Below are 72,089 nucleotides of genomic sequence, written 5' to 3' on the forward strand. Positions count from 1 at the left end.
GATTCTGCTAACAAAGTTGTCACTTTTCTGGGGTCTGGGAAGGTCCCCCTCACCTTTGGAATACATCTCACATCGCATATTGTAAGTAGCTTTGCACCCCTCGCTGCGAGTACCGCAAGTAAGCATTTTTAAATTGGACTGGAGAATTGTTGTATTCGTACAAATGTCTGCAAATTTCATGAGAGAACTCAAGGTGGGTGCACACAGAGAGATCCGTGCTTAATTTCTAGGCAATCTGATGTCAAAGTCGAAAAATATTGTTATACATATCCCTTGTACTAACCCCTCATGCACATGCACGCTGCTCGTGCACCCGGTCCCCCGTGCGTACACATATCCGCAAGTTGCGTAAGAGACGCTCCGGTGACTCGTGCGCATGATATGTGTATTTACGGCGGAGTTTGTGAGCGTGTAGCGTGCGACTCGAACATAGCATATTTAACCCAAATAGTGCATTTTGTAGATATAGTACCCTTAGATCATGTCAGCGAGTAATGTTAGTTTAAACAGTTCCTGGACAGAGGGATTCGTCTTTGCATGATAGGAAGGGTCAGACAAAAGTTGTAAGGTGATGTCTAGTATCCAGCTGTAGGGTATTTTTAGGGTAACATTCCGGTGTTAGTTAGGAAAGGATCGCTTGCTCCTGCGTATAGTTATGTATAAAAGTAGAATATGAACATTAACTGTATTTGCTGTAAATTACACATGCGGCGGGAATCCAGAGGATACCTCCCACCAGAGCAGTTGGGAAAGGACATCGCCTACCTGTTCAAATCCACCTATGACCTTTGCTGTAATGTAGAGACATATCCCTGTGTCCAATGAACAATGAGGTTACAGTGACCATTGTATTGTGAATGTATGTTGTGTATAAAAAGACCACTGTTGCCTGGCCGGACACAAGACTCTGAAGGCTTTCTACCTGATAGCTGAGGACTGGTCCAGGATGCGCTTGCGAACGATTCCCCACGTATGTATATTCTCTGTAGCCATTATTCTCTATTATTCTGTTTAGATTTCCTTGTTAGCCTGTAGTGTATAACTTGTATCTGTTTACCCCTTTTCTCTGAATAATCCACTGCGGTGTTAGAGCCCAGTGGTTTACCATGAAACCGGTGTTGTGTTTTCACTTTCCTGCCAAGGGCTTTCATAGCGTATTAATCGTTATAAGGTTTAAAGTATAAGCATTGTTAAGGTGTAAGCACTGCGGGTACTTCATACCGCCAGCGCTACTTAAGGTTTTAAGGTATTACATTGTTGCAGTACTAGGCTGCTAAGGTTTAAAGTATAAGCATATCCTTACACTGTTTCATTACTTAAGGTTTACTGTATATCACTCTGTGTGCGTCCGCGCCGCGTGTACGTTGCACCCATGGCACGGCGTCTGATACGCTAATAGCGTATCAATACGTTACTCAGGACGCCAATAGCGTACTTAGTACGTAGCGTGAATCCATGTGCGTACATGCCGCGTGTGCGTCGTGCCCACAGCACAGCGTCTGATACGCTAAGTGCGTATCCATACGGTACTCAGTACGCAAATAGCGTACTTAGTACGTAGTGTGTGTAATTAGTCTAGCGGCCATAGCGGCTCCACGGTAATAGAGTATAGCTTTGTGTTTTAAGATATTTGACATTATCAATTGGGGGCATCGTCCGGTCCTCCTCATATCCGCAGCCTAGCAGGACAAGGCAGACCTTATCTATCAGCAAAGGGCGGGAAGGTATAAAGGTATCCCGTTAGCCTTCTCATGGTCAGGTGGATACACTGGTGCTGATTAGAGTCTGCTCCGCATGGTTTGTAGGGATGCTGGTGGGATCCGAAAGGTAAGAACGTAAAGCTATTGTTTTTTTTTTTTAAATCTGTGAAATTTCTGTTTGGTGCCAACTGCGCACGCAACACACGTAACACACCTGTATTTTATTTGTGTATTTTGCATATCTATTCGCTTGTTGCCATTTTGACCCGTGCTGAAAAATTTGTTGCTTTTTAGTTAAAAATATAGAGTAATATTTAAGGGAGTACGTGTAAAACACACACGCAGCCTGGCCTAGTTATAAAGGTTTATACAGGATATACTGTGTGGTGTTTGGTAAGCGATTATAGTTAAATATCGTTTACATTTATAGAAGTGTGGTATTTGTATTACTGCGGACATATACGGCCATTGTACACGTGTTTCGGAAAAACGTTCGAGACTGAGTACGCAACGTAAAGGCCTACACACGTGGCGTATTTTACGCAACGTGCGTACAGGTACGCCCACTTAATACAAATCACACAATAGCATTGTTTTAGTTTAGGCGATACGGTAGCCACGCGACAATAGCACAAATTTGTTCAGTTTCCAATATTTAGTTTAAAAGAACCTTCTCTTATTGTGTCACCTCTGGGACTAGGCTGTTTCACCTGAATGAAAGTTAATTTTCTGTACAGAAAAATCAAAGTGTATATGAGTGAACGAGCGTGAGTGTGCAAATAAAGGTTTTGTGAACCCAGAATTCGGGATCCCGTAGGAGACCACATCAGGTGAGTGGTCACTTGGTAGCGTGGGAGTGGCTTTCTCACGTTAACATTGTATAAGGTATAAAGGAGCAATTAGCATAACAGCAGACCAAGAGGTCAGCAAAGTCAGAAATCCGCTGACTAAGTCAAGCGAAGTTCTGAAAACCATGGCCTGAGAAAGGTCAGCGGAGAGAGCGCAGCCCCGGGGGTTTGCGTAGTACCCATATAGGCCCGTTCAGATACGCTCCGGCTGAGGTTTCGCAGCCTGAAAAACGATTCCATTGGTCGTATAGCGGATAAGTAACAGTTACTTATACGCAGTGCGACTGTACCGCACGTTAGTGTGTGCAATAGTTAGTTCAACTTGATACCCATTACGCCATTTGCGTAAAATCGCGGGATCATAGACGCTAATTGTACACGCAGACGTGATTTGTGTAACAGGTTTTTTTTTTATTTTAAGGGAGTTTCGCTGTTCACTCAGGAAATCTCCAACAACTGATATTTACTGGGAGGGGTAAGTCACTCCCACACGCTCTCAGTAAATAGAGGTTACGCAGGGCCCTAGGTTGGGTACGACCAGCATTGGGCACAGTGCGTGGGTCTACTGGCTAACGTGGGCGTGAGTGGGTGAGAGCGCTCGGAGAACTTTCACCGTCGCCTTAACCTCTGAGTAATTTGGTTTTTGTAGGAATTAGCTGAGAAGGCAATACCTGCAAAGAATGGGGGCCAGTTGCTCAAGTAAGGGACGATCAACCAGGGTTCAGGTTGATAATCCGCGGCCCAAAGGGTCGGCGAGGTACATAATGTGTGAGAAATATGGATCACACGCAGAGGTTTTATGCTATGAATGGGAACGTATGACTGTGGAAGATAGGGAACCGTTCCCTAAGGTAGGCAGTTTTAGTCCTGAGGTGTTGCAAAATTTAAGGAGAAGGATATGTCTGAAAAAATCCAGAAAACAAAGGATTAGACATTATGATTGTTTACAGTTATGGCAACAGGAGGGTGATATACAACGGGGATTAGCTCAAGTAGCTGGTTCCAACCCTAGCAGGAAACTGATAGCAACTGCACCACCACCACCGTACATTACAGGGGAGAAAATGGCTACAGAGAATGGCATACTGATATACGATAAGAGTGCACTTAATAAATGTATTAATGATGATAAGAGTAAAGTAGATAAATGTATTAATGCTAATGCTAACCCGTGCAAGTTGTATCCCATCTTAAACTTCCCTCAGGACTGCGACCAAGAAGATGAGCCCAGCACGATATCGGCACTCTCTCTAGCAGCCACCTTACAAGATACTCAAGTGGGCACGGCCCAACCAGTAAGAGCAGTAGCGAAGGCCCCTAGTGGAGGGACAGGTGAGGTCGTGTCCACAGGTAAGTACGGTACAGTACATTACGCAGAAACAATTGCACCTCACATTGTAGAAGCAACCCAGAATGATGTAATTGAACTGAATCCTGTCAGGGTGATCGCAGTCCCCAATGGGAAGACTGACGCTCTGGGAATCACTCCCGTCAGGAACATTGCTATGCATTGCCCCTAATCCCGGACAGAATTGAGGACAATTATGTGGGGTATTCAATTATCCGCAAATCCGCGGCAATTTTTTGCCCGAAAATTTTTTGCGGTAATCGGACGAAAATTGCCGCGAAAACGCTCCGTTTTTCGACCTATTCAATTCCGACCGGGTTTCACGTGAAAATTCTTGCAGTGAAAAGTGCAGGTGAAAATGGGGAAATCAGCCTGTACCCCAAAAAATGCTAAACTAACATAGGAAAACAGAAGAGAAGTGTGTTAGAGATCACATTAGAGAGTTTTTGGGGACTTAAATTGTGTGAAATGGCTGTTATATGCATTTTTAAAAAAATGCAAAAAAATGATAGAAAGTAAGTTTTTTTTGAGCAAAATAAATGCTCTCATTAAATTTGGGGTACATGAAAATGGGTATAAGTATATATTTGGGTCATTTTAGGGTACTTTAAAAAAAAGTGGAAACAGACCGATTACTCCCATCTGCAAGCCTAAAAAACACCTGTCCCACTCATAAAGCACCTCAATATACCTGTCCCATACCTTGAACCCCAATTTCCATCACTTTTTACTTTTTCACCCCAAAAATGACATGTCATTATTGGCCAATTAAAAATAATTAAAAACTTCAACGTGCCTAATTAGTCATTAAGGGGGGTGTCCCAGGAGTTCTGTATCATATCCAAACATTTTTACCTTAAAATAGTGACTTTTCCCAACTTTTCACCTGCTTCAGAGAAGGTGAAGTGAAATTAGTGAAAAAATGATCACAATAAATTTTTCAGGATAATTGAATAGGCTGTAATTGCGTTTCACGTGAAAAGTCAGTTTTTTCACCCGAAAACCGGACTTTTCACGTGAAAAGTCCGTTATCACTGCTAATTGAATATACCCCTATCTAGGGTATTCAATTATCCGCAAATTCGCGGCAATTTTTCGGCCGAAAATTTTTCGCGGCAATCGGCCGAAAATTGCCGCGAAAACGCTCCGTTTTTCGACCTATTCAATTCCGACCGGGTTTCACGTGAAAATTCTTGCAGTGAAAAGTGCAGGTGAAAATGGGGAAATCAGCCTGTACCCCAAAAAATGCTAAACTAACATAGGAAAACAGAAGAGAAGTGTGTTAGAGATCACATTAGAGAGTTTTTGGGGACTTAGATTGTGTGAAATGGCTGTTATATGCATTTTTAAAAAAAATGCAAAAAAATTATAGAAAGCAAGTTTTTTTGAGCAAAATAAATGCTCTCATTAAATTTGGGGTACATGAAAATGGGTATAAGTATATATTTGGGTCATTTTAGGGTACTTTAAAAAAAAAGTGGAAACAGACCGATTACTCCCATCTGCAAGCCTAAAAAACACCTGTCCCACTCATAAAGCACCCCAATATACCTGTCCCATACCTTGAACCCCAATTTGCATCACTTTGTACTTTTTCACCCCAAAAATGACATGTCATTATTGGCCAATTAAAAATAATTAAAAACTTCAACGTGCCTAATTAGTCATTAAGGGGGGTGTCCCAGTAGTTCTGTACCATATCCAAACATTTTTACCTTAAAATAGTGACTTTTCCCAACTTTTCACCTGCTTCAGAGAAGGTGAAGTGAAATTAGTGAAAAAATGATCACCGATAAATTTCCCAGGATAATTGAATAGGCTGTAATTGCGTTTCACGTGAAAAGTCCGTTTTTTCACCCGAAAACCGGACTTTTCACGTGAAAAATCCGTTATCACTGCTAATTGAATATACCCCTATGTCTGAATTTCCCGATCCCAGGAAAGATCTAGCCGCATGTCAGAGGTTTATTAGAGAACTAGGTAACGCCACCGAACCCAATAACAAAGATTGGCGGACAGTGCTAAGGGCATGTTTGCCCTCCAATATTGACCCTGTGAAATTCATTGCTGACTGTAAATTAGATGCAGAAGTACCTCTCACTGATGAATACAATCAGGAGAACGTAAAACAGATCAATCTGCAGTTAGGAGTATATTTCCCAACTGTTGTCAAGTGGAATAAAATCTTCTCCATTAGACAAAAAGAAAGTGAAACTGCCTCTGACTATTTCCATCGAGCACTGCAGGAAATGGCTAGATTTACTGGGATCGAAGACATTAAGGATAATGTGCACCATAGGGAGGTAGCGGTGTCCGTATTAATGGACGGGTTAAAGGAAGTGTTGAGAACCAGGGTACAAACCACTCAACCAAGTTGGAGAGGTATCTCGGTGGCTGCGTTAAGAGAGTCCGCTATTGAGCATGATCGGAACATCATTAGGCACAGGGAGTCACAGGGGGATAAGCTGATGACAGTAAGTATAAAAGCCCTGACAACGAAGCCACATCAGCCTAAACCCCAGACCCGTTGGTAAGTCGTATGTGATAACATGTTATAAATGTCAGAGAGAAGGACATTACGTACGAAACTGTATTTTTAAAGACCCACATAAGGTATATCGACCCCCTAGACCAGAACATGACACACTGTATGACGCACGTAATTGGAATCAAGGATCACATAGGGAAAATTTTGGCCCGCACCTGTAGTCCACAGCCAGTGAAATTAATTGCGAGCCTTGGAAGTAAACCTGAGGCCCCAAGTTGATGTAATTGGTAGATCATTCCTTGTAGATACAGGGGCGGCCAGGTAAACTCTGTGATTTATCTTTAAAGTTTCCTTTTTCATCTCTGACATTCACCGACAGAACTACAGCTCAAACGTCACGTGTACTCGGTCGTTTCAGAGGTCTGCCCAACCCCAGTATATCTCACCAGCATCATTGTGCCTGGCCATGCACAGAGGGTGGAGAGTGGAAATACTGGTGGGGGAGACTGTGCAGAGATACCGATAGACATGTTGGTGTGACAGCCTGAAGGTGAACGGAAATCTGACAATTTTTTTCTTTATTCTCTCTCTTTTTGTTTTTCCATGTTCTACGGATGGTATTTCACACAACAGTTAAACACATGGTAATGCAAGATTTATGCTCCCTACAGAAAAGTCGCTGACTCGGAAAGAATATCGTATCACTGGAGTGTCCGTTTCGGGAAGACTGAGAGGCAGCACTGTTGAGACGGCATCTGAGCAAGGAGAACAAAAATACTAGAGGCGGTTATCGTACCAGTTTTCTTTCCCTTCTATTATTTTCTTTCTCCTCCTGCAAGATGGACTTACCCCAAGAGACTGCGTTCCGGGTTTTCTGTTGACCCTGTTGTTGACCACAGCAGTCTATTTCGGTGAGAGTACCAGAGAGGTCGAGAAAGGATCTGGAATGGGTTCTGATGACAAGGACGGATTGATAGAATTCCAAGAGCAACACAGTCACCGAGCAAAGGCGAGTATCAGAAAACGATCTGGTAGTCATAACACTAGGAGACATTGTGAAGGGTTATTGGCTGAAGAAAATTGTATCTGTAGAAATTGTGAAAACATAGTTGAGGACGGGTGCATCCAGAGATGTCAGTCCAGCCTTAATATCAACATGGACCGTCATCCATTGAGTGACTATCACTCATTAGTGGGTAAGGTTTTAAACCAAACGGAATGCTGGGTGTGCTCACAAGTACCTCAAGGTCAGAGCAAGTCAGGTTTAGTACCGTACCCTTTAACACTAGATGAGGTACTTGAATTAAGGGGTGGGAGACCGGTGGACAAGAAATTTAATATTTCTAGGCCTTCTAGTTTGAAGCTCCACCAATACCATGTGGATAGGTCCTTAATATGTTTCAACATTTCCAATCCCCGAAAGCCGGGAAATTGGGAAGTGACATGGAATAACCAAACCATGGCATTTTCACACAGAGCCGATAGAATGCCCGTAGACCCTGAACTTATACGCCAAATAGCCGACGGTGGGAGGTATTTTCGGTACAGGTATACTCTAGGAAGTAGGACCATGCGGGTTGGAGAAGTATCTCCAGGGTACTGTGCGCATATCATACAGCCTGATACGTGTACTGAACAAATGAGAGAGTTAGGGATATGATTTTTCACCTGGAAGGTTTGCAATATGGTGAGGTCATATTCTGTCCCATATATTCTCCCCGATGATGCATATTTCATATGTGGGAGGAAGGCGTATAAGTGGCTTGCCCCAAACTCAGAGGGATTGTTACATTGGAAGAGTGTTGCCAGAAGTAATGACCATTACCCATAATAAGATGGAAGACGTTCACCGCAATGCTCAAGCTCCTTACACTCACTACGAACACATCGTTAAGAGACACCTTATAGATAGGACAGAGCACGCAGCCTCTGATTTGATCCACAAATCCACCGGGATTCAATTCCTACTCGCGTTAGATATCACCCATACCGCCAGAGGAATTATAAATTTTAGGTATATTCATGCGCTAGCGAACCTGATAGACAATATCACCGAGATGTATGATGACACCTTCAGGTATACTGGGAGGGAATTGCAAGCTTACAAAACGGAACTGATCCAGCACAGGATGGTTCTCAATCACATCACAGCAGTGACAGGAGGGTATTGTGTCACCCTAGCAACTCAGTATGGTGTGAAGTGCTGCACGTACATTACAAACAGCACCGATGACCCAACCGAGGTCATAGATCAAAAGATGGACGATATCTTGCAATTGAAATGGGAGTTCCGAAGGAGACACAACCTTACCCTTACTGCTGTAATGAACTGACCGGCTGGGTTTCATGGTTGAACCCACGCAATTGGTTCTCAGGTTTAGGAGAATGGGCTCAAAATGTTATCGTGAATGTAGGAAAGTTTCTCCTTTGTATCCTGGGAGTTGTCATAATGATTGGTTTGATATTTAGATGTGTTCGGATTTTAATGCAGTGCAAGCGAAGTACCAAAGTGATGAGTTTGAGGAGCGAGGGCATTATTACACAAACTGATTTAATTTATGACCTATCAATTGAGACAATGTTGTGATAAGACGTGATTCCACGGTCCGTTTCTTTCACCCGTTTCTCCTTTGTTTTTCTCCAAGGCAAAAAGACATCCATTCGGAAGAAGACTACAGACTTTGATGGACATTTCTAAAAGACTTTGATGGATATTTCTAAAAGACTTTGATAGACACTTTAAAGACTTTTTATGGACACTTGAAAAACTTTAATTACCACCCACAGCAAGGATACAGCCATCCGGACAAGACTTCAACTGACACACAAAGATGATTGCACACATTACTATGTGAATGTATTTGTGACACGTCTTATCTTCATCTCTACAACCTTCAGGTAGTGACACACAGTCGACAGGTGATATAGGTACATATATTAGCATTCACATGTTTTTCCCCCTGCATGTATCATCAACTAAATGTGCACCCCATTTGTTGGAACAAGAAGCCGAAAAGAGCTCGGTAGTGTTTGTTGGCCCACTTACAGACCCTTAATACGGGATAAGAAAAATTTAATGTATACTTCGCAATACCTTGAAGCTTTTCTAGAACATGTACGGCACAATGATACATGCCCCTCAGACATGAATTTCATACATACATGCTTTTACTATCCCACTAGGTCATACATTTCCCACCTACTCCTCTCCTCCCACTACCCATTTTTTTTAGGTATTGTATTGTTTCTTTTAATCTAACCATCTGTAAAGATTGTAGTGTATATTTTTCTGTTTGGATAGTGGCAGTTATTGTTGACTGCCAAAGGGTGGACTGTCAAAGTCGAAAAATATTGTTATACATATCCCTTGTACTAACCCCTCATGCACATGCACGCTGCTCGTGCACCCGGTCCCCCATGCGTACACATATCCGCAAGTTGCGTAAGAGACGCTCCGGCAACTCGTGCGCATGATATGTGTATTTACGGCAGAGTTTGTGAGCGTGCGACTCAAACATAGCATATTTAACCCAAATAGTGCATTTTGTAGATATAGTTCCCTTAGATCATGTCAGCAAGTAATGTTTAAACAGTTCCTGGACAGAGGGATTCGTCTTTGCATGATAAGTAGGGTCAGACAAAGATTGTAAGGTGATGTCTAGTATCCAGCTATAGGGTATTTTTAGGGTAACATGCCGGTGTTAGTTAGGAAAGGATCGCTTGCTCCTGCGTATAGTTATGTATAAAAGTAGAATATGAACATTAACTGTATTTGCTGTAAATTACACATGCGGCGGGAATCCAGAGGATACCTCCCACCAGAGCAGTTGGGAAAGGACATCGCCTACCTGTTCAAATCCACCTATGACCTTTGCTGTAATGTAGAGACATATCCCTGTGTCCAATGAGGTTACAGTGACCATTGTATTGTGAATGTATGTTGTGTATAAAAAGACCACTGTTGCCTAGCCGGACACAAGACTCTGAAGGCTTTCTACCAGGTAGCTGAGGACTGGTCCAGGACGCGCTTGCGAACGATTCCCCACGTATGTATATTTTCTGTAGCCATTATTCTGTTTAGATTTCCTTGTTAGCCTGTAGTGTATAACTTGTATCTGTTTACCCCTTTTCTCTGAATAATCCACTGCGGTGTTAGAGCCCAGTGGTTTACCACAAACCGGTGTTTTCACTTTCCTGCCAAGGGCTTTCATAGCGTATTAATCGTTATAAGGTTTAAAGTATAAGCATTGGTAAGGTGTAAGCACTGCGGGTACTTCATACCGCCAGCGCTACTTAAGGTTTTAAAGTATTACATTGTTGCAGTACTAGGCTGCTAAGGTTTAAAGCATGGGTCTTCAACCTACGGCCCTCCAGCTGCTGTGGAACTACACATCCCAGCATGCCCTGCCTCAGTTTTAGCATACTTTAATATTAAAATTGTGGCAGGGCATGCTGGGATGTGTAGTTTCACAGCAGCTGGAGGGCCACAGGTTGAAGACCCATGGTTTAAAGTATAAGCATATCCTTACACTGTTTCATTACTTAAGGTTTACTGTATATCACTGTGTGCGTCCGCACCGCGTGTACGTTGTACACTAATAGCGTATCAATACGTTACTCAGGACACCAATAGCGTACTTAGTACGCAGCGTGAATCCGTGTGCGTACGTGCCACGTGTGCGTCATGCCCACCGCACAGCATCTGATACGCTAAGTGCGTATCCATACGGTACTCAGTACGCAAATAGCGTACTTAGTACGTAGTGTGTGGAATTAGTCTAGCGGCTCCACGGTAATAGAGTATAGCTTTGTGTTTTAAGATATTTGACATTATCACTGACTAGATTGCTTAAGGGGTGTACACACACACACAGCGACGTTCAATTAATTTCTAAGCAATCTGACTAGATTGCTTAGAAATTAGGAACCCATCGCTCTGTGTGTAGGGATGCCGGCGACAGCGATTCGCGGTCCCCGCACGTTGCTATCGCTATGTTGGCCTGCATGCAGGCACAATCTAGCAGGTCACTCATTTGACCGCTGGGTGAAATGAATGGCCCCCCCATGTCCCACCCCTCCCTCAGCACATCACGCTGTGCTGATCGGAGATGTGTGCTCAGCGGTTCGCTCAGCACACATCTCCCTCAAAGTACAGACCTTTAGAAATTAAGCACAGCTCTCTCCATGCATATGCCCCATGCATCACCAGTACTAGATTGGTTTATATGCCAGCCAAATCTAGTTCGATAGCTCATTTCACCGCTGGGTGAAATGAGCCCCAGCCCCCCTCCATCGCTCAGCACACATCGCGCTGCATGCTTAGCAGGGGAGAGATGTGTGCTGAGCGGTCTGTTCTAGATGGCTCAGCAGACAGCTCTGGGAGAAATATCTTATGTATAAGGCCCTTTAGACTCGCAACTAATTTGAGTAACAGGATGAGGTCTCATTAATGCATAGGTCTGCAAACTCTATCCTCATTACCTCCACATCGCACATGTTTTGCAGGTCTCCTGTGCACCTGCTGTGTTACCTCCATGCACAGGAGCTCAGTTTTTGTTAACCAGTCCAATGCAGTAGCAGGCAAGAGATAATTGTTAGTAGCCACATACACCTCATTCTCACGACAGGAAAAATTGTCAGCGGCTAATGCCATGCCAACCCAAAGAAGCTAAGTGCATCAGGGTGGGCGCCCTGTGGAGCGCAGTGTACCTTGCAGAATTAACAATGGTAAGTTCTTACCTTAAATCTCTTTTCTAAAATAATGAGTCCAAGAATCTGTAGAGGAGAGCATGCAATATAGATGTCCTAAAGCAGTTCTTTATGGGAGGTGACGCATTGTAGAGGACACAAGAACCCAGCGTCCAAAAGGAAGCATCCTGGGAGGCGGAAGTATCGAAGGCATAGAACCTTATAAACATGTTTACGGAGGACCACGTAGCCACCTTGCACAATTGTTCAAGGGTCACACTACAGCGGGCCGCCCAAGAAGGTCCAACCGACCGAGTAGAATGGGCCGTTATGGTAGCAGTAACTGGAAGGCCAGCCTGTACATAAGCATGTGCAATCACCGTTCTAATCCATCCGGCTAGGGTCTGCTTGTGAGCAGGCCAGCCATGTTTGTGAAAACCAAACAGAACAAGAGAGAATCAGACTTCCAAATACCGCTCTTTGAAAGACAAGTCAGGAGAGGCAAAGGCCGGAACCACGATCCGATTAAGGTGGAAAGACACCACCTTCGGTAAATATTCGGGACGTGTGGAAGAAAGAAAAAAAAAAAATCAGATAAGGTGACCTACAAGACAAGGCACCCAGATCCGACACCCGTCTAGCAGAGGCAATAGCCAGCAGAACCCATAACTTAAGAGAAAGCCACTTAAGGTCTGCAGATTCAAGCGGCTCAAACGGAGACCTTTGCAACGCCTCCAGAACCACCGACAGTTCCCAAGATATAAGACGGTTGAATCCGCAACACACCCTGAGTGAATGTATGCACATCAGGTAAAGTCACAATCTTTCTCTGGAACCAAACCGACAAGGCAGAAATATGAACCTTGATGGAAGCCAAACGAAGGCCCAAGTTCAGGCCCTGTTGTAGAAAGGCCAAAAGTTTGGCCGTACTAAACTTGTAAGCGTCATAATCGATAGATGCGCACCAAGTAAAGTAAGAGTTCCAGACCCTATGGTAAATCAGAGCAGAAACCGGTTTCCGGGCCTTCAACGTGGTTTGAATGACCACCTCAAAAAATCCTTTGGCCCTCAAGACGGAAGCTTCATGAGCCACGCCGTCAAAGCCAACCGGGCTAAATGCTGATATACACAGGGGCTCTGAACGAGATCTGGGCGCTGTGGAAGTAGAAGAGGACGCTATCGAGTTGTCCAGATACGGTAGGATCCTGACCCTTTGACGGCGGAGTACAGCCATCATTACCGCCATGACCTTGGTGAAGACTCGTGGGGCCATGGTCACACCAAAAGGTAACGCCCAAAATTGGTAATGGAGGTTGCCAACCGCAAACCTCAGGTACTGCTGATGTGACACTGCAATCGGAATATGCAGGTAAGCATCCTATATGTCCAGGGAGACCATATAGTCCCCAGGTTCTAAAGCCAGAACAATAGATCGAAGAGTATCCAAATGAAACTTGGAGACCTTCACAAATTTGTTCAAGGTCTTAAGGCTGAGAATGGGATGGGAAGACCCATTTGGTTTCAGGATTAGGAACAGCGGTGAATAGTACCCCTTGCCTCTGAGCCAGAGGCACCTGTACTACCACTCCTGTGTCCAGGAGGGACTGTACCACCAAATGAAGAATTTTTACCTTCACCTGATCCGAAGGGACGTCTGTTAGGCAAAATCGATGAGGGGGACTATTTCTGAATGATACGGCGTAACCTCGAGTGACGACTTCCCGTACCCAGGCATCGGAAGTGGTCCTCAACCATTCCTGGGTAAACCCTAGAAGCCGGCCCCCCCACCCTGGGATCCCCCAGAGGGAGGCCCGCCCTGTCATGCTGGTCAGTTTTGGAACCAGGCCGACAGGCAGCCCAGGCCTGTTTGGGTTTGGCCTTGGAAGTGCGAACCTGTTTCGGGTACGCCTGACCTTTTGCTTTCCCTGAAGGACGAAAAGGAGTACTCAGCCTTCGGCACTGAAGGAGCAGTACTAGGTAGACATGCCGTCTTAGCAGAAGCTAAGTCAGTCACTATCTTGTTGAGGTCTTCTCCAAAAAGAATGTCTTCCTTAAAAGGGAGCACCTCCAGGGTTTTCTTAGAGTCCAGATCCACTGACCAGGACCGCAACCAGAGAATCCGGCGAGCCAATATGGACTTAGAAGCCTTGGCCGCCAGAATACCGGCATCAGAAGCCGCCTCCTTAATGTAATACGAAGCTGTGACAATATACGACAGACATTGTCTGGCATGATCAGAAGCGTTGGAAGGCAGCTCCACCTCCAGCTCCTGAGCCCACGCTTCCACAGCCCATGTCGCTGCAATAGTGGGCGTAGGCGCTGCACCTGTTAGGGTGTAAATCGCCTTTAAACCCTCCACACGTTTATCTGTCGGTTCTTTCAGCGAAGTGACGGTGGTTACAGGCAGAGCTGAGGATACAACCAGCCGCGCCACCTGCGAATCCACTGGCGGGGGTGTCTCCCAATTTTTACTTAGCTCCGCCGCGAGGGGGTAGCAAGCCAGCATATTCTTGGGAGGTGTGAATTTCTTTCCTGGATTTTCCCAGGATTCCCAACGTGTCAACTAGATGGTCAGAGTGAGGTAAAACATGTTCTTAGGGTCAGCATCCGGCTCCGGTTCATCAGTAATTTGGAGAATTAACCTGATAACCTCCAGCAAGTCAGGGACATCCACCTGTGAAACAGACTCCCCATCAGAAGCATCAGGGTCAGAATCTATGGGGTCAGTATATACGCCATCCTCATCAGACTAAGTATCTGGGACGTTGGTGGACTGCAAGGAAATAATGGCCCTCTTAGATGACCCCTTAGCCTTAGGCGGGCGAGGGTTAGACTTCTGAGTAGTCAGTGATTGGTTCAATTGCTGTAACTGAGCGGACAGCTGATCTACCCATGGCGGGTTAACCGCAGGGACCATAAGCAGTTGTACCGGCACAGGTGGTCCAAAGGGCGCGCAAGTCTAGTTACTAGCGTATTCAATAACGTGGAGAAAGTAGCCCAAGGTGGGTCATTAAGAACCCCTTTTGTTACAGGGTCCCACTGGGGGGTAAGGAACTCCCCGAACCCTCAGCTGCAATGTTTTCCTCAAATGTTTCTGCAGCGACACCACCACGCAATGTGGGATCAGCCCCAGCACCGTCGCCCCTTGTAGCTGACATATCTGAAAGTTCAACACAAGGCAACCCAATACGATAACAGCAGCACAATACCAGACAAGTACCCCCTGTACACTGGATCAGCACAAACAGGGGACTCAAGAGGTATATGGTGACTAAAAATCAGAGAAAAATACAGAGTATATCTTGTGAAACACCTATATCAACTGACAAACCTGACGCACTTCGCCCCCTCAGGTTATAGAATATAGGGATAGCAATCTGAGTGAGAATACACGAAATGGAGGTCACAGCAGCTATATGCACACACACCTAGTCACATTGTACAATGCAGAAATTATGACATGCAATAAAACTGCACTGGACTAGCAATACAGAGTAATACTTAGTATAGCTATACACTCACTCGTTACAACAATGCACAGTAAATACTGGATGCTTATCACAGGGTACTTGTACTATATAACACTGACTAAATGCACTCTTAACCAACACTGTCAGCAGACATGTAGAATACTTAAGTGTACTGTAAAATGCACAGCGCTTACATGCAGGCAGCTTTACAGAGGAGGATTTGCCCAAACAGTCCCAGGATCAGCTCAGCTTGTCCTAATGGCGCCCAAACGCTGACGGGGAATGAGGGAGAGAGAGATATGCAGCTCCAGGGTGGGAACATTTACTCTAAAATGTCACCCTGGGGCTGGGTCTACAGGTCAAAGCCTTATACCCTTGCTGGACTTCACCACCGGGTACTGTGGGCTTATATTAACGGTTTATGAAAGAAAACAGAGCTGTGCCCTTGCCCTGGTGGTCTAGTGGGGTCCCTGTACTGCCATAGTGTCCACGCCAGCGCACACAGTCCACCTCCCACGCGGGATCGCGATTTACAGTGGGTCCCGCCAGGGTATCCAATTAGAAGCAGTTTTTAACAGATGGAAATTGACACGCAATCACAAGATGACACATGGTATCAGGGATAAAATCCAGACCCTGCTTAGCAGAGATTATGCTGCATACATACACTCCTTAACTGTATACTTTCACCCACATGATTGGTCTTTCTTAAAATATCTGTTGCAGATATTTCTGGTACATGCACTTGAATAAACCTTGATATCCTCAAATCTCTTTTCCAACTATATGCAATTAAAGTTTAACCAGTAACCTATTTTTAACACTATTATCAGTACCGAATCAATCAGAAGATACTTTAATTTTTAAAGTGGTTTCAAAATAAATGAAGCTACAATTCAGATATGAGCCATGAGGTCTAGTTATTTGTGCATTTATTTATTTTTTTATCTGCAGCCACAGGTGTGTTTGATAGAGGCAGCATTATTATGTAAAGCACAATGTAGAAAAACCATCTAGCGGTCATATATCAAGCGAAATTTTTTTAAAACTGTCTCACAGCAGATGACAAATTCTAAAAGGTGATCAGTGTAATTTGCCTTACCACAGACATTTAAGCTTTTTGTTCTTTCATGATCTGGTCTTGCAGTTTGACAACAGGTATTTTGTTTAACCAGACAGGATTTCAGAAAAAAGGTGGAAAAATTGCTATCTAACTCAGGTTAATTACTATATGTATCTATAAAACCATTTCAAAGAAGGCTAAATGTTATCCTCCACCACCTGCTAGTTAGTTGCTTTAAAAAATAAGAATTTACTTACCGATAATTCTATTTCTCATAGTCCGTAGTGGATGCTGGGGACTCCGTAAGGACCATGGGGAATAGCGGCTCCGCAGGAGACTGGGCACATCTAAAGAAAGCTTTAGGACTAACTGGTGTGCACTGGCTCCTCCCCCTATGACCCTCCTCCAAGCCTCAGTTAGGATACTGTGCCCGGACGAGCGTACACAATAAGGAAGGATTTTGAATCCCGGGTAAGACTCATACCAGCCACACCAATCACACCGTATAACTTGTGATCTGAACCCAGTTAACAGTATGATAACAGAGGAGCCTCTGAAAAGATGGCTCCCAACAATAATAACCCGATTTTTGTAACAATAACTATGTACAAGTATTGCAGACAATCCGCACTTGGGATGGGCGCCCAGCATCGACTACGGACTATGAGAAATAGAATTATCGGTAAGTAAATTCTTATTTTCTCTAACGTCCTAAGTGGATGCTGGGGACTCCGTAAGGACCATGGGGATTATACCAAAGCTCCCAAACGGGCGGGAGAGTGCGGATGACTCTGCAGCACCGAATGAGAGAACTCCAGGTCCTCCTCAGCCAGGGTATCAAATTTGTAGAATTTAGCAAACGTGTTTGCCCCTGACCAAGTAGCTGCTCGGCAAAGTTGTAAAGCCGAGACCCCTCGGGCAGCCGCCCAAGATGAGCCCACTTTCCTTGTGGAACGGGCTTTTACAGATTTTAGCTGTGGCAGGCCTGCCACAGAATGTGCAAGCTGAATTGTACTACAAATCCAACGAGCAATAGTCTGCTTAGAAGCAGGAGCACCCAGCTTGTTGGGTGCATACAGGATAAACAGCGAGTCAGATTTCCTGACTCCAGCCGTCCTGGAAACATATTTTCAGGGCCCTGACAACATCCAGCAACTTGGATTCCTCCAAGTCCCTAGTAGCCACAGGCACCACAATAGGTTGGTTCAGGTGAAAACGCTGGAACCACCTTAGGGAAAAACTGAGGACGAGTCCTCAATTCCGCCCTGTCCAAATGGAAAATCAGATAAGGGCTTTTACAGGATAAAAGCGCCAACTCTGACACGCGCCTGGCCCAGGCCAGGGCCAACAGCATGACCACTTTCCATGTGAGATATTTTAACTCCACAGATTTAAGTGGTTCAAACCAATGTGACTTTTGGAACCCAAACTACATTGAGATCCCAAATTGCCACTGGAGGCACAAAAGGAGGCTGTATATGCAGTACCCCTTTTACAAACGTCTAAACTTCAGGGACTGAAGCTAGTTCTTTTTTGGAAGAAAATTGACAGGGCCGAAATCTGAACCTTAATGGACCCCAATTTCAGGCCCATAGACACTCCTGTTTGCAGGAAATATAGGAATCGACCCAGTTGAATTTCCTCCGTCGGGCCTTACTGGCCTCGCACTACGCAACATATTTTCGCCAATTGCGGTGATAATGTTTATGCGGTTACATCCTTCCTGGCTTTAGATCAGGATATGGATGACTTCATCCGGAATGCCTTTTTTCCTTCAGGATCCGGTGTTCAACCGGCATGCCGTCAAACGCAGCCGCGGTAAGTCTTGGAACAGACAGGGTCCTTGCTGGAGCAGGTCCCTTCTTAGAGGTAGAGGCCACGGATCCTCCGTGAGCATCTCTTGAAGTTCCGGGTACCAAGTCCTTCTTGGCCAATCCGGAGCCACGAATATAGTGCTTTCTCCTCTCCATCTTATCAATCTCAGTACCTTGGGTATGAGAGGCAGAGGAGGGAACACATACACTGACTGGTACACCCACGGTGTTACCAGAGCGTCTACAACTATTGCCTGAGGGTCTCTTGACCTGGCGCAATACCGGTCGAGTTTTTTAATCATGTGGACGACTTCTGGGTGAAGTCCCCACTCTCCCGGGTGGAGGTCGTGCTGAGGAAGTCTGCTTCCCAGTTGTCCACTCCCGGAATGAATACTGCTGACAGTGCTATCACATGATTTTCCGCCCAGCGAAGAATCCCTGCAGCTTCTGCCATTGCCCTCCTGCTTCTTGTGCCACCCTGTCTGTTTACGTGGGTGACTGCCATGATGTTGTCCGACTGGATCAACACCGGCTGACCTTGAAGCAGAGGTCTTGCTAAGCTTAGAGCATTGTAAATGGCCCTTAGCTTAGGATATTTATGTGAAGTGATGTATCCAGGCTTGACCCTAAGCCCTAGATATTCCTTCCCTGTGTGACTGCTCCCCAGCCTCGCAGGCTGGCATCCGTGGTCACCAGGACCAAGTCCTGAATGCCGAATCTGCGGCCCTCTAGAAGATGAGCACTCTGCAACCACCACAGGATGGATACCCTTGTCCTTGGTGACAGGGTTATCCGCTGATGCATCTGAAAATGCGACCGGACCATTTGTCCAGTAGGTTCCACTGGAAAGTTCTTGCGTGGAATCTAACGAATGGGATTGCTTCGTAGGAAGCCACCATTTTTACCCAGAACCCTTGTGCATTGATGCACTGAGACTTGGTTCGGTTTTAGGAGGTTCCTGACTAGCTCGGATAACTCCCTGGCTTTCTCTTCCGGGAGAAACACCTTTTTTCTGGACTGTGTCCAGGAACATCCCTAGGAAACAGAAGACAAGTCGTCGGAACCAGCTGCGATTTTGGAATATTGAGAATCCAATCGTGCTGCCGCAACACTACCTGAGATAGTGCTACACCGACTTCCAACTGTTCCCTGGATCTTACCCTTATCAGGGAATCGTCCAAGTAAGGGATAACTAAAATTTCCTTCCTTCGAAGGGATATCATTTCGGCCATTACCTTGGTAAAGACCCGGGGTGCCGTGGACCATCCCTACGGCAGCGTCTGAACTGATAGTGACAGTTCTGTACCATAACCTGAGGTACCCTTGGTGAGAAGGGTAAATTTTGACATGAAGGTAAGCATCCTTGATGTCCCGAGACATCATGTAGTCCCCTTCTTCCAGGTTCGCAATCACTGCTCTGAGTGACTCAATCTTGAATTTGAACCTCTGTATGTAAGTGTTCAAAGATTTTAGATTTAGAATCGGTCTCACCGAGCCGTCTGGCTTCGGTACCACAATAGTGTGGAATAATACCCCGTTCCCTGTTGCAGGAGGGGTACCTTGATTATCACCTGCTGGGAATACAGCTTGTGAATGGCTTCCAAAACTGCCTCCCTGTCAGAGGGAGACGTCGGTAAAGCCGACTTTTGGAAACGGCGAGGGGGAGACGTCTCGAATTCCAATATGTACCCTTGAGATATTACCTGAAGGATCCAGGGGTCTACTTGCGAGTGAGCCCACTGCGCACTGAAATTCATTGAGAACGGGCCCCCACCGTGCCTGAGCTTGTAAGGCCCTAGCGTCATACTGAGGGCTTGGCAGAGGCGGGAAAGGGTTTCTGTTCCTGGGAACTGGCTAATCTCTTCAGCCTTTTTCCTCTCCCTCTGTCACGAGCAGAAAAGAGGAACCTTTTGTCCGCTTGCCAACAAAGGACTGCGCCTGATAATACGGCGTCTTATTTTGAGAGGCGACCTGGGGTACAAACGTGGATTTCCCAGTTGTTGCCGTGGCCACCAGGTCTAAAAGACCGACCCCAAATGTCCCCTTTCAAAGGCAATACTTCCAAATGTCGTTTGGAATCCGCATCACCTGACCATTTTACTGGTAGAATTGGACAACGCACTTATACTTGATGCCAGTCGGCAAATATTCCGCTGTGCATCATGCATATATAGAAATGCATCTTTTAAATGCTCTATAGGCAATAATATACTATCCTTATCTAGGATATCAATATTTCCAGTCAGGGAATCAGACCATGCCAACCCAGCACTGCACCTCCAGGCTGAGGCGATTGCTGGTCGCAGTATAACACCAGTATGTGTGTGAATACATTTTTGGATACCCTCCTGCTTTCTATCAGCAGGATCCTTAAGGGCGGCCATCTCATGAGAGGGTAGAGCCCTTGTTCTTACAAGCGTGTGAGCGCCTTATCCCCCCTAGGGGGTGTTTCCCAACGCACCCTAACCTCTGGCGGGAAAGGGTATACAGCCAATACTTTTTAAGAAATCATCAATTGTTATCGGGGGGAAACCCACGCATCATCACACACCTCATTTTATTTCTCAGATTCAGGAAAACTACAGGTAGTTTTTCCCTCACCGAACATAATACCCCTTTTTGGTGGTACTCGTATTATCAGAAATGTATAAAACATTTTCCATTGTCTCAATCATGTAACGTGTGGCCCTACTGGAAATCACGGTTGTCTCTTCACCGTCGACACAGGAGTCAGTATCCGTGTCGGCGTCTGTATCTGCCATCTGAGGTAACGGGCGCTTTAGAGCCCCTGACGGCCTATGAGACGTCTGGACAGGCACAAGCTGAGTAGCCGGCTGTCTCATGTCAACCACTGTTTTATTATACAGAGCTGACACTGTCACGTAATTTTCAACAGTACATCCACTCAGGTGTCGACCCCCTAGGTGGTGACATCACTGTTACAGACACTCTGCTCCGTCTCCACATCATTTTTCTCCTCATACATGTCGACACAAACGTACCGACACACAGCACACACACAGGGAATGCTCTGATAGAGGACAGGACCCCACTAGCCCTTTGGGGAGACAGAGGGAGAGTATGCCAGCACACACCAGAGCGCTATATATAGATACAGGGATAACCTTATATAAGTGTTTTTCCCCTTATAGCTGCTGTATGTTTTAATACTGCGCCTAATTAGTGCCCCCCTCTCTTTTTTTTAACCCTTTCTGTAGTGTAGTGACTGCAGGGAAGAGCCAGGGAGCTTCCCTCCAACTGAGCTGTGAGGGAAAATGGCGCCAGTGTGCTGAGGAGATAAGGCCGCCGAAAAGGGGGCGGAGCCTATCTCCCGTTTTTCTGTATATTCTGGCAGGGGTTAAATGCATCCATATAGCCCAGGAGCTATATGTGATGTATTTTGCCATGTAAGGTATTTTTATCATGTTTTATTGCGTCTCAGGGCGCCCCCCCCCAGCGCCCTGCACCCTCAGTGACCGGAGTATGAAGTGTGCTGAGAGCAATGGCGCACAGCTGCAGTGCTGTGCGCTACCTTATTGAAGACAGGAACGTCTTCTGCCGCCGATTTTTCCGGACCTCTTCGCTCTTCTGGCTCTGTAAGGGGGCCGGCAGCGCGGCTCCAGGACCCATCCAGGCTGGGCCTGTGATCGTCCCTCTGGAGCTAATGTCCAGTAGCCAAGAAGCCCAATCCACTCTGCACGCAGGTGAGTTCGCTTCTTCTCCCCTTAGTCCCTCGATGCAGTGAGCCTGTTGCCAGCAGGTCTCACTGAAAATAACAAACCTAAACTAAAACTTTCACTAAGAAGCTCAGGAGAGCCCCTAGTGTGCACCCTTCTCGTCGGGCACAGAAATCTAACTGAGGCTTGGAGGAGGGTCATAGGGGGAGGAGCCAGTGCACACCAGTTAGTCCTAAAGCTTTCTTTAGATGCGCCCAGTCTCCTGCGGAGCCGCTATTCCCCATGGTCCTTACGGAGTCCCCAGCATCCACTTAGGACGTTAGAGAAAAGGGGGTAATATCTACTAAGGATCGTTTTATGGGTGGGTCTGTCCATAGGATGCAAAACTGGAATTTCACGTTTTTTTTTTTAATTTTTTTTTTTTTTAATTTTAGCTTTAAATCCCACTTCCAGAACTCACTGGTTGCAGTGTTTTGTAAATAACCTATAAGTGTTCCAAGTCTGTTTCAGTGTGTTGCAATATAGGAACAAAACTGGCAAGTGTAAGCGTCTCAGACAATGAGTCCAGTATTTGGTAAAAATCCAGATAATAGTGGGATTGCCAAAAATTGGTAAATGCTGAAAGAACATGACTGTTAATGATCAGTGTATACAGTAAATCAAACCACAGCAAAACCAGAGGAAATCTGGCTGATTGATGGGTGCTTCAGCTGTCGGACTATTACAGTCTATTGTAACCAGAATACCTTATCCTAATAGAAGTGTTAGGCACAACATAATGCACAGCGTTATATTAACTTACAGAAGAGTTATAATGTGGCCTACTCTGCCTAGACATTTGTATCAAGTTTGCACAGTCCAAGAATTTGCTATACATATTAAAGGTATATGTAGTCAGGATGTTGGATACCCACAGAGCGCCAGGGAAATAAAGATGAAACACTTCAAGGTCAGCATGGTGAATGTCACTATTACAGAATTTCTTTGGTGTTAACTGCGCACTGAGGCCCTCTAGTGTTCGGATGAGCTGCTGCACTTAAAAAGGTGACCAACCTAAATACCAGCAAACATAAAATTAATTCTATTAGTGCTGCGCTCAATCCTAGTGAATGTCACTATTACGTTTACACCCATATCATTAACCCTATAAAACTCTATCATATGAATCCTAGTCAGAATTCCACTAACAAAGCGCAGTATACAAGTTACACATAAGTGGATTATACACCACATTTTTACCCTCAGACAAATACTGACCGACAACTGAGCGATATATGCATAAATAAGATGGTCACAAAAAAGTGACTTTACACTACAGACTCATTTCACTTTTGGCGACCAAACATACTGGAAGGCGTGTGTAAAAATGTGGGATTTATATCCCTCAGGTAGCTCAGCAGTTAGTTTACCAGTTGTCGGGATCCAGACAGCCAAGGAAAACCCGGCGGTCGCAATCCCTACCACCCCCCGAGGGGGAATAAATGTGTGCAAGAGCGTAGCAAGCCCGCAAGAGGACAAGTTACAACTCACCGTCTGGATCCCACCTGTCAGTCTTTTGACCGCCGGGATCCCATACTGAAACCAGACATCAGAACTAGACATTTACATTAATTCTTTAAATTTACTAGATTTCTGTTTATTAAAACAGATACATACAGTACAGCTGTAAAACCATAGTTACAAGTGTGTGCTACCAAGCAAGAGTGAACATACAACCAATAATTACATCTGAGAAAAATGGTAAATCCTATATGGTTGAATTTATAAAACTTGTTAGCGTAAAGTGTCATTTAGGTTTTCAATATTCAAGTCCCATTGTTTACTGGGTCAGGCCAAGTTTCTTCTTCAAGGATTCTGGCATCTCTGGGGGAGGAGGACGAGGAAGTCTGAAGTAGACCTTCACAGAGTCATAGATGAACCACTGCAGAGCAGTTAAAGTACCAATCATGATAATACGAGCGGTTAGCCCCTTCCAGACTCCTGCAGATGAAACAAGTAGTGCAAGTGAGACTGCAAGAAATACAGATACAGGGGGGTTTATTAAAAACTAATCCAAGTGGTAAATACTCACCTTTTGGTCCAAGTCTCTTAAGAACTTCAAGGGCAGTGCTTCCCTTTTCCTTGTTCAACACAGAAACCACCGAATCAGCAGGATGGGAGACGATGGCACAGAACACACCAGCTAGAAAGAGGGGGTGGAAGAAAGAGCATTCATATATATGCTTTTTTTTTTTTTAAACACACATACTTTGTTAAAATACACAATAGTGATATAGGCCAAGCACTCAAATAGGAGTACTACTTTTGCAGTTTTAAACATTGCTATTGGAATTGTAAGTAAACTGTCATCTTACATTCTTTCACATACAACTTTGGAATAAATGTACAAATTTTACATAAATAAATTTCCATGTTAAATGTTGCCCAGCTAGTGACATGCATAAATGGCTTGTGCACATTTACATTAATTACTGCCCAACATTTGTCTATTCTAATGGAGAATTACCCAACCATGTGCACACTGCCTTGTAATTTGTCCGTTTCAAGAGTCCAGATTTGACCTCATGATGGAATATGAAGTGTTAAATTCATGCATGACAGAAGCACTAAAACTGTATGAGTAGAACAAAAAAAAAAAAAAAAAAAGTTTTGCTACCAGCTTTCTGCAAGTCTGCCATCTCCCTAATGCACGCAGATACTACTAAAGTACCACGCCCATTCACAAACCAACTTACCAATATAACCAGCAACAAAGGTCACTACCAATTGCTCAGATTTTGAACATTCGCTTCGTGGCTTAGGTACAACGTGCTTATAGAGGGCCTCAACTGTACGCTCAAAGCAAGCAAACTTCATCATTGTGTATGGAATCTGCCTCATCCAAAGAGGAGCAACGCCTTTGTAGAACCTGTGCAAAATATAATATAACATTTCACTATAGTTATTGATTACAGTACAGACATACAAATAGATGGCAGAATAGCCTTTGCGTTACAAATAGACCCTCTTGTTTCGGCTTAATGTTATATTAAAAGGAGGTATTTTAATTTGTCCACACATCAGCCAAGTCCTATTGGTGAGACACGACGCACAGTAAGACTGCAGCCGCTGCCATTAGAACATAGATAGCTAATGTGAAGGTATGTTATTCTCACATGCCAATGACTCAAGCACCTTTGACTGTACAACCAAAAAAGTTGCTGGATGCCACTGGACTGGAACTGCTGGAAGGACCCAGCAGAACTCAGAACGAGCTGAACATCCACAAAAGGTGGATCTAAGGGAGCATGTTTGAGAACAGTTTTATAATATTAGGTTTGAAAGAATAATATATTTTACACTTACGCCCAAATTCCTTCTTCAGCATACATCTTAGGGGCCGCTTCCCGCAGTGTGTTTGCATATCCTGGCTGTGTTTGGATGCGCACCTTAGCAGCTTCCATTGGACAAAGTGCAATATCAGCAAAGAACTCAGCACTGGCAGATGCAGCCAGGTACAGAGATGTGCGCCACAAGTAAGTATTTTCCTAAAATATTGAATAATATGTTACATTGGTCAGTGTTTGCATATGCAATACTGTCAGGTAGATGTATGCTGAAATGTGCAGAGAACAGTAAAAATAATTTTAATCTTCTAAAAATAGCAACACATGTAACCCTAAATTCACATTGCATTTTACATCAGACATGTTGCAGAAACACTTAGAATACAGACGTTTAACATGTCCATGTAGTAAAAGGCTTACCTCCCCTAACATATTAGCATACAAGACTTTGAAAACTTCATAGAATCCGAACTTGCATAATCCTTGCATGGAGTATCCTATAAAGGTTGGAGCCCAACCTTTAGCAAGGCCACGGACACCATCTTCCTTAAGTGTTACAGAAAAGCCATTGAATATGCTTTTATACTTTTTGGGATCCACCTAGAAGAGATAAATTAAAGTTAGTGGTTTATCTAGTGCTTTTGATGAAAAACTTACGAGAACGGACAAAGGAGTATAAAACACATTCAGTTAGGCAATACAAGTGTCTGCACTTGGTTAAACCCTGAAGGTGGGAAATGGGTTTGAGCCACTGCCATCAGGAAGAAAACCAACTAGCAGGTATATTAGTCTCACATGTCAATGACTCAAGCACCTTTGACTGTACAACAAAAAGTTGCTGGATGTCAGTTGACTGGAACTACTAAAGCAAAATGAATTGCTGTTAGCAGAACACAGCATAAACTTGACAACCACAAAAGGTGGATCTAAGGAAACATGTTCGTAGTCTGGTAAAGCGCAAGAGTACAGTATATTGTAATCTAGCAGGCTTCTGTACGCTAGCAATTCTCACTTCATTCAGTTATGTACATAACAGCATCTCACGGTCAAAAAACAAAAACGGTGGCATCCAATACTTTTGTTCACTCTAATGCACATCTGCCAAGCTTAGTTCCTGCGAGAATACAGAACAGTGCTTAAAAAGGGAAATCCATGTCATCACTAGAGATTAAAATGACCTTACATCTTCTGCAAGATCCATACTATAGACTTCCAAAGCATATCCAGAGTGGGCCATTTACATGACATAATATTCCCCCTTATTCTATTTTGTAACTAAATATGGAAGTATGTGTTAATCATGGATATCCCCTATACCCCATTAGCTTAGCTACCCCTTCTTTGCATGCTTTCTAGCTCCAGGACATCAAGTTAGGAATTTAAAGTAAAGGCAAAAATTGTGTGAGTCTCTGGCTCCTTAATTAAGGATACCTGCAGAGCTTGGATGCAGCAGCAGATTAACTAGCCTCTGAAGGTAACAGCTGCAATTATAGACAGGCATTCTGCCTGCATAAAACTCATAGGGATAAAGTACAAGTGTAACACCTATTACACGTCTTCTACACTCAGTGCATTAAGTTAATTAGTACAGAGAAAGCTACAGTACGCTGCAGGCAAGTCTTGTTTTGCATTGTCACTATCCTAGAATTGCTACATATAAGAGTACTTTATTAATGAGATACCAGGTGTAGCAAGACAATGCTGGGGGTGAGGGGTATATTTACTAAAAGTAGATTATGACCGACGTTTGTTCGATTTGATAGATTGTGTTTCCGGGTCTAACACATGATTTTTTACTTTAACGATATCAAAAATCATCTGTCTGTAAATGTGTGATTTAAGATCCTTATGCACAAAAGCGATCAAAAATTTACTTCATAAATATACCCCTAGAAAATTAGGCTCATCTCCTACTGACCAACTGTATAGTACAATATGGATGTTCTGTGTGCTGTCACGTTCATATGTAGTATGCAAAAGCTTTTATGTATTCTGCATATAATATATTTCTATCTAAACCTCAGTGAGCCATAGTGCGGAATTCAATTGTTATATTGTGCCCGATCAAACATATAATAGGAGAGCACGGGGCAATATTTAATTGATCGTTTTTAGTGCGGCTATCGTGTCCACAGAGGTCAGGTTTATCCACATAAAGCAACAAGACCCGACCAAAGTACTAGGCAAGATCACGATGTGTCATTTGGGCGCCCAAATGGGTCACTTTATGCGTATAAGCCAGCAGCCAATGTGACCAAACAGAGCTACAATTGAATAATTCCATTTGGGCGCAATCTATTGGCTGCTGACGGAAAAACAACTGAATTCCACACATAGGGGTAAAGTGTATGATCCTTCATTACGGGGTGGATGAGGAGGAGGAGAGGAGAGATGCGCCATCAGCGCATTATGTGCACCGATACTGCTTCGCCACCCATGTATAGCAGCAGTGTGGGCTTAGTGAAAGGGGTCCATATCAGCTGCCATCTAGAAGAAAAAAAAAAAAAAAAAAACCTGCCAATATGCGGGGACAATGTATGACCAATCAGCAGTGCTGACTATTTCAGACAGCTGCAGGTGGCGATGCCCTATTGCCACAACATGGACAAATGTGGCAGGTGCCAGCTCCAGGCTGCATGTGTGATCTCACGCCAGTAGCGAGATCCTGCACACATGCAGTGGAGCTGGCAGGGCAGGAAGACACAGCTCATCACCACTAGGCTGATGCACTGGTCTCAGATGGGCATTGTCGTAGCTGGGTGTTTTCACTCCTCCGCTTCAGTAGACAAGATTTTCACACATCTTGTCAATGTCCCTTCCTGCTTCATCTCATTATTGAGGCGAAGCAGGAAGTGCTATAGTGCAACTATAATACATTTACCCAATAATGTGAAAAATTACAAATAAGCCAAAAGTACAATAAGTAAAAATAAGATTTTACTTACCGGTAAATCTATTTCTCCTAGTCCGTAGTGGATGCTGGGGACTCCGTAAGGACCATGGGGAATAGACTGGCTACGCAGGAGACAGGGCACTTTAAGAATTAGGACTACTGGTGTGCACTGGCTCCTCCCTCTATGTCCCTCCTCCAGACCTCAGTTAAGGAAACTGTGCCCGGAAGAGCTGACAGTACAAGGAAAGGATTTTGGAATCCAGGGTAAGACTCATACCGGCCACACCAATCACACCGTATAACTCGTGATAAACTTACCCAGTTAACAGTATGAACAACAACAGAGCATCAGACAAACCTCATGCAACCATAACATAACCCTTATTTAAGCAATAACTATATACAAGTATTGCAGAAGAAGTCCGCACTTGGGACGGGCGCCCAGCATCCACTACGGACTACGAGAAATAGATTTATCGGTAAGTAAAATCTTATTTTCTCTAACGCCCTAGTGGATGCTGGGGACTCCGTAAGGACCATGGGGATTATACCAAAGCACCCAAACGGGCGGGAGAGTGCGGATGACTCTGCAGCACCGAATGAGCAAACTCAAGGTCCTCCTCAGCCAGGGTATCAAACTTGTAGAACTTTGCAAAGGTGTTTGAACCCGACCAAGTAGCTTCTCGGCAAAGCTGTAATGCCGAGACCCCTCGGGCAGCCGCCCAAGAAGAGCCCACCTTCCTTGTGGAATGGGCTTTTACTGATTTTGGATGCGGCAATCCAGCCGCAGAATGAGCCTGCTAAATCGTGTTACAGATCCAGCGAGCAATAGTTTGCTTTGAAGCAGGAGCACCCAGCTTGTTGGATGCATACAGGATAAACAGCGAGTCAGTTTTCCTGACTCCAGCCGTTCTGGCTACATAAATCTTCAAAGCCCTGACTACATCTAGTAACTTGGAATCCTCCAAGTCACGAGTAGCCGCAGGCACCACAATAGGTTGGTTCAAATGAAAGGATGACACCACCTTCGGCAGAAATTGCGGACGAGTCCGTAACTCTGCCCTGTCCATATGGAAAACCAGATAGGGGCTTTTACATGACAAAGCCGCCAATTCAGACACACGCCTAGCCGAAGCTAAGGCCAACAGCATGACCACTTTCCACGTGAGATATTTTAACTCCACGGTCTTAAGTGGCTCAAACCAGTGAGATTTCAGGAAACTCAACACCACGTTAAGATCCCAAGGTGCCACTGGTGGCACAAAAGGGGGCTGAATATGCAGCACTCCCTTTACAAACGTCTGAACTTCAGGAAGAGAAGCCAGTTCCTTTTGAAAGAAAATGGATAGGGCCGAAATCTGGACCTTAATGGACCCTAATTTTAAGCCCATAGTCACTCCCGCCTGTAGGAAGTGAAGGAAACGGCCCAGCTGGAATTCCTCTGTAGGGGCCTTCCTGGCCTCACACCAAGCAACATATTTTCGCCATATACGGTGATAATGTTTTGCCGTCACCTCCTTCCTAGCCTTTATCAGCGTAGGAATAACCTCATCCGGAATGCATTTCTCCGCTAGGATCCGGCGTTCAACCGCCATGCCGTCAAACGCAGCCGCAGTAAGTCTTGGAACAGACAGGGCCCCTGTTGCAACAGATCCTGTCTGAGAGGCAGAGGCCATGGGTCCTCTGAGCATTTCTAGCAGTTCCGGATACCAAGCCCTTCTTGGCCAATCCGGAACAATGAGTATTGTTCTCACTCCTCTTTTTCTTACGATTCTCAGCACCTTGTGTATGAGAGGAAGAGGAGGAAACACAAAAACCGACTGGAACACCCATGGTGTCACTAGTGCGTCCACAGCTATCGCATGAGGGTCTCTTGACCTGGCGCAATACCTTTGTAGCTTTTTGTTGAGGCGGGATGCCATCATATCCACCTGTGGCAGTTCCCATCGATTTGTAATCTGTGTGAAGACTTCTTGATGAAGTCCCCACTCTCCCGGGTGGAGGTCGTGCCTGCTGAGGAAGTCTGCTTCCCAGTTGTCCACTCCCGGAATGAACACTGCTGACAGTGCTTGCACGTGATTCTCTGCCCAGCGAAGAATTCTGGTGGCTTCCGCCATTGCCACCCTGCTTCTTGTGCCGCCCTGGCGGTTTACATGAGCCACTGCGGTGATGTTGTCTGACTGAATCAGCACCGGTTGGTTGCGAAGCAGAGGCTCCGCTTGACTCAGGGCGTTGTATATTGCCCTTAGTTCCAGGATATTGATGTGCAGACAAGTCTCCTGACTTTACCACAGCCCCTGGAAGTTTCTTCCCTGAGTGACTGCCCCCCACCCTCGGAGGCTTGCATCCGTGGTCACCAGGACCCAGTCCTGTATGCCGAACCTGCGGCCCTCGAGAAGGTGAGCACTCTGCAGCCACCACAGAAGAGACACCCTGGCCCTGGGGGATAGGGTGATCAGCCGATGCATCTGAAGATGCGATCCGGACCACTTGTCCAATAGATCCCACTGAAAGGTCCTCGCATGGAACCTGCCGAAGGGAATGGCTTCGTATGATGCCACCATCTTTCCCAGGACTCGCGTGCAGAGATGCACCGACACCTGTTTTGGTTTTAAGAGGTCTCTGACCAGAGTCACGAGCTCATGGGCCTTCTCCTCCGGGAGAAACACGTTCTACTGGTCTGTGTCCAGAATCATGCCCAGGAAGGGCAGACTCGTCGTAGGAATCAGCTGCGACTTTGGAATATTCAGAATCCAGCCGTGCTGTTGTAACACCTCCCGAGAGTGTGCTACGCTGATCAGCAACTGCTCTTTGGACCTCGCCTTTATGAGGAGATCGTCCAAGTATGGGATAATTGTAACTCCTTGCTTTCGCAGAAGCACCATCATTTCTGCCATTACCTTGGTAAATATTCTCGGTGCCGTGGACAGACCAAACGGCAACGTCTGGAATTGGTAATGACAGTCCTGTACCACAAATCCGAGGTACTCCTGATGAGGTGGATAAATGGGGATATGCAGGTAAGCATCCTTTATGTCCAGAGACACCATAAAATCCCCCTCTTCCAGGCTTGCAATGACCGCCCTGAGCGATTCCATCTTGAACTTGAACCTTTTCAGGTAAATGTTCAGGGATTTTAAATTCAATATGGGTCTGACCGAACCGTCCGGTTTCGGAACCACAAACATTGTGGAATAGTAACCCCTTCCCTGTTGAGGGAGGGGAACCTTTACCACCACCTGCTGGAGATATAATTTGTGAATTGCCGCTAACACCTTCCCTTTCTATGGGGGAAGCTGGCAGGGCCGATTTGAGGAAACGGTGAGGGGGCATCACTTCGAATTGCAGCTTGTATCCCTGAGACACAATCTGTATAGCCCAGGGATCCACCAGTGAGCGAACCCAGTGGTGGCTGAAATTTCGGAGACGCGCCCCCACCGCTCCTGGCTCCACCTGTGGAGCCCCAGCGTCATGCGGTGGATTTCGTGGAAGCCGGGGAGGACTTCTGTTCCTGGGAACTAGCTGTATTGTGCAGCTTCTTTCCTCTACCCCTGCCTCTGGCAAGAAAGGACGCACCTCTGACTTTCTTGCCTCTTTGTGATCGAAAGGACTGCATTTGGTAATACGGTGCTCTTAGGTTGTGAGGGAATATATGGCAAAAAATTTGACTTCCCAGCCGTAGCTGTGGAAACTAGGTCCGAGAGACCGTCCCCAAACAATTCCTCACCCTTATAAGGTAAAACCTCCATGTGCTTTTTTGAGTCGGCATCACCTGTCCATTGCCGAGTCCACAGGACCCTTCTGGCAGAAATTGACATTGCATTTATTCTAGAGCCCAGTAGGCAAAGGTCTCTCTGGGCATCCCTCACATATAGGACAGCGTCTTTTATATGCCCCAGGGTCAGCAATATAGTATCCTTGTCCAAGGTATCAAGCTCCTCAGACAGTATCTGTTCATGCTGCTACAGCACTACACATCCAGGCCGACGCAATTGCCGGCCTTAGTAGGGTACCTGAATGTGTATAAACAGACTTCAGGATACCTTCCTGCTTTCTATCCGCAGGATCTTTTAGGGCGGCCGTATCCTGTGACGGTAGGGCTACCTTCTTAGATAAGCGTGTCAAAGCTTTGTCTACCCTAGGGGAGGATTCCCAGCGTAACCTGTCCGTTGGCGGGAAAGGATACGCCATAAGTAACCGTTTGGAAATCTGCATTTTCCTATCAGGAGAATCCCAAGCTTTTTCACATAACTCATTTAACTCATGTGAAGGGGAAAAAGTCACTTCTTGCCTTTTCTCCCCAAACATATAAACCCTCTTGTCAGGGACAGGGATTTCCTCTGAGATGTGCAATACATCCTTCATTGCTATAATCATGTAGTGGATGGCTTTAGCCATTTTAGGCTGCAACTTTGCATCATCGCCATCGACACTGGAGTCAGAATCCGTGTCGATATCCGTGTCAACAATTTGGGATAGTGGGCGCTTCTGAGACCCTGACGGCCTCTGCGCTGTAGGATCAGGCATGGGTTGGGACCCTGACTGTCCCAAGGCTTCAGCTTTATCCAACCTTTTATGCAAGGAGTTTACAATATCATTTAACACCTTCCACATATCCATCCAATCAGGTGTCGGCGCCGTTGGCGGAGACACCACATTCATCTGTACCTGCTCTGCTTCCACATAGCCTTCCTCGTCAAACATGTCGACAAAAGCGTACCGACACCACACACACAGGGGATGCTCTATTTGAGGACAGAACCCCCACAAGGCCTTTTGGAGAGACAGAGAGAGTATGCCAGCACACACCCCAGCGCTATATGACCCAGGAATTACACAGTAACTTAGTGTTTACCCAGTAGCTGCTGTATATACTGATATTGCTCTAAATTTATGTGCCCCCCCCCCCCTCTCTTTTTACCCTCTTTCTACCGTGAATCTGCAGGGGAGAGCCTGGGGAGCTTCCTCTCAGCGGAGCGGTGGAGAGAAAATGGCGCTGGTGAGTGCTGAGGAAGAAGCCCCGCCCCCTCAGCGACGGGCTTCTGTCCCGCGATTGTGTGTAAAATAATGGCGGGGGCTCATGCATATATACAGTGCCCAACTGTATATATGCCCTTTTATGCCAAGAGGTACTTAATTGCTGCCAAGGGCGCCCCCCCCTGCGCCCCGCACCCTACAGTGACCGGAGTGTGTGGGTTTGATGTGGGAGCAATGGCGCACAGCTGCAGTGCTGTGCGCTACCTCATATGAAGACTGGAGTCTTCTGCCGCCGCTTTTGACGTCTTCTTGCTTCACACGCCGGCTTCTGGCTCTGCGAGGGGGACGGCGGCGCGGCTCCGGGATCGGATGACCAAGGGTCCGTTCCTGTGTTCGATCCCTCTGGAGCTAATTGTGTCCAGTAGCCTAAGAAGCATGACCTATCCGCAGTTAGTAGGTCTGCTTCTCTCCCCTCAGTCCCACGTAGCAGAGAGCCTGTTGCCAACAGATCTCTCTTAAAATAAAAAATCCTAACAAAATACTTTCTTATTAGCAAGCTCAGGAGAGCTCACTAAAGTGCACCCAGCTCGGCCGGGCACAGATTCTAACTGAGGTCTGGAGGAGGGACAGAGGGAGGAGCCAGTGCACACCAGTAGTCCTAATTCTTTCTTAAAGTGCCCTGTCTCCTGCGGAGCCCGTCTATTCCCCATGGTCCTTACGGAGTCCCCAGCATCCACTAGGACGTTAGAGAAATAGAAGTTTAAACTTTTTATAAAAATATAGTTTGAGACTTAACGGCGCATACACACTTAATGATATAGTGAACTATATCGCTAATTTTTACCCTCCTGAGCGATAGAGTTTCCTATATCACCCACTGTGTATGCAGCAGCAGACAAGCGATGTGCGGTACCGCGGGTCTTTAAAGACTCTCGATCTCGGCCATACATGCAGCTCAATTTGGACTCATCATCCAAAGATGCATGCTACGGCAAGCTGTGTCATGACATCACTGTGCAATATTATATGCCCATCAGGCAGCCCGGCCAGGGAAACACTAGGCGATGTTCCTCACCAAGCACATCGCCTAGTGTGTACCACCTTTACGGCTGTAAGTTGAAGGACTCCATGTAATAAATGGCACACAATGCGGAGTTCTGAATTACACAGCCATACTCCATGTATATGCAAATGCATGCAATACATTAATATATAAAGCACCATCCATTATAAGAACCGCACAAAGTGCATTTGGACACAAGTTAGAAAATTGTTATGGGATTATATCATACCCACCTGAATGCGGCATTTCACCAAATCCAGAGGTACAACTGCAGTATGGGTTAAACCACAACTGAGGATGCCACCAAAGCCACATACTGCATAGAACTGTGCTGAGCCATATTCACAACTGTTTTCACCTGGATGAACAAACCAAAACACACCATGCTTTTCACAAACATGCTTCGATTTCATAATAATATTTAGTAATAAAACAATTAGTCAACACTAGTTAGTTTACACAGCAACTACACTCTATGATACATGCATACACAAACCTGAATTCTGCATTTAACCAGATCTAGTGGGACCACTGCAGTATGGGTTGTACCACAGCTTATGATTCCACCAAAGCCACATAGAGCAAAGAATTTTCCAGATCCATAAGCACAGCTATATTCCTCTGTTTTAATTAAAATTAACACATTAGGTTTAAATATTAAACATTTGCTTGTGGTACTCAATGATTCTAACCATGTCAAGAAATAAGAATTTACTCAGCGGTAATTCTATTTCTCGTAGTCCGTAGTGGATGCTGGGAACTCCGTAAGGACCATGGGGAATAGACGGGCTCCGCAGGAGACTGGGCACTCTAAAGAAAAGATTAGGTACTATCTGGTGTGCACTGGCTCCTCCCTCTATGCCCCTCCTCCAGACCTCAGTTAGGGAAACTGTGCCCGGAAGAGCTGACATTACAAGGAAAGGAAATTTTGAATCCAGGGTAAGACTCATACCAGCCACACCAATCACACCGTACAACTTGTGATAACCTTACCCAGTTAACAGTATGAACAACAACTGAGCCTCACTCAACGGATGGCTCATAACAATAACCCTTAGTTAAGCAATAACTATATACACGTATTGCAGAAAGTCCGCACTTGGGACGGGCGCCCAGCATCCACTACGGACTACGAGAAATAGAATTACCGGTGAGTAAATTCTTATTTTCTCTGACGTCCTAGTGGATGCTGGGAACTCCGTAAGGACCATGGGGATTATACCAAAGCTCCCAAACGGGCGGGAGAGTGCGGATGACTCTGCAGCACCGAATGAGCAAACACAAGGTCCTCCTCAGCCAGGGTATCAAACTTGTAGAACTTTGCAAATGTGTTTGAACCCGACCAAGTAGCCGCTCGGCAAAGCTGTAATGCAGAGACCCCTCGGGCAGCCGCCCAAGAAGAGCCCACCTTCCTTGTGGAATGGGCTTTTACTGATTTTGGATGCGGCAATCCAGCCGCAGAATGAGCCTGCTGAATCGTGCTACAGATCCAGCGAGCAATAGTTTGCTTTGAAGCAGGAGCACCCAGCTTGTTGGGTGCATGCAAGATAAACAGCGAGTCAGTCTTCCCGACTCCAGCCGTTCTGGAAACATATTTTCAAAGCCCTGACTACGTCCAGCAACTTGGAGTCCTCCAAGTCCCGAGTAGCCGCAGGCACCACAATAGGTTGGTTCAAATGAAACGATGACACCACCTTTGGGAGAAATTGGGGACGAGTCCGCAATTCTGCCCTGTCCATATGGAAGATCAGATATGGGCTTTTACATGACAAAGCCGCCAATTCCGACACACGCCTAGCCGATGCTAAGGCCAACAGCATGACCACTTTCCACGTGAGATACTTTAGTTCCACAGTCTTAAGTGGCTCAAACCAGTGGGATTTCAGGAAATCCAACACAACGTTAAGATCCCAGGGTGCCACTGGTGGCACAAAAGGGGGCTGAATATGCAGCACTCCCTTAACAAATGTCTGAACCTCAGGCAGTGAAGCCAGTTCTTTTTGAAAGAAAATGGATAGGGCCGAAATCTGGACCTTTATGGACCCTAATTTTAGGCCCATAGTCACCCCTGACTGCAGGAAGTGCAGGAAACGACCCAGTTGGAATTCCTCTGTAAGGGGCCTTCCTGGCCTCACACCAAGCAACATATTTCCGCCATATACGGTGATATTGCTTTGCCGTCACGTCTTTCCTAGCCTTTATCAGCGTAGGAATAACTTCATCCGGAATGCCTTTTTCCGCTAGGATCCGGCGTTCAACCGCCATGCCGTCAAACGCAGCCGCGGTAAGTCTTTAAACAGACAGGGCCCTTGTTGCATCAGGTCCTGTCTGAGAGGCAGAGGCCATGGGTCCTCTGTGCGCATTTCTTGCAGTTCCGGGTACCAAGTCCTTCTTGGCCAGTCCGGAACAATGAGTATTGTTCTTATTACTCTCTTTCTTACTATTCTCAGTACCTTGGGTATGAGAGGAAGAGGAGGAAACACATATACCGACTGGAACACCCACGGTGTCACTAGGGCGTCCACAGCTATCGCCTGAGGGTCCCTTGACCTGGCGCAATATCTTTTTAGCTTTTTGTTGAGGCGGGACGCCATCATGTCCACCTGTGGCAGTTCCCATCGGTTTGCAATCAGTCGGAAGACTTCTTGACGAAGTCCCCACTCTCCCGGGTGGAGGTCGTGTCTGCCGAGGAAGTCTGCTTCCCAGTTGTCCACTCCCGGAATGAACACTGCTGACAGTGCTTGCACGTGATTCTCCGCCCATCGAAGAATCTTTGTGGCTTCCGCCATTGCCATCCTGCTTCTTGTGCCGCCCTGGCGGTTTACATGGGCGACCGCTGTGATGTTGTCTGACTGAATCAGCACTGGCCGGTTTTGAAGCAGGGGCTCTGCTTGACTCAGGGCGTTGTAAATAGCACTTAATTCTAGTATATTTATGTGTAGAGAAGTCTCCAGACTTGACCACAGCCCTTGGAAGTTTCTTCCCTGAGTGACTGCCCCCCATCCTCGGAGGCTTGCATCCGTGGTCACCAGGACCCAGTCCTGTATGCCGAACCTGCGGCCCTCGAGAAGGTGAGCACTCTGCAGCCACCACAGAAGACACCCCCTGGCCCTTGGGGGCAGGGTGATCAGCCGATGCATCTGAAGATGCGATCCGGACCACTTGTCCAACAGAACCCACTGAAAGATCCTCGCATGGAACCTGCCGAAGGGAATGGCTTCGTATGAAGCCACCATCTTTCCCAGGACTCGCGTGCAGTGATGCACAGATACCTGTTTTGGTTTCAGGAGGTCCCTGACCAGAGATGCTAATTCCTGGGCCTTCTCCACCGGGAGAAACACCACCTTCTGTTCTGTGTCCAGGAAAAGCAGACGCATCGTAGGAATCAGCTGCGACTTTGGAACATTCAGAATCCAGCCGTGCTGTTGCAACACTTCCTGAGAGAGTGCTACGCTGATCAACAACTGCTCCCTGGACCTCGCCTTTATGAGGAGATCGTCCAAGTACGGGATAATTATAACTCCCTTCTGCCGAAGGAGTATCATCATTTCGGCCATTACCTTGGTAAATATTCTCGGTGCCGTGGACAGGCCAAACGGCAACGTCTGGAATTGGTAATGACAGTCCTGTACCACAAATCTGAGGTACTCCTGGTGAGGTGGGTAAATGAGGACATGCAAGTAAGCATCTTTGATGTCCAGCGACACCATAAAATCCCCCTCTTCCAGGCTTGCAATAACCGCTCTGAGTGATTCCATTTTGAACTTGAATTTCTTTATAAAAGTGTTCAAGGATTTTAAATTCAGAATGGGTCTCACCGAACCGTCCGGTTTCGGTACCACAAACATTGTGGAATAGTAACCCCTTCCCTGTTGAAGGAGGGGGACCCTGACAATCACTTGCTGGAGGTACAGCTTGTGAATTGCCACCAGCACGACCTCCCTTTCCATGGGGGAAGCTGGCAAGGCTGATTTGAGGTAACGGCGGGGGTAGTCGCTTCGAATTCAAGCTTGTATCCCTGAGATACAATTTGTATAGCCCAGAGATCCACCTGTGAGCGAACCCACTGGCTGCTGAAGTTTCGGAGACGCGCCCCCACCGCACCTGGCTCCGCCTGTGGAGCCCCAACGTCATGCGGTGGACTTAGTGGAAGCAGGGGAGGACTTTTGTTCCTGGGAACTGGCTGCATGGTGCAGCTTCTTACCTCTACCCCTGCCAAGAAAGGATGCGCCCCTGACCATCTTGCCTTTTTGGGAACGAAAGGACTGCATTTGATAATACGGTGCTTTCTTAGGCTGTGAGGAAACCTGAGGCAAGAAAGTCGACTTTCCAGCTGTCGCTGTAGACACAAGGTCCGACAGACCGTCCCCAAACAATTCCTCACCCTTATAAGGCAAAACCTCCATGTGTTTTTTAGAATCAGCATCTACTGTCCATTGCCGAGTCCATAAGACCCTCCTGGCAGAAATGGACATAACATTAATTCTAGAGCCCAGCAGGAAAATGTCCCTCTGAGCATCCCGCATATATAAGACGACGTCTTTGATATGGCCCAGGGTTAGCAAAACAGTATCTCTGTCGAGGGAATCTATGTCGTCTAACAGAGTATCTGTCCACGCTGCTACAGCACTACACATCCAGGCTGAAGCAATAGCAGGTCTCAGTAGAGTACCAGAGTGTGTATACACTGACTTCAGGATAGCTTCCTGCTTTCTATCCGCAGGCTCCTTTAGGGCGGCCGTATCCTGAGACGGCAGGGCCACCTTTTTTGATTAGCGTGTCAGCGCCTTGTCCACCCTAGGGGATGTTTCCCAACGTAACCTGTCCGTTGGCGGGAAAGGGTACGCCATCAGTAATCTCTTAGAAATCACTAGTTTCTTATCAGGGGAACTCCACGCTTCTTCACACAATTCATTTAATTCATCAGATGGGGGAAAAGTCACTGGCTGCTTTTTCTCCCCAAACATATAAACCCTCTTGGTATTAACAGGGTTAATCTCAGAAATGTGTAATACATCTTTCATTGCAATAATCATGTATCGGATGGCCTTGGTCATTTTAGACTGTAAATGTGCCTCATCATCGTCGACACTGGAGTCGGACTCCGTGTCGACATCTGTGTCAACCATCTGAGATAGAGGGTGTTTATGAGCCCCTGACGGTTTCTGAGTCGCCTGGGCAGGCGCGGGCTGAGACCCCGGCTGTCCCAAGGCTGCAGCGTCATCAAACCTTTTATTTAAAGGAGTTTACATTGTCATTTAAGACCTTCCACATATCCATCCAATCAGGTGTCGGCCCCGACGGGGGCGACACCACATTTATCTGCCCTTGCTCCGCCTCCACGTAACCTTCCTCATCAAACATGTCGACACAGCCGTACCGACACACCGCACACACACAGGGAATGCTCAGACTGAGGACCGAACCCCACAAAGTCCTTTGGGGAGACAGAGAGAGAGAGTATGCCAGCACACACCACAGCGCTATATAACACAGGGATTTTCACTGATAAGCGATTTACCCAATAGCTGCTTTTTTTGTCTTATTTGCGCCTAAATTTATGTGCCCCCCGTCTCTTTTTAACCCATCTTGTACCTGGATACTGCAGGGGAGAGCCTGGGGAGCTGCTTCCAGCGGAGCTGTGAAGAGAAAATGGCGCTGGTGTGCTGAGGAAGAAGGCCCCGCCCCCTCAGTGACTGGCTTCTGTCCCGCTTTGTGTAAAAAAATGGCGGGGTTTTCTACATATATACAGTGCCAGAATGTATATATGTATTTTTATGCCAAATGTACTTCAATTGCAGCCCAGCGCCCTGCACCCTACAGTGACCGGAGTGTGTAAGTGTGCTGGGAGCAATGGCGCACAGCTGCGGTGCTGTGCGCTACCTTAATGAAGACAGGAGTCTTCAGCCGCCGATTTCGTCGTCTTCAAGCTTCTGTTCTTCTGGCTCTGCAAGGGGGGCGGCGGCGCGGCTCCGGGAACGGACGATCGAGAACAGGTGCCTGTGTTCGAACCCTCTGGAGCTAATGGTGTCCAGTAGCCTAAGAAGCACAAGCTAGCTGCAAGCAGGTAGGTTTGCTTCTCTCCCCTTAGTCCCATGTAGCAGTGAGTCTGTTGCCAGCAGAAGCTCACTGAAAATAAAAAACCTAATAAATACTTTCTTTACTAGTAAGCTCAGGAGAGCCCACTAGGAGCACCCAGCTCTGGCCGGGCACAGATTCTAACTGAGGTCTGGAGGAGGGGCATAGAGGGAGGAGCCAGTGCACACCAGATAGTACCTAATCTTTTCTTTAGAGTGCCCAGTCTCCTGCGGAGCCCGTCTATTCCCCATGGTCCTTACGGAGTTCCCAGCATGCACTAGGACGTCAGAAAAATAAAACTTAAAAAAAAAAAAAAAATCTTAAGTGCAAACTACCATGAAGTTATTTATCTGCAATACTATCTGAGCCAGTCTGCAAAAGCCAGCAGTAATTGTCTAAGACAGTTTCACAAATAGTCCTCAAGGAGCCCCAACAGTCCACGTACAACCATGGTTCAGCACAGATTGTTAAATCAAACTGATATAGGTGCTAACGGAGGGGCAGATTTATTAAACCTGGTGAAGTGATAAAGTGGAAGGTGATAAAGCACCAGCCAATCAGCTCCTGTTAAGTTACAGGATGGGTTTGAAAAATGACAGTTAGGAGCTGACTGGCTGGTACGTTATCACCTTTCACTTTATCGCTTCTCCAGGCTTAATAAATCTGCCCTTAAGTCACATGTGGCCAAGCATGGATCAACTTTAAACCTGGACTGCTGGGATGCTTTTAGAACCGTGTTTGAGAACAATCAGCTCTAAGATGTTGCGCAAGTTTAGAAAGTATCTCCTTCCTTAAGGACCACATACATTCTGCTTCAATAAAACTGGCACCAGGAGCACTTGTTATAAGCAACTGGTATATACGTTCTTACCATCTTATCTAGATAGCTTGAAAAGGGGTATGTCTGTGCCACAGAACAGAAGTGTGACATTCACCAATTTTGCAGGTGCTGCCATCTGTGTAATACCTAGGTGTAGCGTAAAGTTCATCTCACAGTGAGCAACTTTTTCAGGAAGCTGAGACTCATACAGGCGTCAAGGTTACTAGAAGAGTGGGGGAGAATTCAATTGCTTCAGGCACCCAACGGAGCTTCAATTGTTGCCCTAATCAAGTGCCAGTTATACCCCTTTTACACTGACAATTTTATCCTGGGATTTTGCACGTGAACGCGCATTATCCCGGGATTTTTGTGAGTGTAAAAGGGTACACTTTCAATTTCCTGGGACGAGCATCCCGGGATTTCAACCTGGGTTGAATCCGCAACCATCCCGGGAAGCTGTGCAGTGTAAACGGGTATACCGGGTCAAGGCGACCCGGCACCCGTTCTCTGGATAGGAGGAGGCGGTGCTTGGAGAAGATTGGCTCCAAGCACCGCCTCCGGCAGAGTCAGCGGTGACATCACCGACCCGGCAATATGCCGGGCCGCTACTGTAAAAGGGTCATTCCCGGGAATGTGTCCTGGGGAATGACCCAAGCCTGCGAGTGTAAAAGGGGTATTATTTATGTTTGCACCCTCCTGAGTTGGTCAGCAGAAATGTGTTAAAAGTGCAACTTTTGGGCACATTTCATCAGCGTGCATAATAGTTTAACCAGGTATGCCCACTTTACAGTCTATTTCGGCACAACATGCGCGATATGCAATGGGCGTCCAGTTACTTATGCCTTCCGGCACAATCAATTGAATATCTCCCCATCTAAATTGATGGTAGGTCAAGCGCAAAAAAAAATTAAAAAAAAATGATTTCGTCCTTTTGGTGACCAAGGTAAAAATAAGAAGCCTAAGTTTAGATGGCTTCAGGAAGCTACACAATGCTATAAATCTCCAAATCATTTTTGTTTTGCCTTTGACTGTCCATTATATAGTCTATAAATGTCAGCATCACTCCCCAAATACACCTCATAGTTTTAGGATTTGTCTCTATAAACATGTGGGATATTTACTGACCCAGCCAATTAGACCAAGTCACCTTTACATGATTAAAGAAATCCTGAGATCATGAACTGTTAATGGTGCTTCAGGATCAGATGTAGGAAACACTGATAATTAATAATAATAATAATAATAGTAAAGGAAACAGCAATACTACAGAGTTTTTAAAAACCTACAATAAATAAGTGTAAAACTGGCATTTTGTAACCCTGAATGATATTACCTTTATGTTAGGGGTAGGATTATATGCTAAAAGCAGTGTTGCCTTTTTTCAGGTAAATATTAATTCAGATTTAGAACGTAGTCACAAGTAATTTCTATTAAAAAATACTTTAGCAATTACAGAATGAACTTTGGTCAGTAAATATTTAATGGAGATACATAGGACAAAAACACCCAGAAATACACTAGATGCCAGGATTCAATAGGCTGTGCCAATTACCACAGGCTTGTAGCAGAGGCCAGGACTATGCAATTGCAGCCCACACTTAAAGCGGATCTTTGAGCCTCTAAAGGGGGGTACACATGGAGAGATCTGTGCTTAAATTCTAAGCAACCTGACTGGATTGCTTAGAACTTAAGCACGGATCCCTCCGTGTGTACCCCCACAGTGATAACATTGCACGGCTCCGTGCGTCGCCAACACCGGTGCTGGACTGGCCTGCATGCAGGCTCAATCTAGCACATCGCTCATTTTACCGCTGTGAAGTGAGAGCCACCCCCTCGCTCACCACACATCACTCTGTGCTGAGCAGGAGGAGAGATGTGTGCACGGCCCTTAACAGAAGTCTTCAATAAATAGGACTTTCTGCCCTTATCGTGAATACGTTAACCCATTGCTTCGGGAACTTATCCTGGAATCGGTATCTGGTCACTAGGTCGATATGAGTTTCACATTTTTAATTCTTTCAACTTTGATACTTTACAATCCATGTGGAATACGATTGGGAATAGTAACCTGTGCCGAGCGCAGCGGTAGCAGAGAGGCACCTTGCCTGAAGCATGGCGAGCCATGCGAGGGGACACGGTGCACTAACTGGGGTTCCCGGTCTCACATACATACAGACCCCATGATACACACCCCCTGGAATCTATGGGTTTCACACAATGGCCACAGATTTACAACACAGGTAAAAGCGGCTCGTCATTGAATAGCTCCAGGCATACAAGTCCAAGGCTATAAGTATTTTTCCTTGCATGGTAAGTATCAAGCCTAACTGAATCTGGCCTAAGATCTTCAGTCAGTCAATTAGCAAAATATTTGGGCATACAATTGCAGTACATTAATATATTTTATACAATTCTACATATAACTGGGTCTCTTGCAGATGTTATAACTGTGCGAGTTTACTATAGGCTTTTTCTCTAAAAGAAAAGAAAGTGTGAGGGGGAGGGACAAAAATATAGCCCATGGGGTGACAGACTAAATCAGCCCTCAAGGGATGAAACAGAAAAAACCTGCAGCAGCTAGATAGGCGTTTTTGCATGCTTTTACACCCTACATTAAGCTTCTCAATTTAACATGACATCAGTGTTTATAAAAGTCAGTATATACTGAAAACTCCTTCATGACCTTGCAGCAAGTGACCTGCTTAACATACTAGTAGTACACATGTATACACTGGTAACTCACGCAATGCTTGCTAAATGCTGATCCTGCCAATAATAGCAGATAACGGGATACAAGTGTCAAAGTAAAAGTTATGTAATTTGACCAGTCACATACCTTCAACAGTGGCAGCAGCAGCAAGGTGGCGGACAGGGGGGACCTGGGAAGTGTTACTCTTTCTAGAGGTCACACAATCCTGTCCCAACTGGAAGTGTGGTGCACTGAACGGGTTTACCCGGGCGAGCTGTGCAACGGAGGAGTACATTTCTGCAGCTGTAAGTTTAAGTAAAAGGTTATTATGACATTGACTTAAACATTTATCAGGTGTGCGTCTGAAAAACAGAAGATTTCCATAAAGATTTCAGCATAAAATCACTCAAGTGTATACCCTTTAGGACAGGGGTGGGGAACCTCAGGCCCGCGGGCCGTATAAGGCCCGCAGAGCCACTTAATCCGACCCAGCCAAGCTCACCTAACCGTGGAGATACCGGGCACCCGCTGAGATTGTTACTAGCAGGCGCCTGGCTTCTTCCCCTCAGCAGCAGCCGGAGGCAGGAGCTCACTCCTGAGCTCCGGCTTCAGGCTCTGGCAGTGTGCATGTACGGCTGTGCGGTGCTATGGGAGAGATGCATGACATCTCTCCCAAAGTTCTGAGGAGCGGACGGCCAAGCGGAGGGCAATGGTCTGGAAGCAGGAGCGGAGCTCGCAAGTAGTGTGTGTGGCGCTACTAGAAGGCATATCTGTTCGTGCATAACTGACTGGGGGTATATCTACTGGGGCATAACTACTGACTTGGGGAAGGCTAATTTTTAAGTTGATATTTTGTATGGCCCCCGAAGGATTTTATAAATATCCAAATGGCCCTTAGTAGAAAAAAAAAAAAAAAGGTTCCCCACTCCTGCTTTAGGATATAAAGCCTGACATAACAGAACCACATACTAACCATCAGCTATTGCGCCTGCATTTACACCTATTGTCAAAGGACAGATTTTCAAACTGCTGTTCTTGTTAGTTGGACAGACAGCACAACCATACAATTCACTCTAGCATTACTGCTCTCAATTCAAATGCCATAAAACTGAAGCCAGGTACACATCTGCAGAGTCAATATACATCCTGAACCAACAGAGCAATCGGGTCAGAAATTTGATTTTTTTTTTAAGGAGGCCATCACACCCTAACCTCCAGATCAAACCGTTGCAGGAACATTTGAAACTGTTTAGTGGCTAATGAACACAGGTACTGGGCTGACTGGCCCTGCATGTACTGACTTTGGACAGAAGGAATAAAAACCTCAGGTGGGGCAGGAAGTAAGTGTTATGGGAAACAAACTTTGGGCGTGATTCGACTCTTCACAAATTGAATAGCACCGGGAATTAGCTCCCGATGCTTTTCAATTCAGCGTGCTGTGACACCCGACAATTCGATTTCTGCCTTTAGCACTGCAGAAACAGTGCCAGGCACTGTAGATGGACAATGCTGGTTCTCGTGGTAAAACACTATATTTAGTCTACGAGAACCAGCCTTCCTCAACATGGCTGCGTGCTGAATTAAATGGCTCCGGGCGCTAATTCCGGTCGCTATTCAATCCATGCAAAATTGAATCAAGCCCTTTTACGGATACAAAAATGTACCTAATTTTTGTAATTGGAGCAAAATGACTAGGGGTTATCTTACTTACACTAGGTGCAAACTATTATTTTTGGTTGCCAGCAATCCCCAGCTTTCCATTACACGTGAAAGTCAAAGACTAAAGTCAAGAACACACTATAAGACTATCCCCAATGCAGATCAACCAAAAGGAATACCAAAATCAAACATACAGCATGCAGACTACTTACTTATAGTTTAGTTCTACACTTCAGTTCCAAGTAGTCTCCATACAGTATACCCTGATGCGGTGTGTACACACTGCATGTTCTGAATGATTACCAAAACATGAATATCGCATGTGCAGCAGCTCTTTAAGTTTAGGACCTATTGTCAGGCCCTGGTGCAGCACCACACACACTAAACCATTAGCAGGCCAACAGCAAAATGGGGTCTATTCATGAAGCAGTGATAAGTGTGGATGAGAAGTCTACCGATTTGTTGCAATGAGCAACTTCTCCAAAGGCTCACTACTCCACTCTTTCCACTGCTTCATGAACAGACCCCAATATCTATCAGGGCAGCCCAAAACTTGTATAGTGTGTAACTAGCATAAGGAAAATGATGGTAGTGTTATTATACTTACTATTCTATCCCTTTAAACCGTGACACTCCTTGATTATAAGGTTCTGTGGCTGGTTGACTTCAAGCCTGCTATTCACCTGGTTTTAACTAGTCACAGAACCTGTGTAATTCATGAGGGTCATAATAACAAAACACCCCATCATCTGCAACGTTTCCACTATGGGGCAAGTGGATTCAAAACGCAGCAAATTACAGACTTTACAAGTGAGTGGTCAAGATGAACGGTGCGGTCACACAGGTCGTGAGTTTCGGAATTACATTGTATAGAATACAGACGACAAGATTACAAGTAAAGGTCACAGTGCAGACTGCAGGCATATTCAGTCCATGCGGACAAGGCCCAGGACGTGCCTGCCGCACAGACCCTGCAGTACGGAGCACTGCAGTGCGCAGAGATCGTGTTCCCCTCGTGCCCGTTTTCAAGGACGCATGGCCTAGACGCAGCGAGCGGCACAGCTACTGAGGCGCCGGGTCTCTCTAGACGCAGCGAGCGGCACAGCTACTGAGGCGCCCGGTCTTTCTAGACGCAGCGAGCGGCACAGCCAGTGAGGCTTCAAGTTTCCGCACCAGTCTGGCAGCACCCTCCGCAGACACAGGCGCATGGCACCATGGAGGGGCTGGTCTCAAGATACATGCAGCTATGGATACACATTTAGAACGCGCATGTGTTCGGGGCACCTGCGGCCGTGTCCTCTGTCGTTACCCAGCAACATGCGGCCTGGTAACCACACTCACCTAGAAGATGGCGCTCACTCAGCCCTCACCGGCTCTTAGAGAACGAACGTCCTCCAGACCTAATGAATTTGTCCTTCCGTGACGTCACCAACCCGCCCCGCATCCATTGCGTCGAGATGATTGGCTCATGCATTGTGCGTTACTCGCAGACCCGTTTTACCATTGGCCGTCGCGACGTAGAGGAAAGTCGGCTTCGGTCATGTGACGTACAGTAACGGGTGTTCCTACGTAAAGTACGTAGCGTATCAGCTGATGCCCGTCCTATATGACTTCAGTGTAGATACTAGAGCTGTGTGATCGCTGCCAATGTCACAGTACGAGGTCAGCACTGGCTGCTGCATGATCGGTAGCGTCTAGTTTCTCTTCGTGCAGGGGACCTTTCCCCATAACCCCCTGCGTCCATGTCATAATCTATTTGGAATAGAGAAGTGTGGCGAGTGAAGCGAGACACCGAGGCCCTCATTCCGAGTTGTTCGCTCGCAAGTGAATTTTAGCAGATTTGCTCATGCTAAGCCGCCGCCTACTGGGAGTGAATCTTAGCATCTTAAAATTGCGAACGATGTATTCGCAATATTGCGATTACACACCTCGTAGCAGTTTCTGAGTAGCTTCAGACTTACTCGGCATCTGCGATCATTTCAGTGCTTGTCGTTCCTGGTTTGACGTCACAAACACACCCAGCGTTCGCCCAGACACTCCCCCGTTTCTCCGGCCACTCCTGCGTTTTTTCCGGAAACGGTAGCGTTTTTTACCACACGCCCATAAAACGGCCTGTTTCCGCCCAGTAACACCCATTTCCTGTCAATCACATTACGATCGCCAGAACGATGAAAAAGCCGTGAGTAAAATTCCTAACTGCATAGCAAATTTACTTGGCGCAGTCGCAGTGCGGACATTGCGCATGCGCATTAAGCGGAAAATCGCTGCGATGCGAAGATTTTTACCGAGCGAACAACTCGGAATGAGGGTTCCCGAGCCCGAAGCGTGGCGAGCGTCCAATGCTGCATAGAAAAAAAAAATTCCCCCAAACGAACTGAGAACGAAGAAAACATTTAGGAGCTGTAAGGGCGGAAGTTCTCTCCTGCCCTCTCGTTTTGTCATGTCCAGGTCCTTAGCACGTAGGTAACATAGACACAACCCTGCATGATCCCTATATACAGTGCCACACAACCATCGCCCGCTCGTACTGAAAGTACAGTGCAACATATTCTTAAAGATACCAACCAACAATTTGTTATGCAAACGGAAATGCCAGATAGAGTAGTACACGGGGGTTCACTACGATATGCCGGCGGTCGGGCTCCACACTATATTATTCTCCCTCCAGGGGGATCGTGGACCCCCACGAGGGAGAATAAGTGTCGGTATGCCGGCTGTTGGGATCCCGGCGCCGGTATACTGTGCGCCGGGATCCCGGCAGTCGGCATACAGAAGACCACCCAGTACACGGTGCGTATTAGAACTAGAATGATTCATGTTGATGTAAGGTGCATAGAGATGCTAAAGGGTCTGGCCTAATTCAGAACTGATTGCTGGGCTACTAATTTTGCTGTCCTGCGTTCAGATAGTCGCCACCCGAGGGGAGTGTATATTTGCCGTGCAAGTGTGTGTTCGCATGTGTACTCCGTGCTACAAATATCCCTCAGTCAGTGGACAGCTGCAAATCCGTTCGCACCACACTCACAATCTAATGATTTTACCAGTGTGTGCAGGCCAGGACTTACTCCTACAGTGCGATGAGAACGGGCTGATCGGGTCCGGAGTTGACGTCACACACACGCCCTGAAAACGCTTGGGAACACCTTCATTTTTCCTGATACTCCCTGAAAATGGGCAGTTACCACCCACAAATGTCCTCTTCCTATCAATCACCTTGCGAACGCCTGTGAGATCGAAATTTTATGCATCCTGTCGCTGTTTGGCGATGCGTCTGCGCATTGCGGTGTACACACATGCACAATCATTCGATAATCGTCCGCTGTGCAATTTCGCACAGCAATCAGGTCTGTATCAGGCCCAATGTGTGACAACATAGGTAATGGGCATTACATGACACAGGAAAGGTGAGTCAGAATCAAGTCAGTTTCAAATATACATAATGCAGCGCGCCACTCACTTGGCATGTATTGTGCACTGAATAATGCATATTTGACATGCATTCCATGTAATATATAAAGCCTAAAGCCAAAGATTATCTTAATCCACATCAATAATTTACGCTCTTTGTAGATAATTTAGACTGGATCGCGGCAGTGATCTTTCTTTGTGGAGTGCGCATGCAAAAGTGCCCACTCAGGGCTGCGATCACCTCTGCCTGATTGACAGGCAGAGGCGGGAGGGGGCGTGCCAATGGCGTTAGAACGCCGTTTGTGGGGTGCGGTCTGGACAACGCAGGCATGTTCGTACCATTGCGGAGGTGGGCCACGGCGCTGCTTCCTGGGACGTGGTGGTAGCTCCCTGCCAGCACGCAGCAGCTGCGCAGGCAGGGAGCTACTCGCCGGGTGCAAAAGCATCGCCGCCGTGCAATACTTGTTCCCCCTTGTGAGGGGGGAGAGCAGAGCCAGACATGCGGGGCAGACTAGCCCTGTGCTGGGCGTCCCCCTGTATGTTTGAGAAACTGATCGTAGAGAACATAAGGAGAACAAGAGTTCAAGCGATCCTCATTGCTCCACACTGGCCAAGGCTGGCTTGGTATGCGGACCTTCTGAATCTCTTGCATGAAGAGCCGAGGCCTCTTCCTCTTCGGGAGGACCTGCTACAGCAGGGGCCGTTCGCCTATCAAGACTTACCGCGGCTATGTTTGACGGCATGGAAGTTGAGTGTCACACATTGCAGGCAGCGGCGGCCGTGCTTGCCCCTGCGTGTGATTTGGACTGCCCGGCGCCTCTCTCCCCCCGGCGGTCTCCGGGTCCCGGTGTCGGGTCGGTGCGTTCCTCCGGCGGCTTCCCGGAGCGAGGGCGCCGCCATCATGAGTGTGGTCAGGTAGGCGGAGCAGGACTGACGTCACCTGCCTGCTCCGCCAATCAGGCAAGGGCGGGGAATTCAAAGCCAGACGCCGGGCAGAGATCCGGTGCCTGAGTATAATCGATTCTGCCTCAGAAGCTGTGATTTCCAGAGCTCCCACGTTCCTGCGGTCTCCGTGTCTGCATCTCCGTGCCTCCAAGCACTTCCGTGCCTCCAAGCATCTCCGTGCCTCCAAGCATCTCCGTGCCTCCAAGCACTTCCGTGCCTTCAAGCATCTCCGTGCCTCCAAGCATCTCCGTGCCTCCAAGCACTTCCGTGCCTCCACGCATCTCCGTGCCTCCAAGCATCTCCGTGCCTCCAAGCACTTCCGTGCCTCCAAGCGTCTCCGTGCCTCCGAGCATCTCCGTGCCTCCGAGCATTTCCGTGCCTCCAAGGACCTCCGTGCTTCCAAGCGCTTACGCGCCCCCACGCACCTCCGTGCCTCCAGCACCTCAGTGCCTCCAGCACCACAGTGCCTCCAGCACCACAGTGCCTCAGCACTCAGCATCACTGTGCCTCCGGCACCTTCGTGCCTCAACACCTGTACCTCCAGCACCTCAGTGCCTCCAGCACCTCAGTGTCTCCAGCACCACAGTGCTTCAATACCTGTGCCTCCAGCACCTCAGTGCCTCAGCACTCAGCATCACTGTGCCTCCGGCACCTCCGTGCCTCAATACCTGTGTCTCCAGCACCTCAGTACCTCCAGTACCTCTGTGCCTCAGCATTCAGTATCTCTACAAGTCTTGTCTTTCAGGAAACCTTCAAGTATTCTTCCGTGCTTCCTGCCTGCCGTCTTAATCCTGCATGAGGAAGACCTACATCCGGCCATCTCTACTGCGACCCAGTAGCGGTTCCTCTTCCTGGTCATCGGAATAAGCCCCGAGTCCACAACACTCCCAAATCAGGTCAGTGATAGTATACTCAGGCCACATGGACCCGGGGAATCGGAACACGGACTCAAGTGCCATCCAGAACCTGGCTTCCCGAGTACAAAGTCAGGAAGCGGCACAAGGTCAGGTGATGCAGTACCTCCAGCAGTTGTCCGGGCGTCTGGATCAGATTCAGGCGTCTCTAGCCTCTGTAATTCCGGCACCTGTTCCAGTCGTTGCACCAGTTGCCGTTGCCAGCAATGTCCAACCATCGGCCGGTATCACCCCGCGCCTTCAGCTGCCTACTCCGTCCCGCTATAATGGGAATCCTAAAAATTGTCGTGGTTTCTTACACCAATGCGAGGTACATTTCGAGCTACTTGCACACAACTTTCCTACAGACCGGTCCAAGGTAGCATATATTATTTCTCTGCTGGAAGGGTCTGCCTTGGATTGGGTGTCTCCATTATGGGAACGATCTGATCCCGTGGTTTCCAACTATACCAACTTCATCACGTCCTTTCGAAGAATCTTCGATGAACCCGGCAGGATGACCACTGCTTCTTCCGATTTGCTCCGTGTTCGTCAGGGCTCCCGTTCCGTGAGTCAGTACGTGGTTCATTTCCAGACCATTGCCTCTGAACTACGCTGGAATAATGATGCCCTGAGAGCTGCCTTCTGGAACGGTCTCTCCGACCGGTTGAAAGATGAGCTGGTTACAAGGGATCTGCCAGATCCATTAGAAGAGTTGATTTCCCTTTGCGTCAAGGTGGATCTTCGGATGCAGGAGCGTGGAAGAGAACGTAGCCATTCAGATCGTTCAGGTTCCAGAATCCTACTCCTAGACCGGTGGCCTTGCCTAGCTCGGACGAGCCCATGCACATTAACCGATCCCGACTGTCTCCGGAAGAACAACAGCGTCGTCGTGAGGGTAAACTTTGCCTTTACTGTGGAGCCGCAGATCACTTTCTTAAGTTTTGTAAATCCCGTCCGGGAAACGGGCAGGCCTAGCTTGTTCCGGAGGAGTCAAGCTGGGGGTTACGACAAAAGCTTCTCCAACTTCGGACTGTTTGCTTCCTGTAACTCTAGTCACCGATTCAGCCTCCAAGTCTTGTGAAGCCCTGTTGGATTCCGGGGCTGCGGGGAACTTCGTTTCTTCCTCCTGTGCCCAAACCATGGGTTTAAAGTTACGGCCTATCGAGCGGCCAATTTCGTTGACGGCTATCAACGGGACTAGAATTTCCAAGGGTCTCATAATGTGGCGCACGGGGCCAGTTAAGCTGCAGGTCGGGGCTCTACATCAGGAAGGTCTGGAACTCTTGGTGATCCCAGAAATGCACCATGATCTGGTCCTTGGAATGCCTTGGCTAAAAATTCATAATCCCCACATTGACTGGAAGTCTTCACAAATTCTCTCCTGGAGTTCCTTTTGTCACGCTAATTGTCTCACTCCTGTTTGTCCGCTCTGTGTCTCCTCCAAGACGGGTGAAGAGCATATTCCGGAGGCATATCAAGGGTACAAGGATGTATTTTCGGAACAAGCAGCTGATCTGTTACCACCTCATAGGCCTTGGGACTGCCCTATTGACCTTGTCCCAGGGAAGACGCCACCTCGTGGTCGCACATATCCCCTGTCACTTACCGAGACTCAAGCTATGTCGGAATATATTAAGTCCAATCTGCTCAAGGGATTTATTCGCCCCTCTTCCTCCCCTGCTGGAGCGGACTTCTTTTTCGTGAAGAAGAAGGACGGGGGGTTGAGACCATGTATCGACTACCGCGGCTTAAATGATATTACTATCAAGAATAAATACCCCTTGCCATTAATCACAGAGTTATTTGATAGGGTTCGTGGTGCCCGCGTTTTCTCCAAACTCGACTTGAGGGGACCTTATAATCTTATACGCATCCGAGAAGGGGATGAATGGAAGACTGCCTTCAATACCCGAGATGGGCATTACGAATACTTGGTGATGCCGTTCGGTCTCAGTAATGCTCCTGCTGTTTTCCAGGGATTCGTCAACGAAATCTTTCGTGACATGTTATATCAGAGTGTTGTGGTATATTTGGACGACATACTGATCTTTTCCAAGAATCTTGTTGAACACAGGACTCAAGTCAAAGAAGTGCTCCACCGTTTACAAGAGAATCATCTCTATGCTAAGCTTTCCAAATGTACCTTTGAAGTAACATCCATTCCGTTCCTCGGTTATATCATCTCGGGGACGGAGCTTCGCATGGATCCGGAAATGCTTTCTGCCATTCGTGACTGGACTCAGCCTCTTTCTTTGAAAGCAATACAAAGGTTCCTGGGCTTTGCGAATTACTACAGGAAATTCATTAGAGGTTTCTCCACCATTGTTGCGCCCATTACTGCCCTGACAAGAAAGGGTTCTAATCCAAGTTTGTGGCCTCCCGAAGCCATTGAGGCATTTTCCCACTTAAAGTTAGCTTTCATGGCCGCTCCAGTTCTCCAACAACCAAATTTCGATGAACCTTTCTTCCTAGAGGTTGATGCATCTTCAGTCGGGGTTGGGGCCGTTCTCTCTCAGTACTCCTCTGATAAGAAATTACATCCGTGTGGCTTCCACTCTCGTAAATTCTCTCCGGCCGAACGAAATTACACTATTGGAGACCAGGAACTTTTGGCAATTAAATCCGCCTTGGAAGAGTGGAGATACCTTTTGGAAGGGGCTAAACGTGTTTACCATTTACACGGATCACAAAAATTTGCTGTACATCAAATCCGCACAATGCTTGAATCCTCGCCAAGCGAGATGGGCACTTTTCTGTACTCGATTTTCTTTTGTTATCAAGTACCGGGCCGGGACTCTCAATATTAAAGCAGATGCGCTGTCCCGTTCACAAGTTTCCACAGACGAGGATGAATCTCTTGAGCGAAGTTTAATTCTAAATCCAGTTTCTGTCTCTGCTGCTTTAGCTACTCCAGCTCCTCCTCCTGGAAGAATGTCCGTACCAGCTAGATTCCGGCCAAGAATACTACAGTGGGTCCATAACTCCAAGTTTTCCGGTCATCCCGGTGCCCAGAAGATGTACAAGTTTCTGCAAAGGTCTTACTGGTGGAACACCATGAGGAAGGATGTACAAGATTACGTTAATTCTTGTCCACAGTGTACACAACATAAATCTCCTCGTCTGCCTCCTGCAGGGTTACTTCGTCCTTTGCCTATTCCTGTGAGACCCTGGACTCACATTTCCATGGACTTCATCACTGACTTGCCCTGTTCCAAGGGTTGCAACACCGTCTGGGTAATTGTTGACCGTTTTTCAAAGATGGCACACTTCGTGCCTTTGACTGGTCTACCGACAGCTCCGAAACTAGCTCTACTGTTCATCCAAGAACATTTTCGGTTGCATGGGTTGCCACAAGAAATAGTCTCTGACCGTGGGGTACAGTTCACCGCCAGGTTTTGGAAAGCCCTCTGTTCGACTCTACAGATTAAACTTAAGTTTTCGTCCGCTTATCATCCCCAAACGAATGGTCAAACGGAACGAGTCAATCAAGATCTAGAGACTTTCCTTCGTTTGTATCTCTCCCCTTCACAGGACAACTGGGTGGAGTTGTTGCCTTGGGCAGAGTTTGCCCATAACCATTCGTTTCATTCTTCCACTGGGGAATCTCCATTCTTCGTCAACTACGGGTTCCATCCACGTGTTCCAGAATTTCCAAGCCTTCCGATAGAAGAGGTTCCAGCTGTAACGTCCACTCTACGACACTTCGGACAAATTTGGAGTAAGGTTCATGCTAATCTTAAGAAGGTTTCAGTCCGGTACAAGTTCTTCGCAGATAAGAAACGGCGAGCCGCTCCTCAATACAAAGTTGGTGATAGGGTATGGCTGTCCACACGTAATCTCCGGTTGAAGGTGCCCACCATGAAGTTTGCTCCAAGGTTCATCGGTCCTTACCCTGTGCTACAAGTCTTAAATCCTGTGGTCTGTAAGCTGGGTTTGCCTTCCCACCTTCGAATACCTAACGCCTTTCATGTTTCTCTCCTCCGTCCCCTCATTCTGAATCGGTTCCACTCAGCATCCCCTAGGCCAACGTCTGTAGTGACTGAAGCTGGAACGGAGTTCGAAATCAAAGCTATTCTTGACTCTCGTTATCTTCATAAAAAACTACAGTACTTGGTAGACTGGAAAGGTTATGGTCCTGAGGAGAGAAGTTGGATTAATGCTACTGAAGTAACAGCTCCCCGACTGGTTCGGATCTTCCACTCCAGACATCCAACTAAGCCCGGAAAGTGTCCAGGGGCCACTCCTGGAGGAGGGGGTACTGTCACATATCGCAGGCAGCGGCGGCCGCGCTTGTCCCTGCGTGTGATTTGGACTGCCCGGCGCCTCTCTCCCCCCGGCGGTCTCCGGGTCCCGGCGTCGGGTCGGTGCGTTCCTCCGGCGGCTTCCCGGAGCGAGGGCGCCGCCATCGTGAGTGTGGTCAGGTAGGCGGAGCAGGACTGACGTCACCTGCCTGCTCCGCCAATCAGGCAAGGGCGGGGAATTCAAAGCCAGACGCCGGGCAGAGATCCGGTGCCTGAGTATCATCGATTCTGCCTCAGAAGCTGTGATTTCCAGAGCTCCCACGTTCCTGCGGTCTCCGTGTCTGCATCTCCGTGCCTCCAAGCACTTCCGTGCCTCCAAGCATCTCCGTGCCTCCAAGCATCTCCGTGCCTCCAAGCACTTCCGTGCCTCCAAGCACTTCCGTGCCTCCAAGCATCTCCGTGCCTCCAAGCATCTCCGTGCCTCCAAGCACTTCCATGCCTCCACGCATCTCCGTGCCTCCAAGCATCTCCGTGTACCAAGCACTTCCGTGCCTCCAAGCGTCTCCGTGCCTCCAAGCATCTCCGTGCCTCCGAGCATTTCCGTGCCTCCAAGGACCTCCGTGCTTCCAAGCGCTTACGCGCCCCCACGCACCTCCGTGCCTCCAGCACCTCAGTGCCTCCAGCACCACAGTGCCTCAGCACTCAGCATCACTGTGCCTCCGGCACCTTCGTGCCTCAACACCTGTACCTCCAGCACCTCAGTGCCTCCAGCACCTCAGTGCCTCCAGCACCTCAGTGTCTCCAGCACCACAGTGCTTCAATACCTGTGCCTCCAGCACCTCAGTGCCTCAGCACTCAGCATCACTGTGCCTCCGGCACCTCTGTGCCTCAATACCTGTGTCTCCAGCACCTCAGTACCTCCAGTACCCCTGTGCCTCAGCATTCAGTATCTCTACAAGTCTTGTCTTTCAGGAAACCTTCAAGTATTCTTCCGTGCTTCCTGCCTGCCGTCTTAATCCTGCATGAGGAAGACCTACATCCGGCCATCTCTACTGCGACCCAGTAGCGGTTCCTCTTACTGGTCATCGGAAGAAGCCCCGAGTCCACAACACTCCCAAATCAGGTCAGTGATATTGAGTGCCTGATACTTGCTCGGAAGGGCATTCCGAAGAAGGTCATTCCTACCCTGATACAGGCTAGGAAATGGGTAACGTCTAAACATTACCATCGTATTTGGAAGAAATATGTCTCTTGGTGTGAATCCAAGAAATTTCCTGCGGTGGAGTTTTAACTGGGACGTTTTCCCCTCTTCCTGCAAGCAGGTGTGGATATGGACCTGCGGTTGGGATCTGTGAAGGTCCAGATTTCGGCCCTGTCCATTTTCTTCCAGAAACAATTGGCTGCCCTATCTGAGGTTCAGACCTTTTTGAAGGGAGTTCTGCACATCCAACCTCCCTTTGTACCGCCTTGGGACCTTAATGTGGTGTTGCAGTTTCTCCATTCGGACTGCTTTGAGCCTCTACAGGAGGTTGAGGTCAAATTTCTTACATGGAAGGCTGTCACGTTGTTGGCCTTAACTTCTGCTAGACGTGTGTCAGAATTGGGGGCTTTGTCCTGTAAAAGCCCTTACTTGATCTTCCACGAAGATAGAGCTGAGCTCAGAACACGTCAGCAGTTTCTTCCGAAGCTTGTGTCGGCATTTAATTTCAACCAACCTATTGTGGTGCCAGTGGCTGCTGACTCGTCAATTTCATCAAAGTCCTTAGATGTTGTGCGGGCTTTGAAAATGTATGTGAAGAGGATGCTCGTCACAGGAAATCGGACTCTCTGTTTGTCCTGTATGATCCCAAGAAAATTGGGTGTCCTGCTTCAAAGCAGACTATATCTCGCTGGATTAGATTCACTATCCAGCATGCGTATTTTATGGCAGGATTGCTGTGTCCAAAATCTGTTAAGGCCCACTCTACTCGTAAGGTGGGGTCTTCCTGGGCGGCTGCCCGGGGTGTCTCGGCGTTACAACTTTGCAGAGCGGCAACTTGGGCTGGGTCGAACACGTTTGCTAAGTTCTAAAAGTTCGGTACTTTGGCCTCTGATTATCTGAAGTTCAGTCAATCAGTTCTGAAGGAGTCTCCTGGTGGACCCATCTATACCCATTGTATTAATGTGGACCCCAGCATCCTCTACGGACTACAAGAAAAAGATTTACCGGTAGGTAACCAAAATCCTATTTTTTTTTGTCTTTACCTTTAAAATCCTGAGTCCATGGTGAACACAGGGATCACGATGGGTATAGGTGGTGAGCTGGAGCCTAGGCAGAAAATAGTTGTTTTTTTTTACCCAGCAACACAGGCTCCCTCTCCCCTCCACACCACCCCAGCCTAGAGGACCAGTTTATGTAACAAGCCCAAAGCAAAAGAAAGAGGAAGGAAAAGGAAGCCGCACACACACATATCAAACATACATAGTGATGGAGAAAAGAGAAACCGATAGTGCAAAACAACCCAGCATACCAGGTACATCAAGGTGGGTGCCTTGTGTGCCCCATGGATGTTGTTTGGGAGTTGGCTCTCCTCAGGAGTCCATCTGTCCTGAAACATCTGATGGCAAGTTACAACCCCCTAACCTCGAAGAAATAAAAAGGCTAATCTTGTTGAGGTGGGACTGGTGGAGCCACCACAGGACAGTGACAACTCATGGGAGAACAATCATAGGAGTTTTGAGATGTAGGGTTGAACGGTTCCACTTGGCCAGCATCTCCATTTGTAGTGGACGGGAGTAAAACTGGACATACTCCACCATCTCGAAGGTGGAAACCATTGTTCCCAGGACCTGCATAAAAGGAGTGCATGGAGACTCAACACCACCATAAGAAGGTACAAATCTTGGCCCATAAGGACTGGTGTTTTTTTTGATTCGCAGGAACACCGGCTGAATGTTGAAGTTGAGTAACGCTCCCAAGTATAAAATCTCCTTAGAGTACTCATGATGGATTTCTTCAAATTGATGATCCAGTCATAAGATTTTAGAAGAACCACCTTGAGGCGGAAATGGTCCTGTAGAACCTCCAGTAATTTGGCTAAGAGAAGCAGGTTCTCCAGATAAGGTAGTATTCGGAAACACCCTGCACCTGATTTGTGCTACCATGACTTTTGTGAAGCCACGAGCAGTAGTGGAAAGACCAAATGGCAAAGCCTGAAACTGGAAGTGTTCTTCCCGTACTGTAACCTGAAGTAATGCTGGTGGTTGTCCCAGATGGCAAAATGCAAGTAGGTGTCCTGGATTACTAAGGAGGCCATGAAATCTCCTGGTTCCAGAGCCAGAATTATAGAGAGATCCCATGCGGAACCCTGGAATATGGAGGTATTTGTCGAGCGACTTCAAGATCAGTGTAGGTTGGAACTATTTGTCTGGTTCTGAACAATAAACCTAAAAGCATGTGCCTTGTTGAGATGGGGAAGCCAGAAGACCATGGCCCTCATTCCGAGTTGATCGGTCGCAAGGCGAATTTAGCAGAGTTACACACGCTAAGCCGCCGCCTACTGGGAGTGAATCTTAGCTTCTTAAAATTGCGACCGATGTATTCGCAATATTGCGATTACTAACTACTTAGCAGTTTCAGAGTAGCTCCAGACTTACTCTGCCTGTGCGATCAGTTCAGTGCTTGTCGTTCCTGGTTGACGTCACAAACACACCCAGCGTTCGCCCAGGCACTCCCACCGTTTCCCCGGCCACTCCTGCGTTTTTTCCGGAAACGGTAGCGTTTTCAGCCACACGCCCCTGAAACGCCGTGTTTCCGCCCAGTAACACCCATTTCCTGTCAATCACATTACGATCGCCGGAGCGAAGAAAAAGCCGTGAGTAAAAATACTATCTTCATAGTAAAGTTACTTGGCGCAGTCGCAGTGCGAACATTGCGCATGCGTACTAAGCGGATTTTCACTGCGATGCGATGAAAAATACCGAGCGAACAACTCGGAATGAGGGCCCATGAATTAATTCCCACAGAGCTTCTGATTTTCCTGGATCTACCGCAAGGCCTGTAGACAAACGCTGAGCAGAAAAATGTTCCCGTAAGGTAATATCGTAACCCTGGGATACTACACCTCTTGCCCAGGCATCCAAAGTTGTTGACATGCAGACATTGGAGAAAAGCAGAAGACGGCTTTCCACACAGGGAATGTCCAGGTGCAGGCCTGCCCCGTTATGCAGAAGGCATGTTCATCAGCATGGTAGCTGTGCATTAGTTAGATGTCAAATTCCTACTGGTAAATCCTTTTCTCGTAGTCCATAGAGGATGCTGGGCGCTCATCCAGCGCTTCGTTTTCCTGCAGTGGTTATCTGGTTCAGTTCAACTTTGTTTTTAGTTAAGTACTGCATTGTTACTTGGTAAGTAATGTTTCAGCGGTTGCTGAGTTTCAAGCTAGTTAGCTTGGTTTTCCTTGTATGTGTGAGCTGGTATGAATCTCACCACTACCTGTGTATAATCCGTCTCTCGAAGATGTCTGTCTCCTCGGGCACAGTTTCTAGACTGAGTCTGGTAGGAGGGGCATAGAGCGAGGAGCCAGCCCACACTCTCAAACTCTTAAAGTGCCAATGGCTCCTGGTGGACCCGTATATACCACCATGGTACTAATGTGGACCCCAGCATCTTCTACGGACTACAAGAAAAGGATTTACTGGTAGGTAATTAAAACCCTATTTTCTTACTTACAGAAAATATACACTCAAATGTGTTACAGCCAGAAATACTAATTCTAAGGGGGATATTCAATTGTTTGAAAAGTAAGTCGGGTGTCTGTTTTTTCCTATCTAATAGACAGGAAAAAAGACATCCAACTGACTTTTCAAACATTTGAATTCCCCCCTTATAGTGTCATAAAACATATCAGATTGCTCTGTCCAAACAGGCATTGTGTCCATGGAAGACAGACCTTTGAATGAGTAAATACAGTTGTTTGCCTCAATTGTTACCATGAACAATTGGGACTTGTGGTGAGTCAGGTGATCCTGGGCTGTCATTGTCTCTAACAAACAAGAAGCCAGGTACCATACAATTGCTAAAGATATGCAGATTCCTGAATGTGTGCTTAACACACATTCATGCACATATCAGAATCCTGTGTGCTTCTTAAGTGATCTAAGCCGGGGCGACCATGACGTGATATTCAATATAAACCAGACATTGGTATTGGAATGAATAGAGATATGTCTTATGTATTCTGGCATTATGGTTTACACAGTACTGTTGTGTCCCCTACACAATGAGTTCTCAGAGAACCGAAACCCCCCTCCCCCCCCACCCGGACTTCACGTTACAAGACCGGATCCGAGTCAGGCTCGGGTTTTCCCATCTGACTCGGAAACCAGAATGAGGCAAAATGTCATTATTCCGCTGTCAGATTCTCACGGGGTTTGAATTCCATATAAGGACCCGCGCGTCCCCGCCATTTTCACTCCGGCATTGGAGAGTGTAGAAAGAGGACGTGTCTCCATCCTCAGTGGTAGTGTCTTGTGCTGCTGTCCAGTGGTGGTGTCCCTGTGCTGCTGTATATGTCCATTGATACTGCCGTATATGTCCAGTGGTATTGCCGTATAAATCCAGTGATCCTGCCGTATAAATCCAGTGGTACTGGCATATAAATCCAGTGATCCTGCCGTATAATTCCAGTGGTACTGGCGTTTAAGTCCAGTCCAGTGATACTGCTGTATATGTCCATTGATACTGCCGTATATGTCCAGCGGTACTGCCGTATAAATCCAGTGATCCTGAAGTATAATTCCAGAGGTACTGGCGTATAAATCCAGTGATCCTGCCGTATAATTCCAGTGGTACTGGCGTATAAGTCCAGTCCAGTGATACTGCCGTATATGTAAAATTATAAGAGTTAAGCTGGAAAAAGCACAGAAAAGAACTGTGCGTTCTAAGATGGTATCATAAATCCCCAAGGAGAGTCCAAGTGTGTCGGCGGTTGCGATGCCTGACCTTCCCAACACTGGATGGGAAGAGGTGGCTCCTTCCACCATTTGCACGCCCCCTGCAAGTGCTGGAAGGAGCACCCACAGTCCAGTTTCTGATATTCAAATTGAAGATGTCACTGTTGAAGTACACCAGGATGAGGATATGGGTGTTGCTGGCGCTGAGGAGGAAGTTGACGATGAGGATTCTGATGGTGATGTGGTTTGTTTAAATCAGGCACCGGGGGAGACACCTGTTGTCCGTGGGATGAAGAAGCCAATTGTGATGCCTGGGCAAAATACCAAAAAAGCCACCTCTTCGGTGTGGAATTATTTCTCCACAAATCCGGACAACAGGTGTCAAGCCGTGTGTTGCCTCTGTCAATCTGTAATAAGTAGGGGTAAGGACGTTAACCACCTAGGAACATCCTCCCTTATACGTCACCTGCTGCGCATTCATCAGAAGTCAGTGTCAAGTTGTGAAACTTTGGGTAAAAGCGTAAGCAGTCCACTGACACCTAAATCCCTTCTTCCTCTTGTACCCAAGCTCCTGCAAGCCACACCACCAACTCTCTCAAAGTCAACTTCCTCCTCAGTCAGGAACGTCAGTAGTACTGCAGGCCATGTCACTGGCAAGACTGAGGAGTCCTCTCCTAACCGGGATTCTTCTGGAGGATCCTTGGGTGGTACACCTGCTGTTGCTGCCGCTGCTGTTGTTGCTGCTGGGAGTCGATCGCCATCCCAGAGGGGAAGTCGGAAGACCACTTGTACTACTTCAACTAAGCAATTGAATGTCCAACTGTCCTTTGTGAGGAAGATGAAATATGAGAGCAGTCATCCTTTTGCAAAGCGGATAACTGAGGCCTTGACAGCTATGTTGGTGTTATACGTGCGTCCGGTATCTGCCATTTGTTCAGTGGGACTTAGAGTATTGTTTGAGGTACTCTGTTCCCGGTATCAAATCCCATCTAGGTTCCACTTCACTAGGCAGGCGATAGAAAGATTTTACCAATTAATATCAGTGATTTATAATTAATTATTAATTACAGTGATCTTGCCAAATGATTCCAGTGATTTTGTTATTTTCTTCCAGTGATTTGGACCAATAATACCATTGATTAGAACAAATAATTCCTGTGATTTTTTTCATTTTCTTCCAGTGATTTGGACCAATAATACCATTGATTAGAATGAATAATTCCTGTGATTTTGTAATTTTCTTCCAGTGATTTGGACCAATAACACCATTGATTAGAACAAATAATTCCTGTGATATTGAGGTGTTTGTGTCACTTATCTAGGTTCCACTTCACTAGGCAGGCGATACAGAGAATGTCCAGAGACGTCAGAAAAAGTGTCCTCAGTGTCCTAAAATATGCAGTTGTACCCACTGTCCACTTAACCATGGACAAGTGGTACAGGGCAGACTAAGGACTATGGGGGTCATTCTGAGTTGTTCGCTCGTTGCCGATTTTCGCAACAGAGCGATTAAGGCAAAAATGCGCATGCGCATGGTACGCAGTGCGCATGCGCTAAGTATTTTAGCACAAAACCGAATGAAGAATTTTCATCGTTGAAGTGATCGGAGTGTGATTGACAGGAAGTGGGTGTTTCTGGGCGGAAACTGACCGTTTTCTGGGAGTGTGCAGAAAAACGCAGGCGTGCCTGGATAAAACGCGGGAGTGTCTGGAGAAACGGGGGAGTGGCTGGCTGAACGCAGGGCGTGTTTGAGAAGTCAAACCAGGAACGAAATGGGCTGAGCTGATCGCAGTGTAGGAGTAAGTCTCGAGCTACTCAGAAACTGCTAAGAAATTTCTATTCGCAATTCTGCTAATCTTTCGTTCGCAATTCTGCTAAGCTAAGATACACTCCCAGAGGGTGGCGGCCTAGCGTGTGCAATGCTGCTAAAATCTGCTAGCGAGCGAACAACTCGGAATGACCCCCTATATGACTGTGACAGCCCACTGGGTAGATGTATGGCCTCCCGCAGCAACAACAGCAGCGGCACCAGTAGCAGCATCTCGCAAACGCCAACTTGTTCCTAGGCAGGCTACGCTATATATCACCGCTTTCCATAACAGGCACACCGCTGACAACCTCTTATGGAAACTGAGGGGCATCATCGCAGAATGGCTTACCCCAATTAGAGTTTCCTGGGGATTTGTGATATCGGACAATGCCACCAATATTGTGCGTGCATTACATCTGGGCAAATTCCAGCATGTCCCATGTTTTGCACATACAATTAATTTGGTGGTGCAGAATTTTTGGAAAAATCACAGGGGCATGCAGGAGATGCTGTCGGTGGCCCGAAAAATTGCGGGCCACTTTCGGCATTCAGCCATCGCGTGCCGAAGACTGGAGTACCATCAAACATTCCTGAACCTGCCCTGCCATCACCTGAAGCAAGAGGTGGTAACGAGGTGGAATTCAATACTCTATATGCTTCAGAGGATGGAGGAGCAGCAAAAGGCCATTCAAGCCCATACATCCACCTACGATATAGGCAAAAGAGGGGGAAGGCACCTGACTCAAGCGCAGTGGAGAATGATTTCCGTCTTGTGCAAGGTTCTTCAACCCTTCGAACATGCCACACATGAAGTCAATTCAGACACTGCCAGCTTGAGTCAGGTCATTACCCTCATCAGGCTTTTGCAGAAGCAGCTGGAGAAATTGAAGGAGGAGCTAAGACGGAGCGATTCTGCAAAGTATGTGGGACTTGTGGATGGAGCCCTTCATTCTATTTGCCAGGATTCAAGGGTGGTCATTCTGTTGAAATCAGAGCACTACATTTTGGCCACCGTGCTAGATCCTAGGTTTAAAACCTATGTTGTATCTCATTTGCCAGCAGACACAAGTCTGCAGAGGTTCGAAGACCTGCTGGTGAGAAAATTGTCAACTCAAGCGGAACGTGACCCGTCAACAGCTCCACCTTCATTTTCTCCCGCAACTGGGGCTGCGAGGAAAAGGATATGTTTTCCTAGCCCACCCGCTGGCGGTGATGCAGAGCAGTCAGGAGTGAGTGCTGACATCTGGTCCGGACTGAAGGACCTGCCAACGATTACTGAGATGTCTACTGTTACTGCATATGATTCTGTCACCATTGAAAGAATGGTGGACGATTATATGAATGACAGCATCCAAGTAGGCATGTCAGACAGTCCGTACATATACTGGCAGGAAAAAGAGGCAATTTGGATGCCCTTGCACAAACTGGCTTTATTTTACTTAAGTTGCCCCCCCCTCCAGTGTGTACTCCGAAAGAGTGTTTCGTGCAGCCAGTAACCTTGTCAGCGATTGGCGTAGGAGGTTACTTCCACAAAATGTGGAGAAGATGATGTTCATCAAAATGAATTATAAATTCCTTCGGGAAGACCTTGACCAGCAATTGCCTCCAGAAAGTACACAGGGACCTGTTATGGTGGATTCCAGTGGGGAAGAATTAATACTCTGTGAGGAGGAGGATGTACACAGTGAAAGGGGTGAGGAATCCGAGGATGAGGTCGATATCTTGCCTCTGTAGAGCCAATTTGTGCAAGGTCAGATTGATTGCTTGGTGGGAAACAAACCAGTAATTTCAGCCACAGTTGTGTGGCAGACCCTGTTGCTGAAATTATTGGTTTGGTAAAGTGTGCATGTCCTGTTTATACAACATAAGGGTGGGTGAGAGGACCCAAGGACAATTGCATCTTGCACCTCTTATTTCTTTGCATGATGTACTGTTTGGGGCCTAGTTCTTTTAAGTGCCATCCTGTCTGCCATTGCAGTGCAACTCCTAGATGGGCTAGGTCAGAGGTTCCCAAACTGTGTGCCGTGGCTCCCTGGGGTGCCTCGGGACACTTGCAGGGGTGCCTTGGATTGGTGGTCCAGGACCAATTCAAATTATTCATGGTCAATATAATAGGCAAAACCAGTGCTGGTGGCTGCCAGTCATAAAATATGTGGCCAAACAGAAGCAAATCTTGTCCCTCACCACACAACTGACCCTAAGGAGGACATATAAACACAATTTACTTAATGTAATATTTCTTTCTAAATTTCTCAATAAGAAATTTTTGGCCTAGGGGTGCCGTGAAAAAAATTCTGATATTCTAGGGCGCCGTGAGTCAAAAAAAATTGGAAACCACTGGGCTAGGTGTTTGTGCGGCACACTTGTGTCGCTTAGCTTAGTCATACAGCTACATCATTGCACCTCTTTTACTTATTTGCATGATGTGCTGTTTGGGTACTATTTTTTTAAGTGCCATCCTGTCTGCCACTTCAGTGCCACTCCTAAATGGGCCAGGTGTTTGTCCCGCACACTTGTGTCGCTTAGCTTAGTCATACAGCCACCTCGGTGCAACCTTTTGGCCTAAAAACAATATTGTGAGGTGTTCAGAATAGACTGTAAATGAGTGGAAATGAATGCTATTGAGGTTAATAATACCGTAGGATCAAAATTACCCCCAAATTATGTGATTTTAGCTGTTTTTATGGGTTTTTTTTCCAAAAATCAGATCCAAAACCAAAGACAAAACCAAAATACGAAAAGGTGGTTGTTGCAAAACCAATATAAAACCAAAACATGAGCGGGGGATTAGAACCAAAACACAAAACCCGAAAAGTGCCAGCCGCATACCTCTTATATATATATATATATATATATATATATATATATACAATGGGGTTCAGAACACAAGGTTCAAAACGGACACGGCACTGCAGGACTTGTAATTAATAAATTGCTTTAATGTTCATCCAAGTTACTGCTGCATACATACATATCCGAGATGACAATGTCCCAAGATACAAGTCATGCAGCTAACCAAAACAAGCTCACGCCTGTGGAACAATGCGGCATTTCGGGCCACTGCGGGTCCCTTCGTCAGGTTCAGCGTGTGCTGCAAAAAACGTGAATAACATACAATACATATATCGCTTACCTATATAGCATCCCCATGCTGGCGTGGTCGACCCTGGAGCAGCGGCAAGCTTCCGGTCAAGACAAGGCGCTCGACTGATGACGTACCTCGGGAGCGACGGTTACCATAGCAACCCGGTATGCGGAGGCCAACACGCTGTTCCCGGCCGCTCTGCCTAACAGGGGATGCTATATGACAAAAAAGAAACAAGCTACATCATAGAACATGTGGAAATACAAAAAAATACGAAAATACAAAAAAGACATACATTTAAAACAACATGTGGTCGGAATGTCACTATGCAGTCGATCCACATGCTGTATCTAAAACATGGAGTATCTGTAGATGGTAAATCTAATTTTTAACAGATGGTACACTCACTATTAAGCATCCTTATAGGAGGGGAATAGTTATGATGGTTTCCAATGAAGGAAGAGATGCAAATTATAAAATACTATGTAGCCCCATCAGTATGATTATATCTATTATACATGTGTCCCACTGCTGAATTACTGTTGTAGGTAATTCCAATTTATTTTCTCATTCAAACCTGCCGGTTGAATAATATTTAGTTTTACAATACATCGGGCTTCCAATTTATGTAAAGCCAGGACTCTATCGCCCCCTCTACGTAAAGGAGGAACATGATTAATTATCTGATATCGGAGATCTGACAGTGTATGCGCTTTAGACCAACAATGTCTTGATACTGGTTGTTCATTGGCATTGCCCGCCAATGCCTGACTAATGTTAGAACGATGGAGAGCCATACGTTCTCGTAAAGTGCGTGTGGTTAGTCCGACATATAACAGTCGACATGGACATATAATATAATAAATGATAAATTTAGTGGTACAGTTAAGGATGTGGCAGATATTGTATTTCTTTTTAGTCTCTGGATGTTCAAAAGAGGACCCAGTGATTAAGGACGAGCAAGTGATGCATGAAGGGCACCTATAGCACCCAGCTTTTTTGATGGAACCAAAAATTCCAGGTTTGGGAGTATAGTCTGTGACATCCGACTTAACTAGGTAGTCACGTAAATTACGACCCCTTTTATAACTCGTCATGATCTTAGTGTGTTGAAAGCATGGCAAAGATTTATCTGTCTTTACGATTGGCCAAAGAGCTTTGCTGGCACGGGGTATAACAGGACTAGCGGTAGAAAATTTAGTGGACCAAATGAATGTATCCTGTTCTTTTCTTTGATCGGAAGCCCTTTGCAACATGGTTAATCGATCCTGTTGCATAACCTTATTCTTGGCTGCTTCAAGGTCCTTCCATTTATATCACCTATTAACAAACTTGTCAATGACTATCTGTAATGCGTCTTCTAACTGGGAGGGATCGCTAGTTATACGGGCCACCCGTAACATTTGCGAATAGGGGAGTCCCCTCTTCAATGGTATTGGGTGGTGACTACTCGCATGAAGCAATGAATTGTGGTCTGTATTTTTATAAAAAACTGAAGATGTTAATTTCCCTTCTTTAAGATGAACTGTCACATCTAAATAATCAATATAATCAGATTTACAAACATATGTAAATTTGATAGGGCCTGGTAATTGATTGATATTATGCATCATATCTTGGAATGCTTCCAAACTGCCACTCCATAACATAAACAAATCGTCTATGTAACGAATAAACCATTTAATGTTATTACTGTATATATGATTATCAAAGAACAATTTTTGTTCTTGATCGAACATAAAGACATTCGCATATGTCGGAGCCACACTACTACCCATGGCAACTCCGGCCTGTTGTAAATAAAATACTCCATTAAACAAAAAATAATTTTTAGTAAGCACCAGCTCCAATAACTTCAAAAATAATGTTTTATCCAAACCGAAATTATCACCCACATTGCTGATGAATCTATCCATCGCCTCTAGGCCCCCATTGTGTGGGATGGAGGTATAGAGGGAGGAGACATCCATCGTGCATAACAATGTATTATCTGGTAAATGCTCAAATTCCCTGATTTTCTTAAGGAACATGGTGGTATCTTTCAAATACGTTGAGCATTTAGTTACATGTGGTTGAAGTAATGAATCAAGAAATTCAGAAGTGGGTTGGTACAAAGAGCCCCTGGCCGACACAATTGGTCGTCCCGGGGGATTGACCAAACTTTTGTGCACTTTGGGCAGTGTGTACAGGCATGGAATAATTGGAAATTTAGGAAGTAGAGCATCTCTTAATTTGGGCTCTAATAATTTATTCTGAACTGCCTGTTCTAACACCATGCAAAGTTCCTTATGAAATTTAATCGTAGGATCAGAGTCCAGCTTCATGTAAGTGTCAGAACATGCAAGTTGTCGCATCACTTCATCAATAAATTTTGTCCTGTCCTGTAGCACAATACTGCCCCCCTTATCCGCTGGACGAATTATGATTGAAGTATCAGAACTGAGATCCTTCAGAGCTTTTCTTTGATCAAATGATAAATTATGGTGTAAAGGTCGAGGGGTGGCGATGAATCTGTTCACAGAATCGTTCATCAATCGGCTGAAGGTTTTTAGAGATGCATTGGTAGACATAGGGTCAAATGATGAGGTACTGTATTTGCGAATGATCTTATTAGATGAATCAGCAGGAGGATTGGTTGCACTATGCTGAAAAAATTCTCTTAATCTCAGTTTTCTATTCATCTGGTGCATGTCCATCTGCCACTCAAAGGGATTATGAAGGTTAGTTGGAACAATCGTGAGTCCTTTATTCAGTACAGATTCTTCAACTGGAGTTAATTGTCGTGAAGATAAATTGAAAACTAAGTTGTTTTCTTGGCTTTGTTTTTTGTTGATCCTTTGGCTTTGTCTGTCGCGCCTATATATATAAAAAAGGGGGGAGTATAGCGCCACTTGTGAGGTGGGATTTCAGTAATCTTATATAAATATTCTACAAAAAAATAACATAAAAAAGCACACATGACCTTATTGTAGATGTCAGCCAAACCCTAAATACGCAGTACCGGTATAGTACTGCTATGCGTATATGAAATGGAGGGATAGGGGTAGCAGTGACAAGTATTGCTAAAAATGGTTAAGATTCGTATAATTTAAAAGCCAAACTGATGTAAAAATATTAATAAATATTTAAGACATATGAGAGTAAAAAATTACATTAACAATAAAATTTTCCATATAAAAGACCATAGCATGTACCAAAAAATTAAAAAGGATAGGAGATAAGACTTAGCTTAAAATCAGTAGGGGGTCAGTGCAGGAAATCCAACGCGTTTCATCTCAAGACTTCTTCAAGGGCAATACATATATATAACAATAGAAGTATTGGCGCCAAGGGGTCATATCAACACCCAATGGTAAAACGAACCCTTACAGAGTTTCACAAATTGATCTGATCAAACATTAAATCATAATAGTAACATGTTCCTTCATAAAAATGTATTATAAAAACACAATGGCAGTTTCAATGTCCGTAATTACACAGAAATAGTGTGTTGAGTTTCTCCAACAATTCGTACAATACACTTGTAGCAATGAGGAAAAATGTAGGTGTATCTCTACAGTCTCCTCCTTCTCCTTATTGTAGATTCAGAGGTAGCATCACAAAAATAGATAACTCAACGCGTTTTGTCTTGTTCCAAGACTTCATCATGGGTAAATCTAAATTGTAGGACAATTTATCAAGACATTATACTCATATAGCATCTAAATGACTTTAGCTAAAGAAAGGAACATATCACAAAAAAGTGCAAAACATGGCATAACATAGCAAATACAGGTTGAGTATCCCTTATCCAAAATGCTTGGGACCAGAGGTATTTTGGATATCGGATTTTCCGTATTTTGGAATAATTAGATACCATAATGAGATCTTATGATGATGGGACCTAAATCTAAGCACAGAATACATTTATGTTACATATACACCCTAAACACACAGCCTGAAGGTAATTTTAGACAATATTTTTTATAACTTTGTGCATTAAACAAAGTGTGTCTACATTCACACAATTCATTTATGTTTCATATACACCTTGGCCCTCATTCCGAGTCGTTCGCTCGGTATATTTCATCGCATCGCAGTGAAATTCCGCTTAGTACGCATGCGCAATATTCGCACTGCGACTGCGCCAAGTAATTTAACAATGAAGATAGTATTTTTACTCACGGCTTTTTCTTCGCTCCGGCGATCGTAATGTGATTGACAGGAAATGGGTGTTACTGGGCGGAAACACGGCGTTTCAGGGGCGTGTGGTTAAAAACGCTACCGTTTCCGGAAAAAACGCAGGAGTGGCCGGAGAAACGGAGGAGTGTCTGGGCGAACGCTGGGTGTGTTTATGACGTCAAACCAGGAACGACAAGCACTGAACTGATCGCAGATGCCGAGTAAGTCTGAAGCTACTCTGAAACTGCTAAGTAGTTTGTAATCGCAATATTGCGAATACATCGGTCGCAATTTTAAGAAGCTAAGATTCACTCCCAGTAGGCGGCGGCTTAGCGTGTGTAACTCTGCTAAAATCGCCTTGCGAGCGATCAACTCGGAATGAGGGCCCTTATACACACAGCCTGAAGGTCATTTAATACAATATTATTAATAACTTTGTATATTAAACAAAGTTTGTGTACATTGAGCCATCAAAAAACAAAGGTTTCACTATCTCACTCTCACTCAAAAAAGTCCGTATTTCGGAATATTCCGTATTTCGGAATATTTGGATATGGGATACTCAACCTGTATAAAGAAAAAACGAAGATTTAAGAAAAAAACATGAATTTCATCATAAAACATACCTCAACTAATTGGTAAGTACTGTCAGAGAATAGACAAAGCAACCAAACAATCATTCATGAATGCTTGAAAAAAGAGACCCAATACACCACTGGAACTTTCAAATTAACATCAATTAATGAATCATTCAATTAACATCAACTACTTAATTTGCCAGGTTCCATACTTATATGAATTGGTCAGGTTTTATACCTATATGAATTCCTCCTATACCTGAGTATCTGAATGTCAGGTTCAAGTAGGTTGGCTTACGAGGTATGTGCTATATCACTTAGATATATTAATCGGTCTTCCTAAAGTGTGTAAAGGGCCCTACTCACTGGCCGACCCGCCGCCGAGCTGCCCGACGGCGGATACGGCCGACGAGCGACCCGGCGGCGGGGGGGCAGTGATGGGGGGAGTGAAGTTTCTTCACTCCCCCCGTCACGCGGCTGCATTGAAGTGCAGGCAAATATGGACGAGATCGTCCATATTGGCCTGCATGCACAGCCGACGGGAGACCAGCGATGAACAAGCGTGGGGCCGCGCATCGTTCATCGCAGGAGTCTCCACACTGAAAGATATGAACGAGTTCTCGTTCATTTATGAACGAGATCGTTCATATCTTTCAAAAAATCGCCCAGTGTGTAGGGCCCTTAACACTACCTTGATAACAATGTATATAACACAATTAAATTAAGTATTTTCCAATTAGGCTTGATTGACTGCGCATCATAAAGTTCCAGTGGTGTATTGGGTCTCTTTTTTCAAGCATTCATGAACGATTGTTTGGTTGTTTTGTCTATTCACTGACAGTACTTACCAATTAGTTGAGGTATGTTTTATGATGAAATTCATGTTTTTTTCTAAAATCTTCGTTTTCTCTTTATCTTTGCTCTGTTATGCCATGTTTTGCATGTTTCTTTGTGATATGTTCCTCTCTTTAGCTAAAGTAATTTCTCTTATGTCCTAGAGGATGCTGGGTACTCCAAAAGGACCATGGGGTATAGACGGGATCCGCAGGAGACATGGGCACACTAAAAGACTTTGACTGGGTGTGAACTGGCTCCTCCCTCTATGCCCCTCCTCCAGACCTCAGTTAGATTCTGTGCCCAGGAGTGACTGGACACACACTAGGGGAGCTCTACTGAGTTTCTCTGGAAAGACTTTTGTTAGGTTTTTTATTTTCAGGGTGACCTGCTGGCTACAGGCTCCCTGCATCGTGGGACTGAGGGGAGAGAAGTCAGACCTACTTCTTCTTAGTTCAAAGGCTCTGCTTCTTAGGCTACTGGACACCATTAGCTCCAGAGGGTTCGATCACTTGGTGCGCCTAGCTGCTTGTTCCCGGAGCCGCGCCGTCACTCCCCTCACAGAAGCCAGAAGAAAGAAGCCGGGTGAGTATTAG

General features: G+C 46.2%; 1 protein-coding gene and 2 non-coding genes across 5 annotated transcripts; all 3 read right to left on the reverse strand.

Moving 5' to 3' along the window:
* Window positions 1–23,703: 23,703 nt before the first annotated feature.
* SLC25A3 (solute carrier family 25 member 3) lies at window positions 23,704–47,053 on the reverse strand. Of its 3 annotated transcripts, none has more exons than XM_063927736.1 (8): window positions 46,943–47,053; window positions 44,090–44,245; window positions 34,589–34,713; window positions 25,843–26,022; window positions 25,442–25,623; window positions 24,832–25,004; window positions 24,168–24,278; window positions 23,704–24,076 (listed from the first exon to the last, which is right to left on the reverse strand). In XM_063927736.1, exons 2-8 carry the CDS (start codon window positions 44,235–44,237, stop codon window positions 23,916–23,918), a joined length of 1,080 nt encoding a protein of 359 aa, XP_063783806.1. In that variant the 5' UTR covers window positions 44,238–44,245; window positions 46,943–47,053; the 3' UTR covers window positions 23,704–23,915. The 3 variants fall into 3 exon arrangements, with proteins under 3 accessions (XP_063783806.1, XP_063783805.1, XP_063783807.1); XM_063927735.1 differs by lacking the exon at window positions 34,589–34,713 and adding an exon at window positions 34,852–34,976 and having other exon boundaries at window positions 46,943–47,051; XM_063927737.1 differs by lacking the exons at window positions 34,589–34,713; window positions 46,943–47,053 and adding exons at window positions 34,852–34,976; window positions 46,209–46,296.
* LOC134938894 (small nucleolar RNA SNORA53) lies at window positions 25,144–25,388 on the reverse strand. The gene has a single exon (XR_010181335.1). It is a non-coding gene; the product is annotated as a small nucleolar RNA SNORA53 (small nucleolar RNA).
* On the reverse strand, window positions 26,125–26,363 carry LOC134938895 (small nucleolar RNA SNORA53). Its single transcript, XR_010181336.1, has one exon. It is a non-coding gene; the product is annotated as a small nucleolar RNA SNORA53 (small nucleolar RNA).
* Window positions 47,054–72,089: the final 25,036 nt, after the last annotated feature.

Source organism: Pseudophryne corroboree, chromosome 6, assembly GCF_028390025.1.
Source record: "Pseudophryne corroboree isolate aPseCor3 chromosome 6, aPseCor3.hap2, whole genome shotgun sequence".
NCBI classification, from domain to species: domain Eukaryota; kingdom Metazoa; phylum Chordata; class Amphibia; order Anura; family Myobatrachidae; genus Pseudophryne; species Pseudophryne corroboree.

Bases quoted from the DNA above. Each gene is read 5' to 3' on its own strand.
- SLC25A3 (XM_063927736.1), bottom strand. From the start codon at position 44,237: ATGTACTCCTCCGTTGCACAGCTCGCCCGGGTAAACCCGTTCAGTGCA. The intron at 24,279-24,831 runs GTAAGTTGGTTT...CCCTCTTTCTAG, and splicing joins CTTTGTTGCTGGTTATATTG to CTGGTGTGTTCTGTGCCATC. The intron at 24,077-24,167 runs GTGAGTATTTAC...TTTCATCTGCAG, and splicing joins TAAGAGACTTGGACCAAAAG to GAGTCTGGAAGGGGCTAACC.